The sequence below is a fragment of the Clinocottus analis genome, unplaced genomic scaffold, assembly GCF_023055335.1.
Source record: "Clinocottus analis isolate CAN_PGR_092001 unplaced genomic scaffold, fCliAna1.0.p SCAF_20, whole genome shotgun sequence".
Lineage (NCBI taxonomy): Eukaryota > Metazoa > Chordata > Actinopteri > Perciformes > Cottidae > Clinocottus > Clinocottus analis.
The window spans coordinates 9307700-9379788 of record NW_027175932.1 but is presented as its reverse complement, the minus strand read 5'-3'; the positions used below and the strand labels follow the sequence as shown (position 1 = coordinate 9379788).

General features: G+C 42.7%; 1 protein-coding gene across 1 annotated transcript; it reads left to right on the top strand.

The window, feature by feature from the left end:
• Nucleotides 1–35209: 35209 nt before the first annotated feature.
• On the top strand, nucleotides 35210–53722 carry LOC137791718 (leucine-rich repeat neuronal protein 3). The gene is made up of 2 exons (XM_068586852.1): nucleotides 35210–35566; nucleotides 47834–53722. Exon 2 carries the CDS (start codon nucleotides 48277–48279, stop codon nucleotides 50404–50406), a length of 2130 nt encoding a protein of 709 aa, XP_068442953.1. The 5' UTR covers nucleotides 35210–35566; nucleotides 47834–48276; the 3' UTR covers nucleotides 50407–53722.
• Nucleotides 53723–72089: the final 18367 nt, after the last annotated feature.

Genomic DNA, 72089 nt, shown 5'->3' with positions numbered 1-72089 from the left:
CGGAGCTGTGTTGCCACCAGACGATCAGTCATGTCCAGTCCTACTCATGGAGGTATACAGCGCTGCCTTGACGACCGGACACCTCTGACTATGCACGCAGTCGCGTGACGTCACGCTGTAACCATTTGGTGTCCCCGATGTAATGTTCATGAAAGGAAATTAGGGCGGCTATAAAGGGATATTTCCTCGATGCACAGTAGGTGTCGGACTGAAAAGAACATGTGGACCTTAAATAGATATTCTTTTCTTTTTTACAGGAGTTAAACCAAAAAAGTAATATCAGTCCTGAAGTTATACTATTTAACGTGTATTCCTATTATGCAAAAAGTGCAGCACACTAGTCCTGCCTTTCTCTCCACTAGAGAGGTAGGATTGAGCCTTCTATGAGCCGTCTATCTTGAAAATGAATTACCTCTGAAATGGGACCATCATTTACGAATACAAATCATGCTGTTTTGAAGATGACTTGCAATTAGCGATTGAGCACAAAATCTGATGCAATAAATCAACTGAGTCATCGGGTCATTTCCTCATAGACTTATAACAATAAGCCTCGGCCTGCAAGTTTAAGTCATTTAATTTTTCAGAACCGGAGGTTCAGAACTTTATAAAATACCTTACAAATACAAGCATTAAAAAATAAAAAAAAAACATCCGGCGGGCTGCGGGGCTTGCAATACACTGGTAGAAACCCTGTCTTGCGTAGCCAATGTTAGCTACATCACTTGCGGTAGCCGTAGCACAGGTTGAGCAGATTAAAGGGACAGCTAACTGACCCAGAGTGGCGGGTGGTCTCCACAATTTACTCGCCAAAGACTAAATTTACTTGCATTTGATGACTGGCGAGTGTTAATTTTGGACCCTGTTGAGACAGAACCTAGCCTGAGGCTTAATAAACTGGCAATAACACGGCTCCTACAGGCATCAAAGAAGCAGATGGCAAGAACAGGCAATCTGCCATAAAAAAAAGCAGTACTGATGCTCACCCATATTTTTGAGCTTGTCTTGTTCGTACGTTTGTCTGCTCATTTATCCCTTACTGGAAATGGCTATGTTATTCCTGTCGCTACGTCTACTTCCTATGCTATTCAGTTACTATTTCATAAGCCAGAGAATATGCATAACCACACTTACACTTAAGAGACTGTTGAACCCAGAAAGACAAGAATGAGCTAAAAAAAAAAAAAAAAAAAGGTTTAGCCGAGTACAAGGACATATTTGAAAAGACACAGACGTTTCAGCGATTGAACTCGTGACCTGCTAGATGTAGGATGGACTCCCTAACTAGATGGCAAGCATGACACTCTGCTCTAACTTTAGTAGGGTATTTAAGGTTAATGATATTAGATATCTCAACTGTTGCCATTCATTGTTTGATCAAATAAGTTTCTACCCATACCAACGAAGGTCTGTTGTCGGCACATCACTTTGCACCGGACTGAATCTCAAGGTTCAAGGGTTTTATTCATTGTCCTTTCACTGCAGGGTTGTGCAAAGAAGTTTGTATCCCATTTTGCGACAGACAAAAACAAAAACACACATTATTATTATTACAGACACCTTTTTCTGCAGCACCACCAGCATGGACCTTGAGGTTAACAGTTGTGGTTTTGAGTAAAATGTCTCCACAACTTTTGGATGGATTGCCAAGAAATTTTGGACAGGAATGAATGCCCCCCTCGGGATACACTGTAATTACTTTGTTGACCCCTTTACACATCCATTCAAACTTTCTCTTGGTCTAATACTTATACTAAATTGAGGACATTCTCATCAGCCCCGAGTAAATTATTGCTTTTCTGAATTTCTTTAGCATGTTCAGACACTAAGCTAAGCAGGTATGGAATAAAAACAGTATGCCTGCTAAATGTCAGCATGTTATTGTCATTATGAGCATGATAGCCTATAGCTCAAAGCGCCTGTATGGCTATATCCCACCTACGCAGAGCCTTTAGCTTGGCTGTTGACTCTTATGTTTGTTGCGCTAATGAAGGCACTAAATCAAAGTGGCTTGACGAGAACAAAAGGGAGGTACATCCCCTTCCCACGCGTTCATACACAAACCCCCTGCATGCTGATTGGAACAATGGCACTGGCAATGACATAAAAACATGACACAAATCCGATGGTAAGCCCCCAAAGTTACATCCACACAGGAACACAGAGAAAAACACATGCCTCTTTTGTCTCCTCTGCCAACAGTCTCCTGAGAACCTCCGAGGCCTTTTTCCCGTGACGACAGGATTTGGCATCCAGCGCCGGTGTCACGCCTGCGATACAACACCGGTGGTCGTTTGCCAGCCAATCATAGCTGGGTTCCACATTGTTCTGTACTTTGTGATGTCGCGCTTCACAGCTCAGAGTGAGGATGAAGGTCTCCCTGGCAACTGGACCGATACTGTGCAGGACACATTACTGTTCTGGTCCTCTGACCCACCACAGCACACACACACATACTCTATCCGAGTATTTGCACTGTTAACCATTCACTTTAGCCCTGGGGAAGACCAGCGGACCAAGGAGGCTTCTGTGTTTCATGCACTGTTAGGTTGGCTGGAGGCTCTTTATAGCTGATTCCTGACAGTCCTGCCCAGAGTCCATGGGCCGATAACCCCACTGGAGCATGGAGATCCCATAGCGTCCCATGGGAATTGATGCACTACTTGATGCTTACTGATGCGCTATTAAAAAGGAGAGCTGGCTTATCATTCTCAATACAGATGTAATGTGATTGCATTTCAGCAAGGTTTGGTAAAAAAACAAACCCCGATGCGGTCTTGTTCATTCTTTGTGTTTTACATACTTCTGTGGCAACATAGTTGATGAAGCAGAAAACAAACAAGCAGTGAAATGTTTTGCCTCCAGAAACACTTGTGTGTCACCACACTGACAGCTTGGCTTCTGGGGCCGGGGACCAGAAAAAGGGTTTGGGAAAATGTACAGGTCCAGATTGAGATTTCCATTATCTCATGCTTGATCACCACTCAAATTGCAATATTTCGCGAAGACAAATCGGTTCCTTCATGCTTTGCGAGTTTTAGGTTGGATTGTTTCATTCTGTGCCTAACCAAAAAAGCCATTTTATGGGTTGTTTTAGCAAATCGTGTTATTCAGAAATGAACCATTACTTACACTAATGTGACACAAAGCTCGTTCTGACCAAAGGCCCGATATTTTCCGTCCTCACTGAAGCAGGCCATATTTACATGATAAAGACTTCTCCATCTTGCAGATCTACTTATATCTACAGTCCCCTTCAAGCCTTTCATCATCGAGTATAAAAGATTGTCCCGCTGTTCCCCCCTCCTCAATGGAATGCTCCTCAGATCCAAGACACTACTGGCAGGGCACGATCATCTCATTACGCCAAATACTGAATTTTTAATGGGTCATTACAGTCGGACATTTTCCGGCAGCGGTTCTATCAGTGCAAACAGGTGGAATCGGGTTCTGTCAGGTCACCGTCTGCACGGGAAAAATATCTCCACTGATCCCCATCTATATCCTGTCTGCCAAATGAAAAAAAAAAAAACCCGACAGGAGATAAAAGCTCGCTGCTGCCATATCGGAGCTGAGATCTTGACCCCTAATGTCCTTGTGGAGTGGCTGTGAGAAGGACGGTGCCTTTCAAAAGACATCAATTTATTTCAGGCTGAGGCTAAAGCTAATTTCAACAGCCCTCAAAGGATTTGCTGATATAATAGATTACGTGGAACAGCATTATAAACCCACCGTGCTCCTGTATGCCATTAGACTTGTTTGTAATGCATTACTGATTCAATCTTATTTAAATGTACTCTGGTAATTAGGCCCTACAGTAATTATAGGGAATGATTGCATTAATGCAAACTTGAATATTGAGAATTGACAAATGCTGGCTTATTAACTGACTTTCAAATTCACCTCATATTTATTCATGATTTTTCATGGTGGTTCGCTGTACATCAGAGCACCAGCGTTCCAGAGCCAGTGCCAAGAACAAGATACCATTAAGTCTTAAGAGACTTGCAGTAGACGTAGGTAAAGAAGAAGAGAGGGAGAGAGAGAGCGAGAGCGAGGGTGGGCTATTCAGAGAGAGGAAGAGGGTAAGAGAGAGAGAGTGCAGAGTCCGATCAATATTCAAACTGCAAAATGAATTTGACTGGAGCGAGAACTTCTCATCAAATGAGAAAAGAAATTGGATATGAAAGATGACCTGCCATAAAATCCGATATCCCACAATGCCATCTGTCAGACAGCGGCTGGGGAATAATGACAACGGCTAATGAAAGTTGAGCCCTGGTACGGCGGTGGTTTAAATCAGCTCCTCGCTGCGGCCGCCTCGCTGTGCTGACTCAGTGCGCTGTCTTCTATCCAGCCCAGCTGGATGAACAAAAGAGCGGGAAACCTTCATCATAATCCCAAACGGTTTCAATCCCAACAGAAAGGGGATCGGGTAGCGGGTGATATGACTCCGGTTCTGGAGTAAGTCCGTTTCCGTGGAAGACTTAACGGGGAGGTCAGGATCAGTTACAGGACAGCACTGGAGCAGGAGGAAATGAGGGATTCAGCAGGGCGGAGTCTCTCTGTCAAAGATGCTTCAATGTAGGCCTTCCAGTTGATGGACTGTCTCTCTACAACCCTGCGGCCTTAAAAGGGAAATATGGTATGTGCTTTATGTTTTGCCTTTTCTTTTGGACTCTGAAACACTCTCATTTGTTTTGTACAACATGAAATATAGATAAGCCATTCAAATCCTTGACAAGAGTAAAAATGCATAAAAGTAATAAAAGTTGAGCTGTAATGAAAAGAGAAAATATTTACAGCTTTTTATATGTATTTTTCTAAAATATGACCTGGCATTGCACAATGTAAAAATGAAAAGAAGCGTAGAAGCTTGCCAGTCCCTGCAAATGTTTTGTTTGTATGGTAATTGCACGGCTGCATCAAGGTAAATAGCTTCTTTAAATGCTGGATGTTGGATGGACAATTTTAAAGTTAAAACCCCAAGAGAGAAATACATTACAATTATCTCAGTCATGTATTTTCCTTTCTTCCTTTTAAACAGGATAATTTCTTCCCTTCCCTCCAAAATGATTTATCTTAACACACTAAGTATGGAAGAAAAACATTGAGGCAAACCAGGGTAAATTATGAAGACATTGGACTGACTTTTCTGTTGGCTTGGTCCTCTACTCTATCTTCATCATTTGTTTCAGCCTTCATGTACATTTCTTGCTGATTTACGGTAAGAAGGGCCTCCATCGGACCAACATGAAATCTAAAAGGTCAAGCTGTCAGCTGCTCCGTATTTCTCTCGGTTCTATTAACAAAACAACATAAGATATACGTAAGAAGCACCACCTCGCTCATACTCTTGAAATGTGTTTATGTCAATCTGGTTTGTTTCTCGGCATCGAGGCTGCTGGGAAACTCAGAGCCTCGGGGGCCTTAAGCTGGAACGCAAGTGTCTTTTGAAAGCAACGTATGTAATGTTAATGGCTTCTTAAATAAACTGTCAATCGGGCCTCCGCTTGGCTTGTTTCTTTACCCACTCGAGTGCACTCTTCAATTTTTTTCAGGCCACAAAATATATTACTCCACGCAGGGAAAGATCCTCTCGCTTCCCCTCTCCTCCTTCGCCCACCAACCTTTACTCTTTCTGCCAGACAGCGGATTTAATAATTGATCCCATTTGATCCTGTCGATTTCCATTGGAATCTACACCTATAGCCCACGGACGGGGGAAGGGAGGGACAGTTGTTGCCGGGAAATCACAGAAAGCAATGACACTGTGTTTACGATAGATTGCGGGGCTGCAAGGTGAGTAATGTCAGGAGAAGGGGCTCTTATATCTTACTGTCATTCAAATATACACTCTGCTGTTAGGCTGTCAGCCTAAATCATGGCACACTGGTTTCTCTGGGCCAGAAGGGGAATTAGCAATATTGAATCCCAAGGCGAATATAGCACACAGCTCATGGAGTTTGGCAACTTTGGAACGGCAATTAAAGCCTGCACAAAAAAATATGAAAAAGGGAAAAGCGGGAGGGAGAAGCTTTCAGCATCTCCATTAGGAGTATGAGGAGTGTATAGAAGATTTATTGCCTGAAAGTGTATGAAGTTCTCGAACATCAGATAAACCTTGGTGATGTAACACTGTTATGTGGGCTTCCCTGAACTTCAATGAGAAGAACAGACCTCCAGCACTACGCTCAGTGCTGTGACATACTGTTTATCCCGTCAGGGCCAATGAACATCCTGAACACAGCTTTGAGGTGACTGGAGGGCAGTTGGATGCGTTTTCTTCGTCTCAGTCTCATCAGTTAACAACATCGAGACCAGCCATGCCCTCTTTTCTTTTTGGCCTGCGAGTATCTAAAAGCCGTTTCCTTGTTAAATATTCATGCTGCCCTTCTCTTTCAGGGAGGCTAAGATTTTTTGTGAAGTGCATAAGTGCTGTATTGGTGTTTCGATGGCAGGGTGTAAATGGAGCGTGAGGACTTTGGCAGATGTGCAACCCGGGATTCAGCTGTTAACAGCCGTGTCCGTTACATGGAGGAAGAGCACAGGGGCGAGCATCCGACGACAGCAATGAGACCTCTTCTTTTTGTTGGTGACCTGGGAGAGGTAGGCGGAGAGGGATAGGTAGAGGGAAAACGAGGAGGTGTGAGATACTCTTGAGGGACCAGTCCTCGATAGAAGAGCTATATTACACAGAAGTATGAAATCTTACTCATTTTGTGAGTTCCCTTCTTGTGTCCTCGCACTAACCCACCCAGGAGCTCCTTGCTTAAAAGCCAAAACTTGCATGTCCTTGAGAATAACCTGCTTGTAATGAGCGCCGCGTAATCTTGCGTAGGAATTACTTTTAATTGACAAAAGAACCATCAAAGGCAACTTCATAGCTGGGACTAAGCGTAAATCATGTTTTAATTAAGGAGGATATAAGGATTCCTTTCTTCCCTCAGCGAGAAAGACTTTCCCGACGGACTGCCTTCAAATTCGACAGTAACGTTACTCCAAGTAGCTTAACGAGATGCTAATTGGAGGCTGTGCTAGCCCGGGCCAGGATACATTCTTTTTTAATCAATCTTTTAGGCAAAAGGGCCGCGGTGGTGCTTTTATTTTAAAGGAGCCAAGTCGCCCGCCCCAAAAAACAACACTTCTTTTAAGGCGAGGGAATTTGCAAACATGACGGAACAAGAAAGGTAAAGACGATGGTGTCAGCAAATTGTTTGTGACTTTGCCCTTTGATTCTTCTCAGAACTTTCATTTGAATAACAACGATGAAAATTAATTCAATTTGCTGTGCACTGGGAAGGAAATGTAAAGAAGGCATGAAACTGCCTGACCATGAAAAATAGTTAACACTGCAGCTTTTTGCCGCTACACGTTTCTCGGAAGAAAGAGAGCTCCTGAAAGCAAATTAGACATCTTGTTGACATCGTGAACATTGATTAAGAACCTTACACAAGTCTCACAATTACAAAAATCCTGTTATTTTGCCTGACAGAAGGAGAGACTAAAACAACTTAAAAGTACTTATTAAATTTTGTTGAGCAATTAGAGCTCTCATACAGAAATATGATTCACAGATAACCTTGAGGTATGAATGGAGCGAACACCCAATGCCCAAAGAAGCCATCGTGAGCGTACGAGTCATTAACGTGTCATTTATGTATAAAGGGGCGTGGAGGGGAGGTGGTGGGGGGGACAATAGGCCATCCGAGGGCCAGGTGGAGTAATTAAAGTCGCAAATCATTTAGGATCTGCCATTTCTACTGGCAACACGTTAGCAATAAACACAAACTCATTATTGCGGTGCACTCCTTGGCCTATAAACGTCTCCAAAGCTGAGACAGGTAATAGTGATGAGTAAAGCCTTACATCACTGTTTGGACTGATGGGCCAGAAGGGAAGCCACCCGGCATCTGTGTGTATTCCACCCAAATGGCTGAAATGGCAGCTGCAATGGCCTGCGAGTTATTTGATTAGTGCTCCCTGTGGACCAATCATGCTGCGACAGAGGAAGAAGAGAGAGAGACGGAGAGATAGACAGAGAGAGACAGAGAGAGAGAAAGCAAGACAGGACTGAGATGTTGTTGTATAACAAATCCTATTTGTAAAAAGATTTTTAAATACACTTTTACACTTCCTGCTCCGAGCTACATGAGCAGATTGACACCACTTTCATTCTGTGTATTCAATACCAAGCTGGAGAACGGGGACGATTAGCTTAGCTTAGCATAAAGACTGTAAACAAGTAGAAACAGCTAGCCCGACTGTCTGCAGTTGACCAAATTGCAGACACTACAAGCACACCTAAGGCTCACTAATTAACACATTATATTTCACGACCAAAGTGCAAACAACCATTTTTCAGGGTGCTGTGTGCTGATATATTTGCTGATATATTTCTTAACCAGAAGCAGTGATATCCTCGAGCCTATTTGTCATCATAAGGTTACTCGGCCAAGAAATAGTCCAAGACATAATAAGTAAAACCATAAATTGTCACCTTTTATTGTTGTTTTTTTCACACGTTTAACTTCAGAGATGCTGAGGGCCGAGCAAGTTCGCTTTTTCCCAGTCTTTATGTTAAGCTAAGCTATCAGCCACTGGCTCTAGCTTTATATTGAATGCAGACATAAGAGTGGTATTGATCTTCTCATCTAAATCTGGGCAAGAAAGCATGAAAGTATATTACCCAAAACGTTTCCTCTAATTTATGAAAGTGGCAATTTTTGTACGGTTCTTAATATAAAATGTACACATTCATCTGACAGTGGCAACTTCGCCCATTTTTTACGCAGTTATACTATAAGCGAAATAAGGTTGATCTCGTTTCCCCTATGTAGCGGTAAATGCAAAGTGTCCCTTCGATTGGCAAACCATCTCATCTCGCCGGGCCTTTAACCTTGAAAGCTGGCATCAGATGCAAAGGCAAGTTTTATGATTCAATGCTGGACAATGGAAGAAAACAGTGAGTCACTGTTCTTTTACATCAGCATGACCTCTGGTGATACCTCAGCAAATCAATGTCCCTAATTCTTCATTCTTTTTTTTCTTTCTTAATGACTGTACTTGAGCTCACCATACAAGACTTACAGTAGCTCGCGTTGACTCAACGCACACACCCTCGCCACATCAAAGCAACACTCACGATTCGCCAGCCCACCCAAGTACACATCACACGAAGTGGCTAATGAATGGCACCGCTAATTAGCCTCCTTCCTTTCTTCTGCCTCCAATTCCCTTAACACGGGATCACAGAGTGTGGGTCGGTCCTTCTCAGTGTGGAGGGCAGACTATTCACTAGAGAGCCCTTTACTGCCGAAATCACCAAGATGCCGGTGAGCAGCTTGTCTGATTAGCACTGATTACTCTCTAATTGGAGTTCTCCAAAACACGATGACCTCTGCTTTGTTTACTGATGGGATTAATCACAGTCTGGCAGAATTAGAAATCCCAACTGAATTCATTCCTCCCTCATTATTTGAAGGCTGCATGGATCAGCCCCCTGCCCCTCACCACCCGCCTCCTTCTTGTTGGATGCTGAGTGGCGGGCAAACTATTTCAAATGCTGTGCATTTTCTGCAGGAGATGTGTGTGAAGATCGGGCAGAACCTCGGCCCGGCCACTGTTGATTTTCAGGTTTGACTCCACTGTGGGTCTGCCTCTGGTCAAAGAGGACTGATTTGGTTTTGCATTTGTGCTCCTGTGAAGGTGAAGGTCATAATAAGACAATCAGGGGTGACCAGTTTATGCTGTGATTTGTATGCATTTTGTGTTAAATATGGCATTTTATGCTCTATAGTATAGTTGTATCATTTGTGAGAGATATGACATTTGATTTCATCGCACAAACCTGACTTTCCATTGATGCCTCTGTCCTTTAGGGCCAGCCAAACTGTAATTGTAATTAGCCAAAATTGGTTACAATTACAATGTCATTCAACATTTTTCGTGAAATAATTAAAATGTTAGTTAGTCGCCCATATTATAAGCAGGGAATTGAACAAGAGGCCAGTAATTACAGCAGAATTGTGCCTTTTTGATGTGATTAAAACCATCTTCACATCAGGAACTGCTTATGCTTGTTTTGGCAATAATGACAGCGCTGTTTACAAAACCAGTGATTTATTATTCACAGTAAAACTCTCAATTTAGGAGATTTGGGCTGTTTTCTCAAATGAGTACTTCACTGATTTTTCAATTTGATCTTAATGTTCTTGTTTATATACACCATTACCCGTATCAATACTCCTTGTATAGCATAGACAGGCTCTGTTCACCATATCTAAACTTGCCACAGTCACAGGCTGAGCAAGAAAAACCGCCGTGCTTAGTTGTTTTTTTTGCAGTCTTTCTGTTGTATCTCAAATAATGAGTGATCTTTGTGATGAAACTAAGTCGTTCTTGCTTCTACTCATCCCATGCTCGCATCATCAGGCGAAGGATTTTGGCATGAGCTTGAACATTCACTTCATGTTTAACAGAAACCGATTATGAAAGGCATGTAAGGCTGTAACATGGGGAAGTGTGAAACTGAACAAATTAAGTGTTGGACTTTGACGTGGCATTAAAGCTGATGACAACGAGCAGCACTGGAAGTAATGACAACACGTTGAAACCAACAACCTTTGAGTGTGAGTGACGACTCCAGATGAGGAAGGTAACTGATGGCATAAGCCCAAGAGACAGGAGAAGTTATGATGTAGACACGTACAAAGACACAGATGCATGTGGATGGATCCGGTGTCACAAGCAAGAGAGCCAGCCAGCAAGTGAGAGGAAAGAACAGATGCTCGGGGACGGGCCTGAGCTCGCAGCCGTCACAACCACAGAGTGTGTTGTCAGTGCGGAGAGGTTGATGGCAACATCACAGATCCCACTTTAGAGCCTGCTCGGGAGCGTCGGACCATCCGTAGGGGCCGAGTCAGGCAGGCGGCGTTGCTGTGTGGCTGGCACTGGCAGGAAATGACCAGGTTGTCAATGATCTCACTGACATCTGTCACCCCCTGAACACTCTCGGCCATGCCACTCAGTCGACATTCTAGAAAATGTCTATCCTTTAGCATTCTTAAAGTCGCACATTACTGAAGTGTTTCATTTTTCTTCTGAGGAAAAATTACAGGAATAGTTTGACAGTATGCGTGATCTCTATGTTACTGAGAGTTAGATGAAAAGCTTGATGTCACTCTCATTTCTGGAGGCGACTAGCTTAGCTGAGCATAAAGACTGAAAGCAGAAAGCAGTGGGAAGCAGCTCGTCTAACTATATTTCAAAGTAAAAAAAAAGAAGCCTAATCGCACCTTTTAAAGCACAAAAAACTTTGTGAGTTGCGCGGCCAGATGCCGTGACTGCGCTTTGTCATGAAATATCTTCATGTAAAATCGCAACATGTTATTTTTTACATTTCTGTCTGTGAATGGATAAATTAGTGAGCAGAGTGGTGTAAGTGCAGTGTAGGTGTACTTTTGAACTTGAAACATAGCCAAGCCAGCTGTTTCTTTTGCTTCCAGTCTTTTTGCTAAGCTACCCTAATTGTCTCTTGGCACCATCTCAATTTTTCACATGCAGACACAAGAGTGGTATTGATCCTCTTATCCAACTCTCTGCAAGAAAACCAGTAAGTGCATTTCCTGAATCTACACATTTACCTCAAATGCTATACTTTAAATGACATCACTGTCAAAGTGTTCTGTATTTTGAGAATGAGTCACAATAAAGCATTTCATTTCTTTTGTTTAATTTTTTTTGTAGAATTATAAGCCAAACTACTATGGTACACATATTGTTTTTGTAGTTTTCAGTATAGCATCCAGTACTCCATTAGCATCATTTTGTTGGACAGCCTGCATGCGACAAACAACAGACAGAAATACATCATGGAGAGCTTTATAAGACGTGTTTTTCCTGCTTCTTAAATCTGAAACATTTTCCATTAGGCTCACAGCAAAATAGCAAATTTCAAAAGGCCACAGAATAGTTAATGGTTATGGATCTTTGCCATAAACCATTAAAATTCCCCCCATCCAAAAAGTGTCTCTTGACACTCCTCTCTTGACACTGCAATACGAAAGCTTGTGAGCCCCGACTATGCCACCGTGGACAATGATGCCCAACATTTACTTATCCATCAACTTGAACAAAAAACTTTAACATGCAAGAATGAGGAGCGGCGCTGAGTGAAACATGCAGTTCAAAGGGTTTTCACATGAATTGATGTGCAAATCATTCTTTATCTCTCTCCATGCTGTCTGAGATCCTGGAGTTGAAAAGATTTCCCATCAATGATGAGCGAACAGTGCGCTGTCATTTGAACATCATCAAAGATGCATCCGCTCTGAATGGTTAGCGCGAGCACGGCTCCCTCACATCACACAAGGCCCTGCTGAGCACGTTTTTTTTTTTAGCCTCACGCAACCTGAACCAAATTGCCTCGTCTTGTGGAGAAAACGACAGAGCAGCTATTACCAACAAGGATACTAAAACATTTACCTGACAGCTTCCAATTACACATCTATTGATTACAGTAGATTTCTCTATCATCCTTTAGCCTCTGCTATACCATCGTCTGTATCTTTGCTCTTCTCCAGATGACAAGATAGATCGGCTGAACTGCTCCTCATGTCAAAAGTTAGAGTCCTGTTTTCGGAGAGCGAAGAAAAAGAAAAATTACACAGAAAAGCAGAGTCGAGTACCGAAAAAGAGTCTGGTTAAAAATAATTGCAGCAAAGGGTCGTAATGGCTCATAATTCCACTTGTGTGCTTTACACCCTGTGATCAAAAAGACTGTGAGGGCTGTGGACGTTTTTTTAACAATGATGTTTAACTGCAGAAAGGTCTTTTTGTAGCTTGACGGTTGCAGAAATGCACAAGATTGCATATCAAAGTATTTTTGTCTATTTTTTTTCTCTTACAAGCTGGCTTTTCCAATCCTACTTTTAATGAAATAGCGTAATTCTCTCATACTTCCTTCTTCATTAAAACTAGAAATTAAATTAAAACAAGAATAAATGTATTCACTCTGGCCCTCTCGCTTTTGAATGACCCCGATATTTTACTACCACAAATACACCACAGCCGTGTCTGCTGAGCGAGTACCCTGACAGAACTGTGCTTACAAGCGGAATGCAAACGACATAATTGGCTATGTAAAACTTTTGCTCTATTAGACGAGGGGAGCGTGGTGCCTGATAGCCTTCATCACCACTAAAGCTCTTCATTAATCTCCATCCACAAGGTCAAGGAGTTGCCCCGTACAAGACAAATGAATTAAAGCGCCGTCATCAAGAAATGAACCTTGTGTGACCGGAAGACGGGACTAGTACGCAGATTTTATACGTTATTATCACAGCAAGCTGCAAAGTCATTTATTTCTAGTCACAAAAGACAATTTGTTGGAAAGATGGTTATCAAGAAATCGGTAAATGTCTCTAATGTCCTCATGTTTTGCGTGTGTTTTTTGCTTTGATAACCATTAAAGCTTCAAACCCACAAAAAAACTCTTCTTCCCAACTCAGTAAACAACAACTCTGGGCATTACCAGAGCTTTTATGTGCACAGCGTGTCATCTGACCCTGAAATAAGTTCCCCTTCCACCAAACCAGGACTCCACTCAGCGGTAAAGGTTAGCCTCCAAGCAAGCATTTAATGCAGAGGGAAAATATTGTGCGCCTACACAAATAAATCAAAATGCATTTAGGACAGATCTGCACTGATTTATAACCCCCCAGGAGCAAATTGCATGCACACACACACACACACACACCCCCACACACACACACACACACACACACACACACACACCATCTCCCTCCTATGAGTATTTTTAGCAGCAAACAAAAAAGCTGCATTGATCATACCAGAAATTTGTGCTTTCATTACCTCTCATTGTCGAAGGTCCCCTTCATTCCCTGAGTGTGCATGTGGGCGTGGATGTGCAGGTGTGTGCGCTTTTTCTTTCCGTTTTTTAATCAAAGTTTGCTAATGGCAGATGAAATGAACACATTCCAACGGCCACCTCTTCTGGTTTATAATAGGCCCGGGTCAGCAGCAGGGCACTCACCCTCCTGAAAGACACTCACTTACGAAAGCCTGTAATCAAAAGTGCTTTGGCTGATGATAAGATGGGGTTATATTCATGAAATACGCCTCTCTAATAAATCCTCTCCCATCTGCCTAAATAGATGTTTTTGAGCTATTACATCTTGTCGTCAGGGGACAAGGGGAATCGAAATCTTAATGGGGCTGGATTACAGCCGTCGTTGTCGGGGGGTTTTTTAATGACGGACATTTTGCCGGAGAAACGACCAGAGAAAAATTGGTAAGACTTGACTGGAGAACAAGGCTGAGAGGCAACAGGCCTGACCTCAATTACTCGTGTGCCCCTCAAGCAGCCGCTTTGCTGGAGATTGTTCCGCACCTGCAGATATACATTTGCATAGGTCCTCCCTCTATGCATATACATGCTTGGGCACATGCACTTGTCAGACACTTGCAAAATGAATTGTATAACATTGGAGCCTTTGAGAGAGCAGAGTTTGAAAGAGGAGACAAAGCCTTTGTTTGTAATTCTTATGAAGTTGCTCAGAGGGGCATGAACTAAAAAAACATTTGACTTTCGAGTATAAAATTCAGATGAAATCTTCCTCATCCATGGGCCTTCAGACCTCGTTTCATTCGTTATCCAGCTGTCACATGAACCGAGGAAGGCAAATAACTGTGGATTTCCTGATCTAATTATCGAAATAAGGGCTATTCAAGTGTTTAAACTAGTATGTATGGAAAATAGTCTTTTTGGACAACATGGCATGATTGTAATTCCACGGTTAGACCACTTTGTAAAATTTGGTTAAAATACCAGCGCTCTTCCTTGGAATGTAATTCCCTCAATGTTTTTTTAAATTGCACAAATCAGTCTAGAAGGATCTAGCAACAAATTGAACAAGTTGCATAATTTAGGAACCGGCTTATTTTGGCCAAGGTTCAAAATAAGCCAGATCTTACACTCTGAATTGTGGGTTTATGAACAAAATAAATCCCATCTTACTTACCCAGCTTGTCCACTTTTCGACTACACTGGCAGCCATTCCCTCTTCCAAGCATTGTAGGCACATACATACTGCAGTGAGCTCACATATATAAAAAGCAGGAGCAATAATGGAGGGGAAAAACTGGTCAAGGTCACCTCGGCAACTTCTCTCCTGAACACACGGGAATAGAGCCACGCTGTTCTGTTCACACTCGTCAATCTCAGCAAGATCACATCATATGCTTCCATAAATATTCACGAGCGCACACATGAGCAGCCTCGAAGCACAGTCTGTTATAATATTTCAAGCTCTGTGCAGCACACGCTGTTTAAATGTGATGCCTCTCATGCTCACTAAATGAGCAACATCATTTATTCTGGTGAGACTGCTTGTGGTGCATGTGAAACTCGGCTCCCCCGTAGCTGAAAATCATTACAAATCTATATGTGTGTGTTTTCCCAGTGGGTGGGGGGTGGAGGGGGACATAGCTGCATGTTTGCCCCAAGCACTTATAAGACAAGAAGCTGTTGAGTTCAATGCACATGTCAAAAAGGGAAATCACCATGTGTTGCAGCGTGGTACTGTGTACAAAGCAAGTGACAGAAGGGTTCATTTTAGTTTTTTTGTTTATGTGAACGAGACATTCACACAGGGAAATATGTTGTATTACAATACATCTTAGGAACACTGTATACACACGAGTGTTCATTTGTTTCTTCAAATTACCTAGTGCTGTACACAATACTGCTTTTTAAACACATAACTTAATTGTGCGACAGAACAATAACTCACCTGCAAATCATTGGATTGAATACGTTTCACAGCAAACAAAAAGAGCATTCTGAAAATTCATCATTTTGATTAAAATGTCTGCAAAGTCGCATAATATTGACTTTCAACCCAAACGAAATAATTCTCAGCCCCTCTTTTTTTTTTATTACCTTTTTTCAAAGTTACAGCTCTGCCTCTTGGCTGCCGCTACACGAGAAGCTCGGCTCGGCTGCACCATTTAACAGCTGCAGCCCAGAAAAGACATTTCAGATAAGTTGAGCTCAGTGGGTGAAAGCTCCCGTTGAGCACCCGGCAACCCTGGCTTATTGTCCCTACGACCAGCGGTGATGTCACACCTCAATGTGCAACTTAGCCTTGACACCTCACACACTGGCTTGATGCCCTGCGGTGGTTTCAGAACACCACTGGGCCAAGTTACCGTGTCCCGGAGAATGACATTCACTAGCAAGGTGACTCAGTGCTTGCCCTGCTGTAAATGGCACCACTTCACATCAGATTGATGGCGGCGGTGAGTGTGTTTCTGTGTGTGTGTCCTTACCTGTAGCAGTCTCTCTCTCTCTCTCGCTCTGGTTAATTGTTTAATGAGATGTACGACACCCGCCTGAGGACGAGAGCAGTGAAATACATAAGATGGCAGCGCTGTTTACTCGGCTCGTCACAACAATGAGAGCTTTGGTGAAGTCGATCGCATGAAAAAATACACCGAACATTGCGTTCTCGAGTTAGTGTAATTTTACAGAAGTTAATTGAATTAGCATGTTCAGTTTGCATGTAATTAATAAAAAGCACATGAGTGAATTTAATAATACAAGTACGAGGTTGAAATGTGTCTTTTCTGAAGTCTGCCGGTTGCTTTGGGCAGACGCTTCCATTCTGCTCCTCTGATAGCGCTCTGCTTTCATGTCTGCTGCAGCACCGGTCTGCTGGAAGCTACTATATGCTGTTCCTTGATGCTATAGCTCCCAAAGCCCCATCTCCACCCCTGCATCCACCCGTAGGTGTCCGAAACCAAACTAGCTCATGTGCTTATGGATACTATTCTCCCACAACGCAATGCACGGCTTCTAAAAAATAAAAAATAAACACTATCATCCAGGAAATACATCTTTGTGAAGATATTTGTCAAAGTCACACTATAATAGATGTCATTCTTACTGAATCACTTCCTCTTAGTACAAAGCGGCTCATTGTGTTGATTATTTTTTGCGTCGTCTGCTTTGACAATTAGTATATAGTATGGATCTGGGAAGAATATATTGTAGTAATATGTGGCACAGTAGTAGATATCCACTGACAAAGCCCCATATATAGAACTGTGGACCCAATTAGCAGTCCTCTTATGAATAGATGCACGCCACAAACAGTTCACATGTAGCCGATAGGCGGTGACAGCAGGTAGTTTAACTATTTACATGGTGAACGACTCAACCAGCCTCTCAGTGGATTTCATCACGATACTCATCAGAGCCTTTTCCGTCCACGCGCGTTAAAAGCTACTTGCCATAATAGGCGATATCAGTAGAAGTGTCTTTCAAATGCCATAACATGATGCTATCAGTCAAATTCATCAAATTGATCTTTAACATCGTCGTATGTGTAATAACAACATTAAATCTGGTCATTGTCAATACCGGTATATAAGCATAGCCAATGACAAAGTTTCTCTTCTGGTATTCCCCAGTCAATCATTTTTCAACCAAACAAAATAACCAAAATATTTCTTTTGCAGTAGACGGAAATTATCTTGATGAATAACTTTGAGAAAGTCTACTTCACTAATTTTCAGACATTTTCTTGTTGTTTTGATGAAGACACATTTGTGTCCTAATTATTCATAATTATCATCAGGCTTCCACAACTTCTTAGACATCAAATTCAAGGACCTTTCCAGGCGACATTCCCTCAAATTCAAGGGGACTCACCACGTCATTGCCTGAGGAACGGATCATAGTGCATTAACGTCACAATACTGATAATGTTTATAATGAGAACTAGCAGGCTGTACAGAAGCTCACATACAACTAATTCAACGAGAGAGAGGCTTAAAGACATGAACACCCCTTCAGATGTGGTCTCTTACCTTCTTGAACGCAGCACAGAAACGTTTTAAAAATATACATATATATCAAAAGAACTGCTATAATTGCTATTCCGGAGAAAAAGGGATGTCCTGCAAAACATACTGCGGCTCAAAAGTTTGGAGTCTCCCGCTATATTGATGTTTTTCTCCTTTCTTTCAGTCGTGACAATTCAAACAGCCGCCCACTGTTCTTAAAAATGCTTATGTATGCAGAGTCAGAATTTCCTGTGTGTACCTGTTTGTATATGACAATTGTAATAATGTTTTTTCTGCTTTTCGTTTCAATAACTGTGGACTTTGCAATAATGCCTTGCAGATCATCACACACAGCCAAATACACATCCACTCAAGTACACATGCGCTTGCAGTGGAACACAGTCTCTATCTTTAGATAGATACTGTCTTTTTGGCTCCGAGCACTCGAAGATAAGACTGGAAATTAGAGTGTATAAAAGCTTCCCCACTGGGAGCGCCATCAATGGGTTTACTGGCACATTTGCCACAGTTTCTGTACAGTATTCAAGTGTCTGAATGTGAGGTTATACCGTATGCATGGGCTTCAGGTGCAACATGCACTTGTGGGCGGTTGAGCCGCTTCTCACGTGATGATGAGTGTGTGTGTGTGTGGCGCGTGCGGGAGAGTAGAAGCATCAAGAGATTTTATCCCCGAACTTCCCCCGCCGCCGCCTCTCCACATCCCCCGCTTTCTTCTCACTCATGTTTGCTCTCTGTCGCTCTTTCTCATGGTTTGATTTGAGGCAGAACTCAATTCCTCAATTCCACACCCTGAGTGCTGTTGATAAGGGCCCGCTTGCTGCAGTCGGGCCCCAGAGAGAGACACAGCGTGCACTCAGAATGGCAGAAAATCGAATTCCTCAAGACAATGAGGTCCATTTGTAGAGTTAAGCCGGATGAAAGGCCCATATTTAGCCAGCCAGTGTTTCAGCCACCATCTCCCTGTTTCCCATTGTCGGCTAGAGAAAAATAAAAGCTTATTTAAGAGAAAGAAGAGTTGTGAAAAAGTGTTTTGGCTCTAATAATTAGCAGAGAAGCCAGCTGGACCGCTGATGTTTTATTCTTCATGCTTTCTCTTCACATTTTCACATATTTATGCATTTATTTATTCTATGAATGATTGACAGATACTTTTTACTGCCTTTTCTCGATAACATACTAGCAGACAAATAACATACTAATTATCATAGAGTGGATTACTTTTACTATGAGAGCCCAATGATTGAATGCAGCATAAATCATAAATCATTGAAAGACAATGAGGAATGTATTATCCTTTTTAATGCGTCATCATCAATGTATTTTAAAACTCATCAATCATGGAAGTTTAACTCTTTTTTTTCTTCTTTTTTTTTTTACATTTAACAGCAACAATTCAGCTAAAAATCTAAGAAAATATAATATTATACAACATTTCAAAATGTATTACAGTTATCATATCTCAAAAACACAATGCTATGAAATTCTAATAAATATACTGTATAAATATACTGTAAATATATCAAATGCACAAAGTTGCTAATTGATAACATGATCGGCTTAATGCAAGATAATAAGCGTAAATGGGATTTTACACTCCGCCCCATGAGTGTTCACTGGAGCAGACAACCATTTGTTCCAGTTATTCCTCATTAACTACACGTCCCATTGATTCCTCCAATGGTGCGGTAAATGGAACAGACCTCAGTCAATGATCTGTCTGCAAACAATCTCTATGAATGAGAAGTGACATCATCCACAACTCACACAGTGCCAGCTCTTAAATTCAATTCTGTTTCAAACAGGCTTCCCCTTCTGGAGCGACATAGGCCTTTTGTGTACAATTAGAGTGGCGTGGTCATCATTTTGGTCGACTTGAAAGTTAAATTTGACAATATTTTGCGGTTGAAGAGGTAGAAGTCATTTCAAAAAGCTGCTGGTTTTGTAAGAGTGTTCCACTATTCTGTATTTTCATTATATTTGCCTTTCTTTCAACGATCTCTTCAATATTGTTTAACATAGAAAGATATGCTGTGCAGGATGAAGCAGGGTTGGCTGCTGTTGCTATGGAGAAGAATTGTGAACAGATATTAACAAGACCGGGTCCTGTGGAAGCTAAATTCACCAAAGAAATACAATAAATAAAACATAATTTATTTTAAACTGCAGATTGTAAAAACAGAGCAATCTCCGAATGACGCTGGATGGATGTTTAGAGTAAAATGCACTTTAGGAGTCATCTAAAAAATACTCAACCTTTTATCCAAAGAACCACATGTTTCTAATGCACTTGTTAATCTTTTAAATTAATTTAAAGCGTTTTTGCTAACCCATGGCATTGCTTCTTCTGCCAGTCACTGAATATATTCTAGAAGTTATATTCTATATGTATAGGCTGTTTCCTCCAGCACCAGTGGCTGTTGAAATAGCTATCTCATATAGAATAAAGCTGCAGATCTGATTGTTATCATAATATCTTCACTCTCACTTCCATATCTAGCTTCTAATCTCAGAATTATTATTTAAACTCGGCGACGTTTACAGCAACCCAGAAGAACATATCAGAGAAGGCAAAACCTGTTTGAGTGAAGGTGCTGACAATATTTTGAGTACTAAACTCAAAAATAAACTCAAACCGAGAAATAAATCCCCCTGAACAGAATGCAGGTCTGACTCTTCACCTATTTCCCATTGTCTCCTCCTCTTCCTCCTCCTCCTCCTCCTCCTCCTCCTCCTCTTCCAAAAGAACTGCAGTGGAGAGACTCCTATTAGTGGTGACTTTTAATGGCCCTCAGACCTGCTGCGATCCACTCGGGCTTCTACTGTACATGCACCGCTGCAGGTTCCCTCTGATGCATGCTCTCTGACAGACTCCCACAGAGCGATGGGAGGAGAGGAAGAAGAGACAGACAGAAGAAGAGGAGACAGACAGAGGAGACAGTGCCTGCCGAGACATGAAAGCAGAGACGAAAGAGAAACGCTCCTTTTAATGCGTGAATCCTGGTGTCACTTTCTCTCTTTCTTCCTTCCCGTGTCTTTGTTGTTTATGTGTTGCAGCCGAATGCTTGGAGATGAAATGGAGGGAGGAGAGGAGGATTTGATGACTTGTGTGTTTTTGGCTTGGCCAATAGGAGAAAGGGGTGCAGTTTTTATTGGCATTGATTAGAGCATTATACTCAGCATTGTTGCAAGATTATTGCATTAACGGGCCCGCCTTAATCACATTAGGAATGCGAGAGAGGAGAATGGAGTATGTCATACCCTTGCAGATACACACATCATAGCCTCGGCCTTTCCGCTTGGTCGGTTTACTTGGCGGCGTGCCAGGCAGCTAGAAGAACTGTGGGAAGTTTGCTGACTTCACTGACAAATGGACTTCTATTCTTTGAAAAGGGGCACGCAACGTTTTAGGGTGATGATTTATGTTGCGCTTCTGTCCTCGATGACTGCGGCGATCTACCCTCCCGTCATCTCTTGGATTTAAGATCAGACCTATTGTTTCGCAGCGCCTGGAGATGACGTGCCTTTGTTCTCTAAAACAATGAAAATACATCAATTGGAAATATAACTTCCGTGGTAAATGAACTTTTTGGCTGCTGGCGAAGTTCCTTCAAAAGTTCTCGCAGGGTCTGACCCCGCTGAAGGAAGTCTTCCTGAGAGGCAGTGACATGGCAGGCCGAAGTGAGGATCGTTTTGAGTTGCCTTCTACGCCTCATTGCCCCCATGACCTGCTTTATGCAAGCGCCCTCGCAGTCCGAGCAGACAAATTGTGCCTCGTCGGTAACTATAAAAACCAGTGTTCCACAGAGCCCGGCTCGGGTTGCTCTGGAGGTTAATTGACCCCAGGCAGTCCACCTCTCTCCAACCCAGTCAGGGGGCCACGCTAAACCTCTCAAAGTTGGACTTTCATGTGGGAGTCCGCGTCCTTCCGCTTTCCCTCCTGAACCACGAAGGCTTTTTAAGTGTGTTGTCTCTCTCTCTCCCCTCTCACTCCATTTGTCTCTCTCCGCCTCCCCTCACTTTATCTGTGAATACTTCCGCGCATAATGATACATTTGACTCCCGGGACCAGAGACGTGCTGAGGTCTGGGGCCAGGACCCCACTGTTCACCACGGGGCCCCCGCACCTCCCGGCTGTCCTCATTAGTGCCCGGGTGAATGCTGATGCTCCGTCTGTCTGCGCGTTGATCGCGACACAAGTACATCAGTCGTCAATTCATTGTTTTGTTGCCGCTGTGTGCACGTTCCCGCTCATGCAAATTCATTTAGTTTCAATTGTTTTTTCTTGTGTAGCAGAAATGGACGGCGCGACAACGGCATTGTGTTGCGCAACCCAGTGTCGCAGAATGACATTAGACGATCCTGGAAGCTTGGATGTCGATAAGCGATGATGGGCTCCTGCTCCAGGCTGTACGGGATCAACTGGATGAAACAGCGGGAAAAAACTACTTAGCGACACAATTGTAAAAGCTTTGAAATGAGCCAAATTTTACAATTCAACTTCCTGTGCAGATGGAGTAAAATCTGTGGGGGATAAAACCACTCTCAACAGGTTTAGTAAGCATCACCACGGCCACAATGTCACAGTTCGCAGCTTGCACAGACCGATAAACACAGACTCTCGCGCACATGCTGAAGACCCCTGGTTGTCTCTTCAGCAGTCAGAGAATTTCAAAAAGCCTCATCCTCTCCTGTGATAATCACCCATGCTGCGCTCTGATGGGACATTTGCATATTCATCATCAGCCATTCACAGAGGACACACAAAGGATTATAATGAGGCAACAGAGAAACAAGAAGCATTTCAGGGCGCCGTATGCGAGTCACACTGAGAGGGCAGTCATTGTCAACCGATATTGTTGGTGGAAACCAAACAGGAAGAGAGACGTAACGCTCTTCTGTTCAGGGGGAAAGAAATCCTGATGGTCAACGTGTCCCCGAGTGATCGTGTTGCGGAGCCTTCTTGGGCTGAGATGTTGTATTTGAGGAGAGTTGGTTGAGAGGTGAGCCGGAGAGTTGGAAGTGAAGTGAAAAAAAGCAGTATCCACTTAAACTTGCTGTTGCAACAACCACAGTCGGTGGAAGCAGCAGGAGCTGAGAGATACACCTGCCTTTGAATTCACAGTTATTCCTCCAAACTTCATGTAAACTTTATTACCCTGCACAATGTAACCTTGCAGAAGATGATGTTCACTGTTAACTTGACTCAGCCTTTTAATAACTGACATTAATACTGTCCAGTTCTAGCCTCCCTAAAACTAAAATGACTGATTTTATGCTATGGAAGACGACAAGCGTGTATGTTCAATTACGTCAGCTTCAAAAGATTTTGAAAACCTTTTTGTAATGCCAACAATGCTTTTTTTTTTTTTACCCGCAACAGTTTGTATTAATTACAAGCGACATGTCGGTATATTGCTCACATTGTGCAAACATTTTATATAATAGGTCTATACTACTGTATCTATCATGTTCATTTAATGCTGTGGATGGAGGAAAACAACAAGTGGTGTATTGGATGTTTGGATGATCAAGCTGGATTATTGAAAATTGTTTTAAATTGATCGCAGGGAGACAAGTAGATCGACTGCTGGCTGAGCTCAAAAGGAAAATTCGACACACAATTTGCAGCTGGACACTGTCGTGCTGCTCTATCGCCAACGCAGAGAACCAATCATGTCGACAGCTGGTTGTGATGGTAATGTGACAAATGTTGTCTCATACTTGTTTGGATCGTGAAACATTCAATTTGTTGTCTTTGTTGTGTATGTAAATGTAAATTCTAAAAATGAAGGTTATTCAATATATGTTCTACTGGCTGTTTACGAGGGGCATGTGTGTGTACAAGAGGGTGCACTGAGGCTCCTTATGCGGTTGTCACAAATATTACCACAAACATACTCTTATTTTTTTAATACACTGACCTAAATGCCATGTTATAGCAGATTTAAAGGCAATTTTCTCATGAATTAGCTTTCCTTATGCTTGGGCAGTAAAACTAAAGAAATAAAACACTTTTATAACAAATACACCAAACGAGCCAATTTCAGCTTTTGAGAGGTGCGATTTATTTTTATTTTCTTAAAGATGATTTTTTCCCCCCCCCACCTTCAACAGCTGTGTGCTGGGGCCCAGGTGTGTTTGGATGTCTCTGGAGGCTACTGGATCTTATACAGCCCTTTTGTGAAAGGTTCGACACTGCACTTTATAGTCCTGTCAATTTTATGATGAAGAGCTGGATGGTACTGCTTGTGCAAGAACATTAACAATACTACAAATTCAGTTTCTGTCCACGGCATTATTTTCCGGTCAGACTTTCTGTATGCTTTGGGAACATTGTAGGACAACAGGCAGCAATCCTTTAAATTGCTGGGATCACGATGATAGACGGGGGGAGGTTAGGGAGCGGGGGAGTTGTTGGTGGCGGGGGGGGGGGGGGTAAGGCAGATAAGGCAATCATAAAGCCATAAATTCTTGCTGAGACTTGGCCGTAATAACATAGAGGACTACACGTTGAACTCAAACCAATCATAGCTCGCTGTGTTTCACGGCCTGCGGGATGTACAAAGGTAAGCGGTGTCTTTGGTCACCTGGCGGCACAAACACCTTTTATTTTTGTCGTGTTTACTGGAATGCGTCACTGGAGTTGTACAGACAACATCAAGCGCATTGATTTCATTGCACTGCATGGTATAAACCTGGTGATTGTTACGCCAAACACACTTTTTTGTTGCCCTCACCCCATGTCCGTCGGGTCAGGCCATTATTGAGCCTGATACTTTCTCGACTCCTTTACCGACCCCGTTTTTTCCCCACTGGGTCCTGGTGGCGTCACTCAGGTACAAGTACCGCTCAATTTTACCTGGAGATTTGGGCATTTCCAACGAATGCCCAAAGTAAAATTGAGCGGTACAGATAAAGTTTCGACAGTAGAGAAAGTAATTCATCTTTTTGCGCAGTGTCTGAGGGACAAACAGAAGTATCTCTAAAAAGCAATTTTTTCACAGTCTGGGATTTCTTAACTCGAAAACGCATGTGCGCACATCAAAGAGAATGGCATGGGCAGTGATCAACAGGCCCTGCAACCTCCCATGTGGAATTGTTGAAAATAAATGCCTCGGCACTTTGAAGTGAAGGGGCTTGATTTATTGGATGCTGGGAAAGGGAACTGAAAAGTGGGCAGAAACATATGACAGATCAACGGGAGAGGGGAGGTTGGGGGGGGGGGGGTGCTCTGTCATTCAATCCAATGATGGACTTATTACGGCTCCATACCGCTCTGGCTTCAACATTAATGCTCAACGCACAGCAGAGCACTGTTAATCAATAATTCAGGTTAAGAGGATTGTGTATGCTTGCTGCAGTTGACGTATCAACACATTCGCCCTACATGGCTACACCACACATGAACAAAGTAGGTTGAACCACAACATATGAGGCAAAAATATATGTTGCATGACACTACATGCCCTTCAAACGATCGGTAAGATACGGTTTGCATCAACAACAAGCAAAGTATGCATTCAGCCAACGAGGCTGATGTGAGCAACATCTGCCCGCTGCACTGTGCAGGCTATTCGCAGTGTGCTTGAAGAACGGCCAGCCTGTGGAAGAAGTGCAGTGGTATCCCTGAGCTGTTTCTCTTAAAAAAAAAAAAAACATCCTGCTTGCCTGTTGGTGTCCCCCTTCCTTCCTTTCCGTCTCTCTTTCTCTCTTTCTGCAGCTCTCTCAATTCACAAAACTCTCCAATGAAGGAACTCGTCATCTGAACACCTCCTCTATGTCATGTTTTTCCTTTCCTTCCTCTTCTCCCTCCCTCCTTCCCTCCCTCCCTCCGTAACTTTCACTTGCTCTGCCTCGTCTTTCTCGGAGTCATTTCGTGGTGACAGCGAGGCCTCTTCCTCTGGATGTGACTGGGTTGACAGGAAGGAGGGGGGGGGGTCTACAAAACACTGAAAGACAAGATAGGCATGGATGGGGGGGGAGGGAGAGAAGAAAAGGCATGCAGGCAGACGGAACGGAAGTTAAAAGAATTTGTTGGAGAAAAGAAGCAGGTTAGTCTTAGGAATATAAAGCACAGGGAAAAAGGGAGCGCTATGGTAAGATAGGGTGAAACGACGAGTGATTAAGAAAAAGAGATGAAGCAGGGAGCAGAGAGCAGAGAGTGTGCAGTCGGGGCTGTGGGGATAAGAAACATCCTCAGGCAATATTCCTCAGCCTCAGCGCTCTCACGGTGAAAAGACAAAAAACTTGGCTTTCATGGCGTAAACTTTGCTGCATTGTAGACGGGGCTTAGGAGTAAGAGCAGCACGGCGCGGGCTGCGGAATACAAATATTAACTCTCCTTTGACTGCATGGGATGGGGACTATGGTAGGGCATCAAGTTGTTACTTGTGAGGTGTGATCTTTTTTGACAAGGGCACCGGAGCAGCCACCGCGGGCCGCAGACAGGTTGAGCAGAATGAACTCGAGGCCGAGCTGACCCGCTCACACAGACTTCCTCCTCCATTACAGTGGAGCCGGTCTCAACAATTCATTTTCCCGTTTTAGTGTTTTGCTTCTCAATATTTAAAGGAGGTGTATTTAACATTCCTCGCATTAACGCAACAGCAAATGTTGCTCTGTGAAGATCAGAGCGTGGAATAATGTCTGCCCGAGGAGAGAGCGAAGTCCCTCTCCATCGGTCCCCCACTACCGCTCTGCACTGCTCTCACACGGCAGTCACAGACGATAACGCCGTCACGGCCAACGGCTTAGCACCCACCGCCCTGCTCCGCGGCAGGTAAACATCGTTAGCTATGAGCTGCTCGACATGTTGAGAGCCACTGAGAGGCGATCTAAATGCTCCCAATCCCTCAGATCTTGCAACTTTAACACATGCTACTTTTTTGTGGGCAAAATAAATGACTACAACGTTTGGAAAACCTTCTCTGAACAGCAATTGGCCAGCTTAACTGTATCTAGCTATAGCATCACACATCACCACACAGTGTGGACTCTGGTCCTGGATGCTATCAGATTTGAGCTCACACTGGAGCTCTGTTGTGCACGTTTTGAGAAATGAGGACGTTCACAGTCAGCTCAGCAGATATAAGGTTAGCATTACATTTACGAAACATGTAACACATCTGATAGCCCTCATCCCAAAAGCCCTTTTCTCTTCTAGCATTAACAAGGAAAAAACATACAGTCTGAGTATTACGTAAGCGAAGCCTTCAGACTATGTTAAGGGCGGCCATGGCTGCAGGGATCAAGGCTTTTGCCAAAGCGAGCCCTTCTGCACCTCGGCGCTCTGTACCTGCACCCGGAGGGCAGCAGGGCGGGTGATTGAGAGGGTGTTTGATGTCCAGCTCGGTTGAGGTTGCCAATGCTTGCAGTGGTCTTATTGTTTGGCTCTGCAGCACGCCGGGTGTGGGGAGACCAATTATCCTGGCAGGGAGACAGTGGTAGGTGAGATGATAATAATAGGGATCTTAAATTCATATATTTCTCATCATCCTTTAAATATGAGGACGCACTGGTTCTCCACTGCAATGTTAAAACAATGCAGGTTCTCTATCTCCAAGCCTTCTATGTTGTGTATCAAGACATGCAGCTTTAGCCTCGGTCTTTTAGCATGATGTCATGCATGTATCACTGTTACACTCTCTTTGCCTATTAATATACACTTGCCACTTTGATAATACACACACTGCTCTTTGTTTGTTTACCATATTTGTATTGTACATGTTAATATGTACATGTTTTTGCCGCTTTAAGTATGTGTAACGTACTTGCCGATAAACAGCTCTGATACTGATGGAGCCATTCATCTAAACTTTCTGCTTTTGAAACCAGTCGACAGGAAACATGTAAAAGTCAGTCAGAGGGTGTTCTCAGCCGACTGATGGAGCTTAATTAGCTACTAGCTCCAGCAGATAACATCTGCCGGTGACAGTTGTTAGTTTAGAAAAAGGGAAACCTGCTTTTGTCTACCTGCCAGAAATCAAGGGCCCATTGTTACAAAACACAAAGAATGTTGAGTGTTGAATCCTCCACCGTTATCACCGTAAACTGCATGTGTCGTGCCAGAACAAAAGCCATAGCAACGGTAAGGGATGGGGGCGGGGCTCAGCGAATGGCCAATTAGTGGCGAAATTGGCCACATAAGTGCGCTTTCTGAAGAAGATTCACTTTTATGATCTCCCGCATATTGATTAGCACTTGACGTACACTCGGGGCTCCTTTTTTTTTTTTCCTTTCTGACCACACTTGGAGATTGTGCCTCAGGCTGTAAAGTAGGTGTGCATGTGTGTGTGTACGTGTGTGCGTGTGTGTGTGTGTGTGGGAGGTTCAGAGAGGTGTGTGGGCACAACTGAAGCACTTTGACTGCTTTAGAAGAACAAGGTCTGTCGAGCTAACGTGACAAGTCTCTCACTCTGTTCCTCTTTCTTTAGCTCCCTGTCACTCTCTCTTCCTCTGTCATCATTATGAAGTAAATGGCCCTGCCGCACACAACCAGATAGTCTCTTAATGTGAAGTAGGTCAACGCACACTGTGGCATAATCCCTCACTCAGGATCCAGCACGCGGACTCTAAGCATTTGTCCATTTTTTCATTAAAGATGTCTACTTGCAAGTACTGTGATCCTGATGCAAATTGGTGAAGTGTAACAGATGAGTTCCTGTTTCATCGCTACAGGAGGTGAAGCAAATAGCCCTATTTTCTATCCTCTACATCTCATTATGTAACGTATTTATTTACATTAAAGAAGATATTTTTATAATTCCAAAACATGAAACAGACATAACATCACAGATAGCCTGCTGTGTTTGAACCCGTGCAGGGTCATTACAGAAGTAGATTATAAGGGAGGAAATAGAATTTCCCTCAGTTGTTTATAAAACACACTTGGTTTAATTAAATCAGACACAGCATGATACAGAAACAAGAAAGCAGGCCCGAGACGTGTCTATCAATTCTTCCTCTTTTTTTTCATGACACTTGTGAAGCAACTATCAAGAGAATAAAGAGCATAATTGGAACTTGAGTTGGAGTATGACGATGTCCAGGTTCGTAATTTCTTCGGGGCTTTCACCAGAACACAAGCCGCCTGTTCTGTCTTAGACAGATATGCGCTGTGAGCCCGAACTGTGAAACTTAACTATTATTTAAAGAAGCACTCATGAGGGCTATAGGTTGACGTCACTGCTATTGTGGCGGGTGTGATTAGCTGGAAGTATTTTTAGAAAATCAGAGCTAAGATTGACATCTCTAAGGGAACGGGATTGATGTGATCTTGAAAAAGCCTCCAGCACTGGAGAATATCGAAAAATTACAACTTAGCAGAGCAATATTTTAATTTCCTCAACTGATTGAAATTACTCACAAGAGATAAGCGACTAAATGTATATCAGGCTTCTACATTTGCTCTTCTAAACAACCACTGTTCAGCAGGTTATTCTCTCTGGTGGGCAGGAAATTACAACTATTCGAATAATTAAAATAAATAAGGCAGAGAGCGTAGGCAGCAATAGCCACAATGGTGAAGCAGACAGATAGTGCCACTGACTGAAACCTCAGTAACACAAAATACAAGCCGGCGCAGTGCTGCCCACACAGGGGACCTCTGTCAGGTTCAGTGCGAATATAACACAACGCCGACCGCTCGTTGCGCTCCAGATGAAGACTCAAGTGATAACGAAAATCTACAAAATTAGGCTTAATGAGCTGAAGTTACGGAGGAAAAATCTTACACCTACGCCGTACCTTTACAAAAAGAAAATTAATTCAGTATTTTCAGCACAAAATCTGCCATTGGGGTGAAACCGCATCTCTAGCTTCTTGCAAAAAAGCAACCTTGCTTCTTTGAATTATCTTCAATGATTTGACTTTACTGTGAAGAATAAATATTCAGAGACGCCGCCTCCTCCCCTATGCATCAGCGAGGTGTTTATTTTATGAAAGAAGTTTCCAAGTTTGCAGAAAACTAACAATTTAGGAGGGGAATTGCTTGATTTCTAAACCGTGCATGTTTGAAGCAGTTCAATTCCAAACAGCAGTATTCTTCAGACCGCAGCAGTTTGAGGAAAGACATTAAAGCCTTGGGGTGGTTTTGAGGGAGGAATATGTATTGTTTGAGTAACACTGACTGTGCAGCGGAGACAGTGGTCTCTTTGTGTACAGCTTTTCTCCAGAGACGATTATTCTACTGGATATCTCTCCCCAAAGACTGTCTTCAGTGCTGAACAGACGTCAGAGGTTTTTATAAAACATATACGGCTATGATAGCGAACATGGCTTAAAGTACACGCTGCAATGCAAACACAGGCTGCTCATACAGTAGCTAAGGAGAGACTCGTCTTAGCATTGAGGTTTTTTGTGTAAAGAAACTATTCAGCTGCTTTAAATGCTTCGCCTCCATCTTTGATTCTAGAAGATTTTTGTTATTAATTTATAGTCTATTGAGCAAAATCTTATTTAATACAAGTGCCGTAACTGTTGGCGGTAGCCGGAACAAGTTTACAGATCTCCGCGGCCTCAACAGAGAGCAGATCATTTTCTTTATGTCACTTGTAAAAGACTCATTTATAACTGTGAAATCCAGTCAATAAATTCTACTGCCCTCTGTGGCCTTTTCTCCCCCTGCGGTACACATCACAAAATGTAACCGTGAAACGCCTTCGGAATATTCCCCAAACGCCGCAATAAACAAGAACGAGCGCGAACATAACTCGCTCTGGAAACGCCTCGCGCCTGTTCACAGGACGCTCCCCGCTCCTCGAAAAATGGTGTTTTATTGCATCAAATGTGATGCCGATTTTTCACGCCGTGGCGATAGCCTGTATTTCTGTCCATGCAGAGTCATGACTCCGCCTTGACGCAGCCCAGCTGTGTTGGAGGGGTTTTATGAGGCACGGAGTGCACCCTCGACCGGCTTCATGAGGTGTGAAGTCACCGCGGTCAACTTCTGCTGTAAAGGTTCGAGACAGAAATGCAGAATCAGCTCTGGGTCTGGTGCCATCACTGCCGTCCTCCTGAACATCTCAGAAAACCTAGGCTGCTTTAAAAGTTGTCGTCTCCGGAGGAATGAAAAAACATATGTTGCTGTATTATAACAAGGCATGTGTCATTACGTAGAGAACATATACTGTCGGGCTAAACTCTGGGTTTCAAGACGAACAAGCAAGACTGAGATGCTTTAAATATTCAGAGCCTGCTTTTCAAGCGCAGCAGAATCTTGTGTAAGACAGGATTCACTGTGCAGAAGGTTAAATACACAAACAGTCCGCGCGCTTGAGTGTTTTTCCATGTCCCTGTCAGAAGCTATATTCTGCAAAATGAAGCAATGTCCAGGTCTGCTATAATCTGAAATACTTTTCCATATGCGCACATTTAACATGTCCAACAAGAAACAATACAAAACGTTGACGCAGTAAAATGCAAACAGGTTTAAGACACAACGAAAGCCAACATGTATTATCCAACTGGAGACTCAAACATTGATTGGTAATATGTGAAGTTAATTTTGTCCCATTCTCCTCATTTGCCGCACACGTACAACAATATGATTTCAGGAACGAGACAGAAGGTTGTTTTCCGATTGGACTTTTTCTGCCGTTAGTCTCACTGCATCCCTCAAATCAGAGTTTCTTTGGCGGCTTCTCTTTCCTCCGTATGTGTCCTCCGCTTCGTCAATAGCAACATGCAGCTCACGTTCAGACTGCCAGAGTTTGAGGAACATTGCATGACAGGGTGCTTTAAAGAAACAATTTGTGTTGAAAGGTATAACTGGACCTCTATTCATTGGAAGGCACAGTGTCAAAATAAGGGGCATGCACTCGTTTCGAAATACGCAGGCATCAAAGAAATATGGTAAGAATTATGCTGAACCTTTTTACAGTTATTAACAAAAGCATCTGGTCATCTGAGGTGATGAAAAGAACAGGTGACTCAGTGTTTAAATGTTTTGAATTTGGATTTATCATTTCGACCCCTATAAAATATCTGTGTGGAGTGTTTAATGTGTTTTTTTTTTATCTGTACATAATTCACATGCTAATGAAAACAATAACTGGGTCATCTTGTTAGACAAGCTGACGGACAGAACAATAAAAAGCTGAAAGAATTTCATTTCAGCGGAAGTTTGCTTAATAATCATGGAGCTAAATGTTGGACTTTGTATTCATTACATTACATGTCAACCAGACGAGGTCTCCTCATTAATTTTGACCACATTAGTGAACATACGAACAAAATATGACGTAAATGAGAACATACAAACAACAGCTACTCTCCAGGATCACTATTGTTATTTTATCTGTACTGAATTTAACAGCTGGCTGGTTTTACTTCTGTAATGAGAAAATAAAGCTGCCGTCTTTGAAAAAGGCATCTGTCCTATTATCAGCTGCAGAGGGTTTGCAAATCTATAAACAACACAATTCTTAAATTCCCTCGTGTGAAATGGAGAAAAGACTAAGGAGAAAGTATGGAAATGTTTTATAAAAATCACATAAATACTTAAGTTTGCATGTGCAGCACCTGGGGCATGAATTACATTAAAGACAACTGTCTAAATAGTCTCATGGCATTATATTTATTCAGAAAGGTCATCCATTTTAAGATACATTATGATTATTCCGTGCAATTTACATTAAAACTTGAATAATTTCTACTGGAGATTCAAACGGTAGCTTATGGGGATATTGACCCAGCACAACACCCAAATCTCCCCGAGGCCTTACCGACATGTGAAAGGCAGCACACAGATTAAAGAACACCATGATGTACGGCGAGCTTGTATATTAAGACCTCGGCCCGGCCGAGCAGCCTCAGGTAGTACAATCTTGGATCAGAACCCCTTTGGGCTGTCAGATGAGGAACATCTCATTCTCTGAAGCAGCGGATAACCCGGCCCGACCTCCGCGGAACATCAGGTTTGTAGAACATTGTGTTAGAAATCCTCCTGGGAACCGAGTCGGGAGCTCTGGAGCTAATAGGTACAGATATCCATTTTCTTTCCTGCATGCGCCCTCTTCCTCATTCCCTCTGCACTGCAAGAAATGTCCATCTCCAATGCACTATAGCACACGGAGAGTGACAGCTGCTGGCTCGGCGGCTACACTTTGTGATGGATTCCTCCGTGCACGTGGGCCAGGACGGTGTGGCAATTCACATAATGATATGCGATCTTGTTGTTTAAAGCTGTCAACTTTGGTCTCCCCCCTCTGGCAGTGAGAGTAACTACACAAACACTGCTTGTGACGTACTGGTGCAGGTGAGCTCAGCGAGTGTTGGTTCCTCTGTGCACCTCGTTTCTTTTTCTTTAATCTGGAACAGCCACACACAAACTTTTCTTGGACACTTCTTAGGATGTTAACCTCCTCCACAGTCTTAAGGGGCGATATACACTCTTGCAACGACAACTGCGGCTGACCACGCAGTTGTATCGACGGACTCGTTTTGGTTTATAGTTCCCGCCTTCTCCATACGCCAGAACAGTCGGCAGCGCAACGACCGTTTAGAGTCGACCTGCACATCGACGTTCCCCGATATCTCCCTCCAAGAATTTATCGCCATCTGCGTGTCCTTACACTCCGTCGGGTTATATAAATGCTCATATTTGCAGGACCTCTTCAGCCAAACGTTCTTCAACGGGATCCATTGTTCGCGTTTCTGCCATGGCTTTTAAAAAATGGCGGTATTATGCTCTGAAACCGGAAATGCGAGACTCAGAAAGGACGTGGTCAGCAGACCAATCACAGTCTGGCGGGCCGCGAACGGCTCGCGTAGCTTTGTCGGATAGTCCGAAATTTTGAGTGACGCACGCAAGAGGGCTGACGGGACGCCTCAAGTGGCCGTTGCGGGTCTTGCGTGCTCGCGTCTCTGCGTAAAACCCGAATATAAAGCAGCCAATTGGTGCTGCTCTGTCCTTTTGGTCTCTCCCCCTGCCCCTCCCACTTTGGTGGCTGGTTGCCGTAGAACGCATCACCCGTGTGTCCCGCCACGGACCCCAACACATACAACGGATGTTCATTCATATGTTAAAGTCCTGCACTCTAGCTTGAAAGGAGACTTGACAGTGCACATTTTCAGGCCTATACTTGCACATGAAATATGCTTGAATACGCAGAAAACACATTATTCGTCTAATTTCTGTCTGAATATATACCTTTATTCACCATTTGTTTCAATGGCATCCAAAAGTAGGAATTAAAAAAAACCAAGTTCAAACATATTTTAACCATGGTGGTCTCTGCGGCTCCCATCATTTTACCGTCATGCACTCACGCTTTTTGGTTTTCCATCTACTGTCTGCTGATTCCATGTGAAAGCAGCATTAGTCCCAGATGGCCTTATCTTGCAATGGTCAATTCTTTCTTTTATTATAATGAGACAATGTGTTGTCGATACACACAACGATATGCACAGCTGTTCGCTACTGTTTTTTAATATACTAGCACCATCACCCATTTTCAAATCACACACATCGGAGCCCCACTAATGTTTTAATCCCTCTCATTATAAACTGCATGAATACATCGGGACATTGTTCTGAACTCTCTGTGTACTAAACAGATTCCTGCCTTCACAGAGGATCTGTGCTTTTAGTTTGGTGAGAATGTAATTTACTCATTACATACACATTTGGGGGACTTTGAGGTACTTCTCTTGGTCATTTCCATCTCATGTCCCTTTGTTGACAGCTGTAAGTGACTTAACAAATAGAGGTTCAAAGAAAGTGCATTAAAATGCATAATCAACACTGTAGAAGATGGTTTGAATTAGCTCCACTGTCACCAACTCCAGGGCAGTCTGGTCCTTATCGAACATGCTGGATATTCCTGCGTAAGGCCAGTATGTGAGCAGTCAAACAGGTCAAACTGTGAGGTCAGACATTATGCCAGATACTGTCACATGGCACATGACCTGTATATCTTTACAGTGCGGATAAACTCAATGCGACTTTTATCTCGGCTTAACGTCCTGTTGATGTTAGTGCAGTGCCTGTGTTTGTTTTTTAGATGCTTCTTATACCATCCATCAAACAGTTCAAAAGCACCTCTCATCCACTTTGACATTTCATTTCGTATTTCAACACTTTCCGCTGCTCAGAACTTGAATCAATGAGTTGTTAATATGGATATTTTTTGCAGCGTGCATCACCTCCACCAGAAGAAGACATGGATGAGAACAGGCTTCTGGGATATGACTGACGGCTCGCCTCAGCCAACCAGAGCAGGGATGCTGCGAGCGACTCGCCCGCTTCTCTGACGCTATTGGCTGTCCTCTGGAGAGTCAGGGTTTGTTCTGATATTAATGACTGCTGAGGAGACGGCGGCGCATCTATGTGGTCCGCCTGACACTTGATCGAGGGGGAGAGATGCGCCCTTAGCAGCCGCCAAGGAAGGGAAGGGAAGGGCACACGGAACACATGAATCTCTCTGCACGCGCTCGAGCCTCGCGCACCTGGACTTCGCCGTCTTTTGTCTGCGCTCGTGCAGAAGCCGCGTGTTTTACCGTGGGAGAAGCCGAGAACTGATTGCTCATCAACTGCGTAACAAATAAGAAGACCACACATTGTTGACTGGCTCTATGTTGCGCGCTGAGGGCTCGCTCGTCACTGGAGCGGCGCACTTGATGGGAATATAGGCACCACGCACTGCTTCTAGCGCGGCTATCATGGTCACATCGGGTAAGTTAACTCTGATTACTAAAACAATGCATTCCTCTCAATGGATCTGTGCCTTTGCGCAACGCGTTTTTCAAGTTAAACGAGAGAAGAAGAAAAAAAACGCCTGGATTCAGTGTCGTTCTAGCGGAGTCTTGTGGCTTAAACAGCGCATTGATCCGCTCCTCAAATACCAATCACATATAAGTTGTTGCGGAAAACAGTGAAAATATTGCAGGATTAATAATGCTGAAGACTGGCCTCGAACCCTTACTTGACGTGGAGACGCGCTTTTTGCGCAACTCTCTGCAGGATGCGCCTTAACCAGACCGGATTTATAAGGGACTCTGTTTAGACTAAATGGACTAATTAATTAAGGGAATTCGAGGCGGACTTGTGTTTGTGTGTGGAGCTACTGTATATGTGTGTGTGTGTGTGTGTGTGTTTGTGCGCGCGCGCGTGTATGTATGTGAGAGTGATGGACTGGCAGTGTCATGTCCCCCGGTCCTGCTTAGTGAGCGCGCACCAGACACGTCTCGAAGAAATCCACAGAATGGTGGCCCCCCCCCCCCCCCCCCCCCCCCCTCTCCTCTCTCCCCTCCTCCTCCTCCTCCTCCTGGTCCTCCTCCTCCCCCTCTCCCTCACTCTCTCCTCCCCTCCCCGTTAAAACCTTCCTGTTGAAGTCGTTACCGACACATGCCACGAAAGTACGTAACACGTACAACCCGGGCTCCCTTTGAACAGGGCTCGTAGCTGAACACCGCCATGTCGCTGCATCCAGGGCTCTTTTCTGTAATTAACACACAGCCACTGAGGCATCGTACCATCACCGCCTCACCTGCTTGTGTGTGCCAGTACACCCACACACCCAAAGACCCCGCTGGAGAGAGAGAGAGAGAGAGAGAGAGAGAGAGAGAGAGAGAGAGAGAGAGAGAGAGAGAGAGAGAGAGAGAGAGAGAGAGAGAGAGAGAGAGAGAGAAAGGGGAAGGTATTCACTAATCCCTTAACTGCATTGAAGCGCCTCTCTCCCTCCTCTCCATCTCTCTTACCCTCCCCTATATGTCCAAAATGTATGTCATCCAGCAGATGCATTACTCATGAATATTTCAAAGGCAGATAAACAGATAATGACAAATGTGATTTTCACGGTGGGGCGGGGAGGAGCACTGAATCTGATTGCTGTAATCTTCTGTGCAGACGCGTCTGCATGCAGGCGTGTGCTTGTTCCCGGTGATGGATGCAATAGATTTTGGCCTCCGCCGCGCGAATGACTCACCCAAAGCAGCTGCTCAATATGAAACCCACAGTCAAATGCCACATGAGGGCCATCATGCCCTCACATCAGACGCCACGCCACGCTGAGAAAACCTCGGCCCACACACTATGTTTTGTTCTCACTTCGAATTATTTGACCACCTGCTGAGCCGAGGCCGCTCGCAGCTTATATTTTAATAATCAGCCTTTCACAAGTGATCCTTGAGCACGAATGTTTATGAGGCTGTTTTCTTCTTTTTCCCGCTGACATCGGACAGCGGCGATTTTATGCCATGCAGAATACAGCTCCAGCTAGTTTGTGAGGTTCAATATTGTGTTGCCACGTTCTTCCCCCGCACGGTGATAAAAACAGTACAGCGAAGCAGTAATGGGTTGCTTTATTAATTTGGGCACATTTGTTCAAAACAAATCAATATTACATGTCCACACTAAGTCATACACTTAAAGTGAGTGGCCTCGCGAATTGCCTATTGATCCGCGTGTGAAACAGTGAGAAGCAGTGTTTGTGTGGGTGTATATGTGTGTATGTGTATATGTATGTGTGTGTGTGCGTGTGTGTGTGTGTGTGAGTGTGAGGTATTGTGCCAGCAGTGGCCTTGTGGAGACTCGGAGACTATGACAGGCAGCACAGTGTGGGTGCTTCATATTCATTTCTCTGGGAGCAGAGGGCAGCAGGTTCCTGCGAGGTGAGAAGATGTAAGGGTGCTAAAAGATACAACCGGTATACGAGCCAGTGTGGAGTTCAGGAAGATTACACTATTGCGCCATCAAAATCAAATTAATCTCCCCATCTTTTTCCATAATGTCGGTAACAAGATGCCTCAGGATCTATCGAGGCTCCTGAGTGAAATGCATGTAAACATATTCACAAGACGGCTGCAGGGGGATCAGCCTGTGCAGCCAAGCATAGGCTCTCTGATAGCATCCTGTTCCCAAACAAACACAGGCATCCATTAAAATGGAATAAGCTCAGACAGAGGGCAAAAGGAACAGGGGGGGAACAGAGTGCTGTGCATGTTTTTTTTTTTATTTTCTAGGATCTGCTGGATGGACTGTAGTGGAGCCAAAGTATATGAAAAGACACAAAGGAAGAGAAACAGCGACAAAAACATGGTTTGATGGCAGCATGCGTGACATTTTGCTGTTCAGTGCATATCAAAGGTCAGAATGGGATGGGACAGCTAATTTGTATCTGATGACATTTGCTTTAACATTAGCATTTAAAGTATTTAGCCAGCTAGCGTTTGTGTGTGTACAATGTTACTGCTTCAACTAAAAGGTGTTCTAAAAAACTAAGGTGTATAACAGAGCAGTGTCAGGTATTTGGGAAACAAGAACGACCACTGATGATGGCGGATAATGAAGGTGCCACTTCTCACAGAAAAAGAAAAAAAAAGTCAACGTTATTAATTACTAATTAGTCTGCTATTCCACAGATTCATATCAGAGTTGGACATGATAGGGAGATATGCCCATTTTACAGTCTCAAACATGGGCAGAGATGAGAGAGGACATCTAAGGACGGCTGCTGTGCCGTCCATCTGTTCTGCATTCCGATTGATACGTGTAGGCCCTCAGTGCACTAATGAAAAGCTTTGTGGAGGCTGTACCAAGAGACCAAACCAAGTGTTCACGCATTGATGAAGCCGCGGCCAGTTATGCAGAGATTTTCCATGCAGGGAAAGACACAAATTGCCGGAAAACATGTATATACTTTTTGTTTTTCTTTATTGTTCTGCACCTTTCACCAAGTCAAATTCCTTGTTTGTGTCACGCACTTGACAATAAACTATTCTGATTCAGATTTTGATATATATATATATATATATATATATATATATATATATATATATATATATATATATATATATATATATATATATATCTGATCAATCTCAAAATTAGCCCAGTCACTGGGCTGCTGAGTCTTTGAATCGGCACAGAGCCACGGTGCCGTTTGAAAGTGCCATATCGTGCATCTGTTTTAGCTGAGGAAGAGTAGCAGAGAATGAGAACAGAAAGAGAAAGCCCATATCAGACCCCATGAAATCATAATAAAGAGGTCCAAGCCAGCGATAAATGCATTTCAGTGGCATATAATGATTGATTTCGTCTGCCGTAGGAACTTATTCCCTCCAGGCTTGTGGCCCCTTGACCAGCCATATATTATTCATATAAATATAGATAGCTGCGCATCTTAGAGGCAGCACACATGCCACATTTGCACCTGCAGATTCAATTTGGCTCTGACTTTGAGGGATATGCCGCTGGCTCCGTTCCCCCAATCCCTCCCCGCCCCCACCACCACCACCACCACCACCATCCCTCATCCCTCCCTCCTCACACCTCCCTCTTTCATTCTGGCTAGCAGCTATACATGGAACATTATGCAGATTTTGGTCAAGAGTGAGTGCGATTATGTTGGGGGGAGAAATGAGTGTTGGAATGTGTTCGCGACGCCTTTGACCTTATCAGCGGCAGCCTTAAGCTGGATACCTTCCCTTAATTTTAATAGATGCAGCACTATGCGAATTACACAAAGGGACCTATCTGTGCTCTTTCGCTGCGTTGTGCATGTGTTATGCATGTGTTATGCATGTGTTATGCATGCATGCATGAGGAGAATATGCATGGGTGTGTTTTATTTTATACGTTCTCCGTGAGGACAAAGTTACGTGTGCTTGCGTCGGCAAATGCATCTTTCTATGCATTTGTACTCGTTCCGGTCTGGTGTGTGTGTGTGTGTGTGTGTGTGTGTGTGCATGAGAGCAGGTGGGTGTGCTACAATGTTCGATAGCGCAGCACGTGTGTTCTCCCTCGTTCAGCCCAAGGGCATGTCTTGCCCAGAAAAGGACTGAAATACCAGAGATCAGGGTCTCGTGGTTAATTTGGAACATTGATTTTACATTAACAGTCGACTTGCCACTGATTCATGGCCATACAAGTGCAGATGTAAGGGAAAAGGTTTCCATCCGCTCCCACGCGCACGCGCACGCAGGACGCCCATACAGGACGCTTTCATTCTGCATACACACTGAATTGAAGGTTCCCTTTAATGGACTCTCCCTTACCTTGGAGAAAGCATAATAGTAAATCAATGAGGTGAAGGGCAGAGGGAGGGACAGTAAAGCCATTCAGAGGCACCCACCCACTAAGGGGCTAACCCAGAATACCTTATCGGAAGTGGCCTGGTTGCGTCATGGCGGCGCTGCATGCCCACTGTGGGTCAGGTGTCCACAGGAAGCGTTAGAGTAGTGCCGTGTTTAAAAGCATCTTCTTTCGCTTATGAAACATACGCTTTTCACATTCTGGGAAACTATTAACCCCCAGAGAGAGAAATAGGAAAAAAAAGCTTAGCGAGAAGGACATTCGCAAAAAAATTGTTTCTCTATCCATGTGTCTCCAAAATGTTAACTTTTTAACGAGCAAAGAAAATCTTTCTGTTTTTAGCCTTGTGAAAGTTTTTTTTTTTTTAATCAAATGAGTTTTAAATGTTTTTTTTCATATTAATAAATTATAATAGACTACTTACCCTTCAGTTCATATGGGAAAATACAATTGGATACACACCCATTTTCTTTGCAACAGTAGGTAAGACACCTTGTGCATTATTGCAAAGGGACTGCCTGCAATGTGAATAAATCAAAATAGAACAAGTCTGTCATGTGCAGTGATAAATGGCATTGCACCTGCTTTCATATTAAATGTATGGAAATATTTAATTTAATGAATGAAAATGGATTTAAAGCGCTTACATAAACAAGTGACCGAGCCTGAGGCGCAAATTGCTCTGGCAGATAAAATCACCAGACACGTAAAGATGGCGAAGAGAAGAACTGCGCCTACGCTGTGAGGATCCCCGCTCATGTGACGCCCCGAGAGGGGGGGGGGGGATGCGATCGGTTCAGGACCAAACCACATCCGCTGGACTTCAGAGGCTACCAAAAAGTCATGACGCACAGGCCAAAATAAAGTCATACTCCGACACGGACATTTGTAATTAGGTTATAGCAGCTACTGAGACAAACAGTCGGACGGGATGCAGATAGACCAGATTTGGCACAGCAGGGCTGACAAGTATTGAAAAGGCAATTAGGCCAACAGTGAAAGAGCAGCGAGACAGCAAGATGCCCAGGAAGAAAGACGGGTAGCTGGATACGCAGGGAAACTAAATTAAATGCCTATTTTCTAAATAGTCTATGGCTTGGGTGGATCATGATGCAAGTGGGGAACATAAGGAGAAATGTTCAGGGTTTGAAGAGCGGAGGAAAATGTGAGAGAGCAGGATAAAAAGGACAAGGTTTAATAAAAGTTGCAATATGAGACAAGGAGATGAAGAAGAAAGAACCTGCGAGGGAGGGGGTGACGAAGAAGAAAGCCGTGCAAGGCTTATTACCCGTGGATCAAAATTCCCAGTGAACCATTTCTATAATACACAAGCTATTCTTCTGAAAGACAAGGCAATTCGGCTGCGCCCTACTTTCCACTTATGTCTGACCTTTATGTCTTCTGCCCAGTTTTACCACAGTGAGTGTAAGGTCTACCTCTCAGCAGATGCAATACTACCTTGTTACAACTTAAACCGTGCAGGGCTCATAATCATCTCCCCGAGGGCTAATATCGAGGCTTGTTCCACAGCTCAGATCTCACAAATGTTCACTTTCATGCATGCCAAAAGCCCCACACAACTTGGGTATTGTATTAGAAACAATTTTTATTTTTTATATTTTTTTTTTCACATCAACTGTAGGTCAACCTGTCGCCACGCCGGGCGTTCATGAGCACCCGACCTGCGACAAAGCAATCATCTTTACTTCCCCGCTCCGACAAACCTCATCTAAGCCCCGTGAAGCGAGGAGGAGGATTTATAACTCATTTCAATAAACAGCATAAAACAAACAGTTCTGCCCGGCTGTTTGGCGGCACGACCGACCTGAGTCAGGCTCGCCTGAATTAGCACCGCAGAGCCACCAGTACCAATGCTTTCTGCCCCTACTGTGCACACTCATTAATTTAAAGTGGTCGTATCTCACTGGTCTCTAATCAAACTGTATTTGTGCCACTGCTGTCCGGAACGGCCACAATGTTAGTATAATGGAGGCGGCCCGGTGGGAAAGTAAGTGTGAAGCGATGCCAAGATCTGAATGGAAAAGCTTTTCACCTTGACAGCAGCTGAACCTCTTAAACGTAGACGCGTCTCAAATCAGGTACATCCTGATTAGTCTGGCGCCATTTCCAGATGAGAGAAAATGGTTTCCAAATAGTACATTTTCGGGCACATAAGTCATAAAATTCCCTCAACACATAAATTACGTGCCTGTGTGTAATTCATATTCCTGAGTTTTTATCTGACAACAACAATAAGCCCAACTAAATGTGCAGCATTTTAATGAGGACGGGTTACAGCTTTTTTAGAAATGTCAAATGCCACGCTAATTAAGAGTGGAATATGTGACTAACGAGGACTAACGACATACCGGTTTATAATGGTGATGCAATGACAGACATTTCTTAACAGCTTCTCACAGCTGCTTAGTGGGAATATGTCAATAACTTTACAGATAAAGTACCTCCCATATCTTAATAGTGATGCAACATTTCCAAAAGTGATTTAAAAAAATGCCAGATTGAATTACAATCCCGCTGTAAATTATATATATATATATATATATATATATATATATATATATATATATATATATATATATATATATATATTCCCCCTTATTTTTCTCTTTAGGAATCTATAATGCATCATGTTTAATTATAGCAAGGATCAAATTAAAGTGTCTCTCATAGTGACTAGTGAACCAGTTTATTTTTTCCCCCTGTTTTTTATCCTTATCGTCTTAAAACATTCAAGTATTAGTTGGGCTTTAATAATGTTCATTGCTCTCCTTAGCTCTTTGAGGGCTTTATAGTGTTTTTCATCTCAGAGCGTCTCTGTTAGCTCTTGCAGAAAGCCGCTCGAGATACCCACAGCATGCCACCCGCCCAGCAACAAGCAGCAGATAGACTAGGTTAGAAACTATCTGGTGAAACACTTGGCAGCACGACGTCACATAAACAGTAATATTTCTCCATATCTCCTGGATCTGTAACAAGGCAACTGCGTGCTAAAAAGGTAACCAATTTTTAAAAAAAAGGCGACATGTTGATGTTGTCTTCACAGTTTGTCACCAAAACATCCGTCACCGCAGGGTTAACTTTATTGTTCCGTGTAACAAACCTAGCTGTATTTCTCACAGTTAAGGCAGTCCTGAAACAAGCCAGATACCAGCAGCTTGTTTGCTGTAATGTTCACAGTCAGGATTAACACTGGTGAAAGTGAAAAGCCCATGGGCTAGACTGTCAGCCTGCTACAGTAATGGAGGTGCTTTGGAGACCATGGCTTGAATGATTGCCCCCCTCTTTCCTCCGACACCTGGGAACTCGTGTTAACTCCATGAGTGAACACCTTAGCCTGACCTATAAACGGCTTCTATTGGCTGCCCGAACAAATGTCAATGCTTAGGTTTAATGTGTAAGTGCAGTTGCACATTAAGTTACAGGAGATCCCATTTTAAGATCTCGAGCTTACATTACCAGCTGTTGATTATGCATCTGTCTCCATCAGGTTTGCAAAGGATTTTTCAGGCACACATCAACTCATTTAATTCTATTTGCCCCAACCATATTAACCCCATTACTTTTGTGGAGCCAAATGCAAGTTATTGCCAATAAAATACACCAGGACATGATTGTTTAGTTCTTTTGCCTGGCAGTCTTTGACTGGCTAATACTTTGGTCTTGCAAAGGTTAATATTTTCTGCAATGACAGTGTCCTCAGGGTCACCAGAGGTTAATACACCACAACTGATACGATGACAAGTTCCTCCTCTAGCAACTAATTCTGTCCTCCAGATCTCTTCTCTCCCTTCTGCCTCCCCTCTCCAGCGCAATTACCGGCAACTGAGTAGAGGATTGGTGGAAATTAGCTCGACATTGTAGCAGTGGATGTGTGTGTGTGTGTGTGTATGTGTCTGTGTGTAGCACTGCGGCTGGGTAGCTTGACCGGCCCCGTTACTAATAGGTTAGTACAAGTGTGTGGACTCCATAGCCACAGCAGTCACAGTGCATAGCCTCAAGAATAGAGACTGCCTCTTCACTGGGCTCCACATAATGCGGTCGTACGATACCAATTTACCTGTTCAACTGCCTGTGCATGATTTGGATAGTTCACTTAAGATGATGCAGTTTGGTACCAGACTTCATAACAAAGTATAATGAAATGCAGTTTCTCTACCGTTAACAAGCCATATTTTTCCAGCCGGACGGGCACCCTTAATGGACGCTCTGTTGTTGAAAGCTTTTCAATTTTGCTGACGTGTTACGACACCTCTTGATTAACTACACGGAGCTGCGAGGATGTTCCACTTGTCATTGACATTCAGCTAATCTGAAAGCAAGCGTTGTATAAACATTTTCTTAGCTGTATTACATAGCTGTCTTGCCTCGATTGTCTTTATTCCAAACTGTTTTATTACATAAGCAAGTCATTGGCTCAGGCAGCCAGCAGGCCTGAAGACTCGGTGAATTTGCGACATCAGACACGTTGCCGCACAAGATGTCACCTCTGATTCAGTCAGCTGCTTCTTACAAATGACTGCTACTGTTTTCCTTCAGCAGCCCTTCACCGGGACCTCAGCTGACACCCAGGAGACTGTGAATGAAACCTCATTTCAATACAATTGTCAATAACATTTTATATTGTTTTTGAGACAACGATATACACAATGATATTAAAGTAAAGCAGGATTAATAATAATGGTAATTTGAGGGTGAATCTATATTTCAGATGGATCGGCTGAGTTTACTTAACTCATTGTTAAGACTAGAGCCTAAAGTAATCTGCCCGGATACTAGGTCCATTAAATAGCCACATTATTAAAAAAAAACGCTACTTTTTATTACTTATTTAGTTCATTAATCTAAACACGTTATCCTATTTAATGACTCCAGTGACATCAAATGAGGCAATTTATTCCATTTTGCACAGCCCCCATCTGGGAACCTTTTACACACGCAATAGTAGAGACAAGTAAAGACAATTTACCTCAAAATGGTTAGGATAACAATTTAAAAAGACCTGAAGCTATTAGTTGATTTGATTAGTCGATCATTTGAAAATGAATCTGCTATAATTTTGCTTAAATGTTCATGTAATTCCTTTCGAATGGAAACTCATCAGGACAATTTTCCCAAATGTTTATTTTCTAATCCTTCAATGACTGTTGCTCGTACAAAACAAAGAATATAAATATGTCAAGACATTTTATAGAACAAAACTATTAATCAATTATCGACAAAATAATCGGCCTAAATGCTAACATTGCAAACTTTGCAGTCAAAATGCAGTGGTGGCCAAAGCAAAGCCAAACATCTCTACTTGAATGAACAAAGTGATCATTAACAGAATTGTATCCTCATTAATTGGCAGGACAGGTTGTGTTTTCTGGCCACACCATCTTGCAAATTGTCCGGTAAAGCCTTCCTAATCCCATCCTTGATATTCGCCAGACAACAGACATTCACGTAACACTAAAAACAATAACTAATTGTCTTTTGTCAATCTGTCTCTTTCTGCCTCTAAATACCACGATGTCCTCCTCACATCTATCTCCAAGCTAACGGAAATTGGATAAACTAACACCTTATTTATTTATAAATTGTGAAAATAGTGCAGCACTATTTATTATCCACCCCAACACTTCGGAGCGCTGCAAAGCCTATAACAGAACATACCGATCATCAAACACAAACCATTGCTTGAAAACATCCCAAAAGACACAATTAACATCATTGGTAAAACAGTAAGCGCACACCCACGCCACCTGCAGCGCTTGCACAATAATGCTCCCCACAATAATAGTTACCCAGCCCACATTGCGCTGCTGTTAATTGTGATCGCTAAAGAGAGAAACCAGAGCGAGCAGAGGTGAGACCCGAACGCTGTCGGCTGAATTACAGATTATGGCCTTTTGTTTCCAGGGCATGGATCAACGGCAAAGCCCACAATGAAGGGCCAGTGCTGAGGGAGTGAAGCTAAACCCTGTTTATCAGAACGCTCTGGGTGTTGTAGCTTATTAAAGTGCCAGGTGCTTTTGAAAAATAATCCCGCCCCCTCCCTCTCTCTCTCAGTCCAAAAGTAGACTCCAGCCGATGTAAAGGTTGCAGAATGAGACCCTGGCTCGGCTTCGCCAGTGGGGCAAACTGCAGCGTTTCTGCCGCCTGCTGAAGATTTTATTTATTTATATATATAGTATACCCCCCCCACCCTTTTCCACACCCCACCCCCACCCCCACACCCGTGGCCATTGAGGGGGAGACGGTAAGGGTGATGAAATGAAACCGTCTCTCTTTTCTTGTCCCCACTTTCCGGCCGCCGTCACACTTCTTCTTTGGATTCTTTCCATTTTATCCCGTCTCTCTTGAATTTTTCCATGAAGTGCTGCACGCTCTTATTGGCCTGAAATATCCCAAGCACCATCAAACCTATCTGTTCTGTAAGAGGCAGTTACATACAACAAATTACATGGTGCACTTCAACTGTGGACTTTTTGTACCGTAACAAAAGAGGCTGGAACATGGAGAGAGTGATGGCTAAAGAGGCACTGCATAAAGAAGAGGTGTCTGACTCATGCAGCGAGGATGCATCATAGTCCTATTTGTTATCTACAGTACAGCATGGGATCATTTTCTCAAATAATTCAGTGCAATTACATCATTAATGGCAAATAATCAAAGATTCAAATCTGTTCACTTTGTTGATTTGTTTGTCTTGTGATGTTTGTTCAGGCTTTTACTGTTCTAGACGCCACATGTCACAGCATGGATGAAGTATAACGTGGGCCGAAAATTCTAAACTGTTTCTGAAATGTGTCACTGAAACCTGCATCTCTAATATAAAGTTGTGTTCCGCATGTACCTGTATGTCACCTACAAATCAATTGGAATATATATATATATATATATATATATATATATATATATATATATATATGTATATATATATATATATATATATACATATATATATATATATATATATATATATATATATATATATATATATATATATATATATATATATATATATATATATATAGCCTTCAGCTCTCACTCAATTTAGACAAGTCTCCTTTCACAATGGACATTTTACTAGAGTATCCACATTCTGAGGGAAAATGTATGCATTAATATCGTGCTCTCAACTACTCCGACAGTATAATGAAATAAATCGATTGAGACATCTCAGGTGCCACTTTTATGTTGAAGAATTCTGTAAAAATGTCATTACAGATACAACTTGCAGCAATCTCTTCTTGATCTTCGATTATTGTTATGTGTCAACCTTCCTTTAGGCCTCTTTAAAGCCAAACATTGCTTTATACAATGCATGGCCACTGACGAGTAGCGTGACCTGCATTTTACAAAGACATTGAATCTGATTAGTGGGAAGATTTGTTAATTTCACCAATAAATTACGACAACGCGTTCATATTTGTTGCTGCATCTTCTCACAAACAGGTGCGGGCTGCATCTGTGACATGTTCAGCAAACTGTCTCACTGTGGCGTGCGTCATTGGCTGCCCGTTTACTTGTTGCCATAGTAACTGACATATTCCAGTGTCTTTAAGCCGCTTGCCCCGAAGGCTAATGCTTAAACCCTAGGATGTCTGCTATTTAAGAATCCTAATAAAGCCCTTTATTTAACCAATAATAGGCATACACTGCTAACAGCAGAGTTGGATGACATATGGAGGAGGACAAGGGGGGGGGAGGGTCTAGAAGGTCAACTAGATATAAATCCACGCTTCTATATCTTGAAGGGACCGTGCACAAATGTCAACATGCATCAGCGTGCCTATGACAAATGTCAATATGCCCAAATCCCTCTCTTATGAAATTCCCTGACCAAGTCCAGTATCATGTAATTCTCACACCACTTCTCTCCGTCTTGTTTGTCTTGCACAGGTAGGAATGGACTGGGCTGTGGACTCTGGAAGCAAGTGACGACAATCAATGAGGACATCCATCTCTAAAGAGATTTTTCGTGGATACCTATGAATGTGCTTAACATAAATCCTTTGAAAAATAATATCAGTCCATCCTTTTTTTTTTTCTTCTTCTTCTCCTTATTTTTCCCCCACCTTTTCGGGTCTGCCTGACTGCAGCCTTGGCCCCCGAACCCTGATACCTGCAGGGAACAGTGAGTGATTGGTCATTATATCCAAGGGCGTCGACACAGCAAGACAAAACACCCCAGGGAGCCCTGCTGCAGTTGGTGGTGGCAGTGGCAGGGGTGGTGAGTCAATCGCCTCAGCAGCTGCAGCCAATGATTCATTATTTGTGAAGTTAACAGCTTAGACCACTTAATCTACAAGGACCAATTTCTTACTGGAGGGAAACGGTCCAATATGAAGGACGTGTCATTCGTGGATCGCCTCTTTGTCGGCTTGGCCATGGCCTCTTTTGTTGTGGCCACAGAGGAGAGGCCTGATTGCCCGAAGCTCTGTGTATGTGAGATTAGACCCTGGTTTTCTCCGAGTTCGGTGTACATGGAGGCTCTGACAGTTGACTGTAATGACTTGGGACTCTTTAGCCTGCCGGAACAATTACCAGTGGGCACACAAGTACTATTACTGCAAACAAACAACGTTGCCAAGATTGACAAACCCTTGGATTACCTGGCCAACATCACAGAGATTGATTTATCGCAAAACAATTTATCCTCTATCAGCGATGTCCACCTGGGGAATCTTCCTCACCTGCTGTCCCTTCACCTGGAGGAAAATTGGATACGAGAGTTGCCTGAGCGAAGTCTTGCTGAGGTGGCGAACCTCCAGGAGCTCTACATGAATCACAACCTCATCTCCTCCATTTCCCCGATGGCTTTTCAGGGTCTCGGCAACCTTGTGCGACTCCACCTCAATTCTAACAAGCTGACGGCCATTAAAAGAGAGTGGTTCGAGCCCATGCTAAATCTAGAGATCCTGATGATCGGTGAGAATCCTATTCTTTCCATCGATGATATGAACTTCCAACCTCTCACTAACCTACGCAGTCTGGTTCTCACCAGAATGAACCTGTCTCAGCTTCCTGACGATGCACTGGCTGGCCTTGATAACTTAGAGAGCATCTCCTTCTATGATAATATATTTGCGGAGGTGCCTCATTCTGCCCTAAAAAATGCTAAAAATCTTAAGTTTTTGGATCTAAATAAAAACCCAATTTCAAGGATACAGAGAGGAGACTTTGTGGATATGTTCCATCTGAAAGAACTAGGGATTAATAGCATGCCAGAGCTCGTTTCCATTGATAGCTTTGCCCTGAATAACCTCCCCGAGCTGACCAAAATAGAAGCCACCAACAATCCTAAACTCTCCTATATCCATCCTAATGCTTTCTACAAACTACCGCGGCTGGAAACCCTAATGTTAAATGGCAATGCGCTCAGTGCCCTTCACAGGATTACTGTCGAGTCCCTCCCAAATCTCAGAGAGGTCAGCATGCACAGCAACCCCATCCGCTGTGACTGCGTAGTCCGCTGGATGAACATGAACAAGACCAACCTTCGCTTCATGGAGCCGGATTCACTTTACTGTGTGGAGCCGCCAGAGTACGAGGGTCAGCATGTCCGACAGGTGCACTTCAGGGAGATGATGGAGATTTGTCTGCCACTCATATCTCCCGAAAGCATGCCCGGGCACATTAAAGCACCAAATGGGAGCTCTGTGTCCCTCCATTGTCGGGCCTTCGCTGAACCAGAGCCGGACATCTACTGGATCACTCCGTCCGGTACCAGGGTTCTGCCTAACACGGTGTCTGACAAGTACTACATGCACCCGGAGGGAACTTTTGACATTTACGATATAACAGAAAATGAAGCTGGTCTTTACACTTGCGTGGCCCATAATCTGGTCGGAGCTGATCTGAAATCTGTTTCAGTAGCGGTGAATGGATATTTTCCCCAACCTGCAAATGGCTCCCTGAATGTCATAATAAAATCGGTGGAGACAAATTCCATCCTGGTTTCGTGGAAGGCCGGCCATGGCACCTTGGCGCCAAACATTAAATGGTACACAGGATCAGATGCCACCCACCCCACCACAGCGTTTACCACCAGGGTTCCCTCTGATGTCCAGGTCTACAACCTCACCCATCTCAGCCCCGCCACTCTGTACAAAGTCTGTGTGGATGTCGGCAGCATCCACTACAACCATGACACCAAATGTGTCAATGTCACCACTAAAGGATTAGAGCTGGCAGCCAAGGACACAGAAAAATGGGACGCAGCAGTAATCACCGTCTTTGGTGTGCTCTTGGCTGTGATTTCAGTGGCATGCCTGCTTGTTTATGTGTCTCTGAGGAACCATCACCTTTATGGGGATATAAGGAAATGCGACTCCAAAGCTTCGCTGACACCAGTGGATGCAACCGGTATGCACTCTCCTTTCTTTACAAAGCTGTGGGTTTCGGGTAAGGGACTGCCAAGTGGAGTCAAAGTGAAAGCCACAGTCATAAATGTATCTGACAATGCCTTTTAAGAAGCGCAGCTTTGTAGAGCACCACACACCAACTACACTGAATGGACAAGGCCATGGGCAGGGGTGGAGAGATCTGTAGTACTGTTTCAAAGGCATACCCATTGCTGGTCCCCGGCTCAGATACACTGGCAAATCTACAATTGGACTGGGATGGAACAGTTTAAAGTAGACTACATGCTCTCCCAGTTTCAACCCCAGCTGAAGTGGTGGCTTTGTAACCGTGACACCAAACCAAGCTAAAATCAACAGAAATGGGCATTTATTGCAAAACAATATATTTCAATACCATTCATACAGAAATGCAGGCAGTGAAAAGAAAGTGAAGATGATGATGGTCAACTCTCTTGTAATTGACTGTTAAATGTGTTCAGAGTTGTGGAACTGTCTGTGTGGTCCCAAGCAATACCGTCTGTGCTTTGTCAAACATCCATAGACGAGTTAGCGATACAGTAATAACACATGTCTATTATGGGGAGAGAGATTTAGTAGAGTAGACAAATTACAGTGACTATGGTGTAAGCCTTTTGATGAAATATAAACCCCCTTTTTCTATTTAAAATGGATTCTTGATTTTTCATGGAAATATTGTTATATATTCTATTATGTTGATGTAATGACAAATCATCTGTATCCAAACAGTTTAAGTGGGTTTTAAATCAAGGCAAGGGGCAGACTACTTTTGATTACGTCGTCACATTAAGCTTAATGAAATTCAGCTACAAAATGAGTATCTAGAGAGGACATTTGCCAAATGGCTGTTTATGCTGTGTAGTTCTCATTGCAACGGTGACTAGGAAAAACAAACATGTTGGACTAAAACAAATAACAGGTTGATTCAAACTGAGGTGATTGATGTGTTATCTCCTCACAAAGCGGTCTGTTATGCCCTGGTAAGTGCCTACAACAAGAACTACATGAGGTAAACAGAGAAGAAACAGAAGAAACAGCAAACCATGCCCATGTCTTCATTGCAGAATCATAAGCTATTTCCGGTACTTTTAGTGGAAATACTTTCTCAGTATTTTTAGCATACATATTTTAAGAAAACATTTCATTGTTGCTTTGGGTGTAAAGTTAAAAAGCCATTTTTATATTAACTGTATTATATGTGATCAATGGGCACAACAGACTAATTAAGTAAAGTGCTAAGAAAAATAAATAAATGTCATTGTTTCTTTTACAAACAATTGCCTAGTTTTTGCCTTTTCTTTATTCTCATCTTTGTCACAATGCACTAGATTTGTTTCAAAGCAAAAATTCACGGTATATAATATAATTACACTAGTATTATTTTCGCCGTCATCCAACATGGGGTAATGTATACTGTTTCATGACTTTTTATATGTGACATTTCACTGCAAGCATGTAAAACACAGTGTGGATAATGACCAAGTAGTACAGAGGGAGTCTTTTGATGCAGGCCACGGAGGAAAAGTCAGGAGACTTCAGCTGAATGGTTGTATGGTCGTCCTCACCCTCAGAAAAAAGCGGAAAAAAAGCAGCAACAAAAGAACAGAACTCATTAGCCGCCTCATTAAGAACATGTTCGTCCTTCAGCTGGTCTGAATATAGTCACTGTGCTACGGCTACAGCTGCTGCTGCCTGTGCTTAGGCAGGGACACAGCGTCCCTATGACAGGGAGATAAAGTACAGTACTGAAAAGTCAACGCATGGTGGGACCGAGCCAAGTCGAAGCTTTAGGACTCCCATTTTATTTGTCTTACTGAATTATCCAGCACACAGAACATTTCACATGGGAACGCCAAGCATGATGAATGGCTGTCAGAGGCAGAGTGACATGGCGGATTTATCAAACAGGCCCTGACGCTCATACATCAGGCCAGCTTTCAGCACCATGGACAGAGGCTTTTAGAGCCGAGCCATCTGTCAAAGACAAAGGGAGTTAAAATATGACGCAGTGTGCTCTTCAGGTACCGCTCAGGTCAGACCGAGTCTGTCGCTTTGCAAATACAGGCACAAATACGGCTGCAGAAGGCAGCCTGGCTCATCTGAAGACTGTACCCACGTATATATATTTATAAAAAAAAACATGCAACTCGAAATTCAAGGTTACTCAGAGGTGCAACTGAATTTAGTCTCTTTCAGTCGGCGTGTTCAGAGAAACAACATCACAGCAGAGGAGGAAGCCAGTCAATGAGTTCGCCAAAGCTTGCCATATTTGTCTTTCCTTTTTTTCTTGTAACTTTTGATTTAATGACATACTTGAGTGAATAAGCTGAAAGATTGGAGTAACTCATCTCTCATGCCGTCTGTCCCAATCTCATGCATTTCCTCCATCTTGTTCTTTTCTCTCTCTCTCTGTCTCTCTCTCCTCACCGAAGACGCTCTCCATCCACAGGCACACATTTTGAGTTTGGGTGATAGCTTTTTTTTTATTTGTACATTCAGAGTAACCTATATCAGAGGGGGAAAAACAGTGGATTTAACTTAAATCTCACATGAAAAGAACCAGTGAGCTGCCACCCTTTAATCCGCAGTGAGGAATGAAAAATTATGTTTCTTGCTGAATCTTCAAATATTTAAAGCACCTTGTTCTATTCAGAAAAGCCATCTGCTCTGAGGCAGATATAAAAGCATGCTCTGTGAAGGCTTTTAGATAGGTGTTCCTGCTGGTTACATATTCATTTTAATTTTGCGAGGATCATTGTCAAGGGGCCTGAGATTCTGTGGTGCAATCCAACAGTGGGAGGTGCAAGTTCAACAGTGCATTTATTTATTTCATTTCCAACAAAAGGCAGCCATTAAGTCAGTGACTAGCAGGCAATTTTCCTTTAGGATTATTATATGAAAAAAAAGTATTACAGGAAATGTACATTTGTGACCCATCTCCCATTTTATAGTATTACTCAGATGATTTAGTTTAATGCTCTTCTACTCCTTTCCTAGTTATTACTCCTTTCCTAGTTATTTACACACTTTGCATTAGATGGTTCTCCGTCTACCTCATATTAATAATAGTCTTATTCTTACAGCCTGATTGAATACTCAATGTTGTGCTCTTTTTCTACTGCATTTGAATAATTAATTTCCCCTCTCGCTGATATACGATTTAAAAAAAATCCTATAGTACTGCTGTTAGACCTGCAGAGAGCTAACAATGCTCACGCTGCTACAGGCACTTTTATATGTTTGAATTATCAGCTTATTAAAGTTACAAACCTCCACGTACAGCAGGTCAGCCAGTGTAGCTACAGGCTCCTACATTCAAATGAAAAGTGAAATGTCAACAATCCTGCTGCCAGCACTATGTTTAATGCTTTTAAGAGGCGTTTATAGCCCGCTATTGGAAGAACAAATGAATGACCTATTGATTGCAATAACAAAGCAGGGATTGCTTTCATGAGAAATGGTTTGCCTCTTGGAGTCGTGACAGAAAAGAATGGTTTGTGAACCTTCATAAATAAAACGATTCTGATGCAGCATTGCGGGTTGTTTCGTGTCTTATCACCCTTTGATGTGTTTACACCGAAGCTGAAGTTACTTTCGATGACAGGTGAATTTTTCATACGCATCACGTATCATCAGCGAGCCAGAACTTGCCCAGCGCATCGCCATTCTGAACATGCATTGCTGTGTATTTCCTGAAAAGTAGAGACAGAGTGTCACACTGCATTTGGTACGGCTCGTCAGAGAGCAACCAGTCAAAAGACATTTGTGTATGGGCCTTTCTGATCCGTCTGGCTTCTTCTTGTCTTCATTTCCATAGCCATCACTCCCAAGGCGACTCCAACGTGCAGCTAAAAAGAAAAAAAAAGGTTTTCTCCTGAAGCCTCTGCAGTGCATAGACAGAGCCACATGAGTATGCACACACATCCACGTGTCTGCATTTCTATTACCATACAGGGAAAGTGTCTCACCAAAACACAGCTTTTAGTCCCTCACATTTCCATTTCCTGCACCGGCAGTGTTGCTTTCGCATTTACATATTTATTATGATTCCCCACTTGCATGACATCACTGAAATTCCACATATAAAAGAGGAAGTCGACCCAACGTACTGATAAATACGGGTCAATAAGTCTTGAACCACAGTCAAATATGAACCTGGATTGGATGTGTATCAAGATTACAACACAGAGGGCTTTCCTGCTCACTGAAAGACTCATTCACAAATTGATGATTGGTTTCCTGAGCCAATGATTGATTGCTGCCTGACTTTGTCCGTTTCCTCTATGAAGTGGGCTTGCAGCCGATCGATGCAGGAACTAATGAGTTATACACATGCATGTGCTCACATTGGTGATGGATTAGGATGGGAAGGGGGAGCATGTGACTAACAAGCAAGGACATGGAGGAACACCCTTTTCTTGGTAGGTTTTATAAAGCATCATCAACCTCATGACACAGATGCACCAGCGCTCCTATCAGAGTCATTAGCACTACAGAGGCCATCGATATTCATGGCAGCCCACATTAATCATCACTGAACGTTAATGTCTTGTTGGGAAATGGTGGAAGAGCCACCTACAGTTATGGTCTCTGTGTAAGTACCGACTTTTTTACTGCAGGCTAATGCTTCACTGGGAACCATCTGTAAAACGACCTGCTGCAGGCAGATGCAGGGCTTGAAGAAGAGTTGTTCATGCGGGTTTCAACTTTGAAGTCAGTCTCCAGGGCTTTGTGAAATGATGAATGTCCATATAACTAATATTTGTGAAAGCGTGAATGAATGTCAATTTACTCATTGGTACTTATGTACTTTTCATGTAACCAGGGGAGAGTTGAAATGGACTTTAACGTCTGTGAGTTTAAGTTGTGTGTTTAGTAAAAAAAAAACACAGAAACATACAATAGAAATTAGGGAACATGACAATAAATCCATGTGTCGGTGTCTCATTAATGCCACTTCAGTACCATAGTTTTTGAGTCTTTGCAGCAATTATGACATTTCAGCCTTTTAGAGATAACAAAATTAAGCAATTTGGTCACAATAAGGAACAAAATATTGGAGAGATAGCAGATAAGAGCATGATAGGAAAAAACAACAAACACAAAAGGCTCAAAAACGTAGAAATAATGTTTTGTTTTTGCTAGGACATTTAAAATAATAAGTGTTTCTGTTGACCAGTAAACACAGACCGGCCACAATAAGTCCAAACAAAGAGAGAGAAATAACAGATAAACTGAAATATATTAATATATTTTTATATTGACCAGAGTAAAACCGTGATCAGCACTCAAACAGCACATTTCCATGGCAGCTGTACTGAGAATCCACCTTAAAGTAGCAGCATTTGACTTTCTAAACTTTAAGGCAGCAGCAAAAAACTTTTTGCGGTGTAAAGATATAATGTAATGTGCACCCGAGCACAGCATTAAGCCACCCTCCCTGTTTGTGTGTGGTTATCCCAGCTTTTCCGTGCTTGGGTGACATAGCCGGGCCGGCTGCGCATGCTTTTAGTGCGTGTTAGTTCATGTTCGAGTGCGGCCCGGCGGGTAGCTCATGACCGCTGCTCTGCTCTGCAACGCTCTCATACGTTTGTGACAGTTAATAACGCCGCCACGACAGATAGTGTCGTCGTGGAAGAGGGAGCGCAGCACCCATCCTCCGGTTCCCCGTCAGGTATTCGTCAGCTCTGTCAACCCTTTCGCCGCAGTTTACACCTTTAGCGCTGAAGTCTGTGAGCAGCTGGCTCACCGATTGACATGTTGAGAAGAAATTAAAATGCTCCAATTTTGCCCCTTTAAAAAAGGGACAGTGCGTGTGTGTGTGTGTGTGTGTGTGTGTGTGTGTGTGTGTGTGTGTGTGTGTGTGTGATAGGATGTCTAGCAGTGATTGCAACCAGCTGTGTGCCAAGCGTGGCGGAGAACTACAGTGGTGGCATAAAAACACGACTGTCCCTGTGGAGAGACAGCGTTCGGTTTGTGAGGTATTGACAACACAACAATTCTTATTTTTAGGTGATTATACAATAAAAAAAATATATATTCATGAATATTGAACTCCATTTCTGCCAATAGAGCCACCTCAATGCTTTTCACTGGACCGTTGAGCATATTGTAACTATGAAATGAAACCCTCATAAATCAGATTGAAGCCACTCTAAAATTAAATTGATATATTTAATTGTATGACCAGTTTCCACCAGTGAGTTCTGAATCTAATTTAAATATTTTGCCTATATCTCTAAATTAATCTCAATGACTGACTAAAAGTGTTTCAGTATCGTATACCATTTGTAATTTTAATGCAAGTACATTTAATACAGTTTAGTGTTGAATAATAAATATTAATTTCCCATGATCAGGTGATTAAATGAAATGTCAGAAATGTTTGGTTGAACTGATCTTTTTAGCTTTGCATAGTGTATTCCAAAATACATTTGGATTTGTTTGTCTTTTATTTTGCTGTTTTTTGTCTGGCCAGAGATGACAAAAAAACAACAATCTGGCAATACATCTAACAAGAACAAGAACAATCACAAGATTTTCAGCTTCAAGTGGAAAACCTTTTGGTGGAAAACTTTTTACTCCTTCTCCCTCCTCCTCCTCAATGTACAACTATTCCTTGGCTATACTTTATCACTTCATAATCTAAGAAAATGCAAAACGTTGTCCGTTATCTGAGCTACATTTCAGCATCGCAGTCCTTCGCTCCGCTCCAGAGAGTTTTGTGTACGACAGCAATGCTGCAGCAAAAGGGGTCAATGGCCTAAATAAAATAGCTGCGTGTGTCCCTCTCATCATACTGAGAGGCTTTATTCTTTGATGTAATGACATTGGGTGGACAGAGGGATGGATTTTATTAGACAGGGCCCGAGGCTCACGAGGGCCATTCAACGGAGAAACACAGATTACCGCCGCACCTCTCTCACTCATGTTTAAAATTACTGTTCATACCTGATATCACAGACACAATACTAATCAGTTTTTGTCCCTCGCTCAGCTCATCAAGCTTAAGGAAAACGATGTCTTTGTCTGCGTCTCCCCGCCTCCTGTCACAGCTATCTGCACCGGAATTTTTAACTTGCTCCCGAAATGAACACACAAATAGCCGTGGTGCACCATCAATCATCCTCCCAACCCCCTGGTACGTGTGGATGGCGGCTCTGCGTGGTTCCACACACTGTGGAGCAGCATGCGGCTCGCAGTAAGGTTACACAAAACAACCATATTGCTTCAGTTCATTACACGCTTCCCTGGAAACTAGAATAACAATAACCAAAGGCCCGTGTTTGATCTTCATTATCTTTTTGATAGATTCCCTTTCCTCGTTCTGTCCTTCTCTCTGTTGCTATTTGTGCTTCTGTTTCCTCTCATCTTCAGACAAGACAAATCCATCAGTTTAGCTTAGATAACGGTGAAAGTAAATGGCCGTTTCATATTGATGATAATTGTGTTTTACATAAATTATCTATCCAGATTATTTGCAATTGAAATGAAGGGAATGGGGTCGTTAACAGTCTGGCAATCTGCTCTCCTTCATAATGTACGCATCCAAAATGGTGTTTCTACTGACTGAAAGCTGTTCATCTATGAAATAAAAGAAACTGACTGACCTATTAAATTGTATTATGGTAATGGTGGAATTAGCAGCAGGCTGTGGGATCCCATCACGTTTACTGTTGTCCCAATAACAAATTATTCGCTCTTCAGGCCATGTTAAAACGTGTTTCTCTCTCTGGGGCATGAAACGCTAACCCCCTTACGGGGGTTTGTGAGCGCCTTCTGCTGAATACGTTGAGAAAAATGTCTAAAAATAAATGAATATGTAATCTCTGCAAGACTATGCTGCGCTATGGAGATCTGTACCATTTGTAAGCCCTGTCTCTTCTGTCAAAAGAGACATCTTCCCTCAGCCCTCTGAAGCGTGTCCAAAAGAACATGGCCGATAACGAGGGCCCGGCTCCTCGCTGTTAGTCCTGCAGGCCGTTTGTGCAAGTCTCTCTCTCTCTCCGCATCTCGATTTGAAGAAATTACTATTTCTGTCTCGATGGGCTTTTCGCTTTTAGGAGCCGGGAGACGCTCGCTGCCCGGTCCGCCCCGCGGGCTTCAAAGGGAGGTTGTGAAGGTTGAGCGAGCACCAGTCACCGTTCGGCGGATTATCAAGGTGGGGGGAAGAAAAGAAATGGGAGCGGTGCTGTTGAGCCTGATCGAAATCAAGAGGGAACAGAGGTAATGAGGGGGGGATTCAATCAAAGGTGTGGCACCGCTCGTAGAACAAAGAGGTCTTAAGCCCACAGCAGCCAGGAGACAGATAGAGGTACTTTGGTACAACTCAACCGAAGCCACATCAGTGTGCGATTCAGGTGGGCAGCCAAAGGAGTGGATACCTTTATTCTGAAGGTAAGATACTACAACACACTATTTCTAGTCATGGACGTTTTTTTTTTTCTCCCCAGCATTAAACCTTCATGTTGTTTTCCCCAACGCAGATTTTTTTCACCCCAAACAGCAAACCAGTAGCAGTACTCATCGCTCATACAGCTGGATGATTTCTCGTCATTTCCCTCCCTCGCTGGCGTAGTGTATTTTCATAGTTCAATAGTCCAAATTGGATATTGTTTATGATGCATGATATTGAAAGCAGACAGACTCCTGAGGGACCGGTGACAGTCTCGTTGACTGACTGAACAAGGCAACAATCAGATCCAAGTGATTTTTCTTGATGCTTGGAGGCATGTCGCTCCCCGAGCACAACAATGGGACATTCATTCTATATTTATGCCGCCACTGAAGTGTCAGAAATATTGATGACCCTCGGTAAAAATTAGCCTGCTTGTCAAAATAGAATAGTGCGAATGCGGGGTTGTTTTTTTTCTTCTTCTCCTTCCCATCCCGCGCGACGCTTGCAGTCTTTGCGGCGCTCATCAAGCAAACCAGAAATTGTGAGCGAACAAGCACAAAGTCCCGACGCGCGGCTAGATCATTGTCAGTCTAAATTTAAACGAAACACATCTGTCATTTTGTGTCACTGATGCACAAGAACGCTCCAAGGTTATGAAAGTCGCTCGCTTAATTGAAGCAAGACAACTTTTTTTTTTTTTGTTGCTGCCAATAGGGAATTTCAGAATCAGCGTGTATCTGCCACTAAATAGAAATGTTGAAATAAAAGAGCCCAGATTGACATTTTTTAACTGTGATCTGGGCAGAAGCAAATCGTTCAGGGGCTGGCGCACTCTCTTTTGTTTGTTTTCTTTGCCGAGTTAGGAAACTCTAATCCCAAATCACTTTTCACAGGCCCAGACTTGTAAGTAACAGATGAAAGCATTGATTCCCGTCTTGGATCGATTCCTTTATTTCCTTGACTCAAAGTTTGCCATCAAACTCTCAACCACGAACAGCCAGGCCGGGGCAGAGAAAACCATCAAAAACATAACAACGAAAAACATCGGCGCCCACAGAAGACAATGGCAATTGATCAGGCATTCGGCGAGAGAGGTGGCATCTCTCCCATCAGATTCATTAGTTTTCCGGCCGCTCTGACATTTCCATTTGCACACTCCAATTGACAAAATAAAATACCCGTTCGGCTCTCATCCCTCAGCTCCACGCTGGGTAATCACTCCTCCACTGCACCATAGTCTCTCCCCCCCCTCCCTCTCTGTCCCTCCATCCCTTAGAGTGCAGCCTCATCACCACGGAATATGAAACATAAACAGAACGCACGCCTTTTTGCAGAAGAGTACGCATGCCACTGAGCATTCCTTCAATCTAGGGTCACTTGGACAAATCACCTCAGGGAAGGGCACACTTCAACTTCTCATTTTCCTCCCATCACCACCTCTTGTCTCTCTCTCTCTCTCTCTCTCTCTCTCTCTCTCTCTCTCTCTCTCTCTCTCTCTCTCTCTCTCTCTCCGTGGGCCTCTCTTGCGCATCCTGCATACCTAAACAACTCCTCCGAAGAGCTGCCATCTACTAGAATCACCGTCAGCATCTCCCTGCCAGGCTATTGACTGGCCGCACACTCGCAGGAAGTCTCTCAGCTATCCATTTCATTTAGACACAACTTTTTGACTCCTCCACATTAGGGGTCAAACGGGTTCCTTTCAAAAGAGACTCGAAATGGAGGTAAATTATACAAAGTGAGTGGCAGGAAGGAAGCGAGTGAGGCTGAGGCTCGGCGGCTCCGTGAACCAAGACGACCTCGGCTTTTCTTAATGATGTCTTTGCCAAGCCAGATGGAGACACATTGGATGATTATGCTGCAGATCGGGCAGAAATCTCTCGGTCTTGCTTTTTCTTTCCGTGCCCAACCACCGCCGCCACATCCTCCCGGACATCCATCACGACGCCGCTTCCACCTCTCCCCTCCATTCTCCTCAGTCTCCTCCTTTCTATCTTTGCTCATTCCACTATACATTCATACTCCTCCTCCTCTTCCTCCTCTCCTTCTCTGTACATTTATCTTCCCACTCCCAGACTCTCGCACGACTCCACCCATTTGGAGCTGTGGCAACACGCTGAGAGACTTTGGTCAAATCTGATGAGGCTCCTTTCCAACCGTGGCACTTAATCAATTGAAATCTTATTTTGGGGGATGAGCAGAGAGGAAGTTGTTTTTTTCATGAGCTGCTCTGTAATAGAATAATACAGCCTGAAGGCCAGGTCCCTCATCACTGGGGACTCCATAGATTGAGGTGATCGAGTTGTTTGAAGATGAATTTTGAATACTGCCTACGCCGGCTCGCAGGCTGTTCTCAACTCTAGCTCACTTGGAATTTTGTAATAACATATACAAATGTCAATTAAAAATGGAAATTAGAATGAAAAAAAAAGCGAATATGGCTTTGAAGCGCGTCTGATTTGCATAAAACATGTTTAGGGAAATTCAAAGGTTTGTCTTTTTTCATGTGGGTAACAGTAAACAGTGAAATACTGTTTCCTCACCTTTCTAGGCATATTTTAGTTTTAAAGCAAGATCTCTTTCTTTCAGACTCAGGCACGCAAGTCCACTAAATTAATCATTATATTTAATAGGTTAAAGTCCCAATATGATTGATATCTATTTTTTAAGAGACCTGGTCAAGAGCAGCATCCAAATATAAACGTCACAAACAGACCAAGACACCGGTCACCCATTCTAAAAGAGTATCCAGTTATTAGAGTACTGACAATTTCTCAAGTCAGATGCAACAGTAAAGTAGTTTTAAGTAATTTCCATCCAGAACAACATACTGGAGGTGTCTCTGCCATTGAATGGCATCCTTTATTAGTGTTTCTCACCATCTTTGCGCAGATAAAACGATCTTCCTCTCTGACAACTGTGTGGTTAAGGTTTGTCAGGTTTAAGCACAACAACTTGGTCAACATCAGGGTTTAGTTAAAAATGTATAGGATACTTGTAAAATTGAAGAAATAAGCACCTGGTTAACTGAAGAGAACAATTGTGCATGGTGACTGTCAAAATAATCCCACGTTGACTGTCAGTGGGAAACAGTCTCCCATGTCATAATCTGACATTTTGTTTAGACATCCATCAACATTGTGGCTCCACAGTGTCATGCTAGTTCCTTATTTTCTCACAGCAGACAAGAGTCATAAATCTACAGGCCATCAGAGGGTTTTCTTGCCAGAATGTATATTTTTGGCTATTTTCTGAAAACAAATGGTAAACTGTCATTTTTCTTGGGAGAATTGACTCAATTAAAAAAGAAAAAGATTTCAAATTGAGCGTCTGCAACTTCATGCCTGTGACATTTTCATATAAATACAGATTGTTGCGCTAATTGTCATTGACATAACATAATATGGATTCAACCTACACATTGTTCATCTGAGCTTGACATTTTGCCGTCTTAAATATGCAGAGCTGATTTGGTTTGAGATGAATAAAATATGAATATAAAACAGTTTTAGTATACACATTGAACTTAAAGGAATATAGGTCAAGTTATTTCAAACAGAAAGGTATTCATAAAGCAGACATTTCAGAACATTGATTTAAAACAGTGAAGAAAAAACGTGTCGCTGACTCAAGAGTTAAGAACAAGCCTTTTGCTGCAAGACCGCAGGACACGAGCTCTGCATCAGATCCACCATCTGACAGAAGACGCAGTCTGTTAGTTCCTCCACAGCAGATGGACCGATGAACTGTGGTCAGGTGTCATGCACACACACAAACACATGCCATCAACACTCCTTCACATGTAAAATGAGATACACACACATTATGTTAGTATTTCCACAATATCAGTGCTGTAAGAAGTACTTAGTTTGTTTAACTCAAAGCTACTCTCTATAGTCCATCGTCACAGGGACTGCACAAGGACTGCATTCAACATTTCACTTAAATATTAGTAAAAAAGTAATAACAGCAACAAAAGGACTCATAATGTAGGAAATAACGCTTGTGTTTTAAATCATTTTACAGTATATTATAATACTAGATCATTTGCACTAATGCAATACGAGTACGTATAAACAACATGTTAATGTTCTTGTGGTGGAGATTATTGTTTTTAAATATGAAACTAATTTGTATTTTTAATACACTCTTATTTAGTTTTTGTGTTAAAAATATCATTCTTTAAAAAGTAATTTGTTACGATAGCTGTAAAAGTGGAAAGTACAATACGTATCTCTCTGAACAAGAATTTAAATCGTTCAAAATTGTAGTATTTGATCAAATGTACTTACATCTATTCCAACAGTGCTGTACAGTACATATATGCATATATATATATATATATATATATATATATATATATATATATATATATATATATATATATATATATATATATATATATATATATATAGACACACACACACACACACACACATATATATATATATGTCAACTTGATGTACATAATGATACAGTAGTCCTGTCTGTTGAAAAATATGCTCATATAAAATCAATATACATTTGCACATAACTTTTAGGGAAACCTACCTGGATGCTGATGGGCACAAGAATATGCACGTATCGAAAGCTTCTGGAAAGGCAAAATATCCAAAAACTTTATCTTTCAATGTCAAAATGTGTTTCTCGAAAAATGCATCTCAAAGCACTTTGAACAAGGTTAGGGTAAAAATAATGGTTCGTTGAATATTGAGCCATTGATTAAAAATAACATTCTTTCCCTCACCTTCACCAAGTGTTTTAGTAGCCAAACCTGAACCACATGGGCCACAGCACAAAACACACAAACATGCGTCCCAGCATGTTGGGTTTAAGGTAATGCTTCCACTGGCCTCGACCAATGCCCTGGCCTCACGAAAGGGCAGCACCTCAGGCTCAGCCACTGCTTTGAAACAGCGGCTAAATAGAGGACAGATTCCCTCATGGGGATTAATAAAAACAATATGACTTCCACAAAAGACATAAGGGTGCAATCATGCACGTAAACCACGCACAGAAAGCTATGCACAACTGCCAGGCACACACACACACACACACACACACACACACACACACACACACACACACACACACACACACACGCACGCACACACAGGCTGATGTGGCTTTGACTGATGATGATGATGATGACATGGCATTTGGCAGGTCATGCACACAGATGGTGGACACCTATTGATTTCACTGGCTTGCTGCTGGCGTGTTAAATTTGGAGCCGAAGTCTGACATTCGTGCTGCGTCCTCAGGAATCACAAGTTCAGCAGGATGGGGGGTGGGAGGTGTGTGTGTGTGTGTGTGTGTGTAGGGGAGGGGGGGGGGGGCTGGCCTCACAGATTAACAGAGCAGATGTTCTCACCTCCTCCATCACTGACAGACAACCACAGGATGACCAGAAAGGACTGCAGAGAAAAGTTGGTTCAAGTTTGGACTCGACTGACAGCCCGACAATGACTAATCTATAACTGTGGGAATCAGCCGACGCCTTTATCGAGATAGAGCTCCTTTGAATTCTGAGTCTCAATCCAGCAGCACTCACTCAAAGCAGCGATCTTTCACGCTGCCAGACACCCACCTAATAAACACCGCGCCATTATATTGTTCTCACCCTGTCATTTAATGCATCATAATAAGGTAAAATAATATGTGCATGACATTAACCCCAAAAGAAGTGTGCCTTTGTTTTATTGACATAATGCCACAGAGTGTTTAGAGTGCCTGCATTTTCTCAAGACTGCATTCAGTAAACAGAGAATAGACCTGGCTATGATTGGAATAGCAATGACCTTTGTCGTATTGATTTTGGCAGGGCTGGCTATAGGACGGGCTAAGGCACAGGCTTGTATGCGTCTCTTCATGTGGCGCAGAAATGTGTGGCTTGGCCTTTCCTTGAAAGACAAACATTCCTTCTACAGGAATAGCCATAATACCCCAATTAGGGCGTACACTAACAGACAACAGGAAGCTTTCCTCCCAGCTCCGGCCAACTATACACAGTGGCAGAGGGAGACACAGTGCAATTACAGTACATGCTGAGCAATACTTCTCACGGCCGATATCAACACCCGTTTCTAAATTTGTTTAATGGTTTGCTAAGAGATCACATCCATTTGCAAAGCACATGCTCTATAGATCTATCTATCTTTTCATCTTGCCCGCCAAAGACAAGCCGATAAGGACATCAACAAGCCATGATGACATCTTCAGGAAACTGAAAGAAACCCACGAGGCAACCACAAAACATTTCAGTGTATATCAAGTCCTTTCCATACTTTGTGATTATGTCGTTAGTTTTCACGGTCAGCGTTGGTGCTAAAGAAGCATTAAAGGCTGAGACATATTGTACTGTAATTCAATGACCCAAATGGAGGCTCTGTAAAACAGGGAGGCCAAACACAAGTCTAAATGTGTTTACGATTTGAGTACAACATGTTCAAAAAATTGGTGTCTTCTGAAATAAATTGACTGTGTGAGCCAGAAAGCAAGAGAGTGTAGGAGAGGAGGTGCAGGAGCCGGCCTGTAACGGGCTTCTCAGATGACTAACTAAAGGTCCCAGGCGCTCCGCTGCTAATTAGTTTGATTCACCCGCCATGCTTAAAGCCATGCGGTTTGTTGTTTTGCTATTATTATTTCCTATCTTGTGTTGGCGTCCACTCTTTGAGGCTCCGGTTAATGTGCTATCTGAGGCCCTATGGAGAGGAAAATCAGAGTCAAAAGAAGACATTGTTGTTCTCTTTCCTCCATGGAGGAAAAAGATTTCAAGAACCAGAGTAGCTTGCAATGAACTTTACTGTAAGACAGAAGACAAAGTTAACTGAGATAAAGAGAGTAAACACAATACAGGAATTGCCACCAGAGATTTTCAGAGAAGCCGCATGTTGCACTTCAATCTCCTCATGAAGGACACTTTGGAAGCCGAGTCACAGTCACATTGTCCCCAAGGCTTGGCATGATGGCAGCGGTCAAATTATCAAAAGAAGAAAGGGACAGAGAGGTGGAAATGGAGAGGGGAGTAGAGAGAAAAGCAAAAGGCTAAAACTATCATTTAACTTAAAAGCTGGAAACCTTGAAGTTGTAAATTAATTCCAAAGCATGTATCATCTCCATCTCTAAACAGACTGGAGAACTGTATTGAGTTTGGGCTTCAGGAGACTGGCAGTAGTTAAATGCTCTAATAAATAATGTAACAACCTTCACCGGGTATGCAACCCCTAATACTCCTGAAGCCCTACCTTTACATTAGTTTTAAATGCAAAATTGTGGCTTTTGGAAGTTAAAAACAATACAATACTGCAATTACCATAATTGCTTTTAAATATGACATGTTTTTAAAAATTCTTTGACAGGTTAAAAGACGTTTTAATTATGGTAAGATAGACGCCGTTTCCTGAATTATTGTACACACTATACAATGTAACTTCTCATTAAAACTGATGAAGAAAAAGTAGTAGATACTAATATATATATATATATATATATATATATATATATATATATATATATATATATATATATATATATATATACAATGTGTACCTTGATTGCTGACTTGAAGAGTGAGTGTACGAAAGTTAAACTTGTCAAATAATGTCTTTCCCGATCAAAATGGACCTGAGTTTTGAAGTGTGCCGGGTGTTAAAGCACAGTCAACACACCATTTTCTAAACATTTGTTATTTTTCTGCTGACTATGAAATTGAACTTCCATTAGCACCTTCACTTGAAAATAAAAATGCTCCGTTAGCTTCCCAGCACAACGACAACACCCTAACTGACGTGTTAGCCCCGGAGCCCATCTTCACCAACCGGGAAAATATTAGAAAAGGGGGATTTCTGATGATTTGACAATCAGATAAAGAAAATGCTGCGCACGTCTCCAGCAATAACGAGTGCCTGCAAAATAAGTGCTGTATAGAGCCTCGCAGGTGATGTACTGACTGCTGTGGTGCATTTAGCAACACATTCATGAAGTAGCTGCTGCCGCTGCATATGTTTTCAGTATTCTGAAGGCGTGGAGTCGGGTTGAAAACAGATGTGCCACCTGTCTGTGAAAAGGAAGTTGCAGTCAAGTTGTGAGAGAGAGGACGTGTGTGTCCTGTGTGCACAATTGTTTCACTGAGCAGTGAACTCCAAGAGTCTGGAAGAAGAAAGCAGGATAAGAGTTTTGGCACAGTCACTGTAAAACAGCTTGTATAGATTAATTAAATGCAAAGCCGTAAATAAAAGATCGCTGCCTTTTCTTCCTTCATCAGCCGTGTCGGTAAAGACCCAGACTCTTGATACCTGACGAAGAGAAACATGAAGTGATGAGAACACAACTACAGAGTGAGGGATGTTTGTATTCCTTTGCATTATTACTTGCTTAAGACACAAAAGCAACGCAATGAAACGTGCAGCCCACGCATGGCAGATGGTTGCACGGATCAGCAGGTGATGGCGCCTGTGGAAACGCAATTTGAATGATTGCAACTGCTTCAGAGTTCGGAGTGGAGTGACTGTAATTAGTATCGCAAATATTTTCACAAGTTCTAATGTGTTGCATTGGAGCTAGTTAGTGAAACAAGCTCCTTTTTCTTCTTCTGTGAAGTCTCCCGGCTCGCCGGCCGTTCCTGGCAGCCATTAATGAATGATATTTCACCACTGCCTCCTTTTTTTCTGGCTCCCCCCTTTTACCCTCTCCCCTTCTCAGGACCCTCGCTCATCAGTCGGCTGTCTTTTGCTTATCTTCCCTAACCACTGTGCAGTCATATCAGCTTGACCTGACCATCCATCTTCCGCCATCTTCCTCCATCACCGTGCCCGCCTGTGTGCTTGTTTTTGTGTGTGTGTGTCTGTGTGTGTGTGTGTGTGTGTGTGTGTGTTGGACCCAGAGCTGTCTGTCGACGCTGTATTCTCCAGCCCGAAACCGTCATGTTTACCCTCCAACAGGCCCTGAAAACTCTCCTGCTCGCTGTCTGCGGTGGCTGAGATCTCTTGCTTGTTTGTTTGGTCCGTTGTAATAGAGAAACAGAGCGGGTCAGGGCATCAAGAGGTCTGCCTCGCTTTTAGCTCACAGTTTATTGCAGTTGATGTATCTGAAGACAACCGCTGACAGCTCGCTGCAACCCTTTGAACCCCACATCAAAGGATGACAAAATGGTGGACGCTGTGTGGCAATTTGATCATTTGAAATGAGCAGCCGCCATTAGACGTGGACAATCATGGCTCACGCATCTGAAATTCAAAAAAGTTTATGGAAAGCCTATTTGCCCATTGACATTGTAGTCTAACACCTTTTCTCTGCACTTCCATTCGAGCAGTTACCCACACACAACTCTATAGTGACTGTGTCGCCCCACGGCCACTTCAAGTAGGGAGTTCCACAAAATAACCTCATAAAAGTTAACACCAACAATACAACAGTGCAACTAAATAGGAGAATTGAATGTGGACTCAGATCCACTGAGGTGAAAGATTTAATATCAGACAATCATATTGATTTATTTTGTTTTACTGAAACATGGCTGAGTCATAATGAATATGTTTGCCTAAATGAATCAACTCCTCCAAGTCATATTAAACTTTATAAGCTCTGATATCAAACAGCTTTTGCGACTCCAGACCATTTTTATTTGGTGGAAAATAGGGCAAAAAGGTTATTTGGATAGTTAAACCAAGCACATTTTGTGATATTCTTCAGTACAAGCAGCTGATTACCTGCTGAACGTCTTTAACATTAAAACACTCAGCTCTCCAACAGCTTAAATCCAACAGTCTTATGTTCACAATGTTAGTTCTGCTAACGTTAGCTACCGTACTATGAGAAGTATTCAAATTTGAACTAATATTTGAACAGTATTATGAATATATGAATATTATTACAATTATGACTTTTACACTTTTACTAATATTTGAATGTGACTAAAAAAACATAATATTACTCACATATTTACCTCATTCACATTATTTCAAAAAAGGAAAAGCAGCAAACCAAAGCTGGAACGATATGCTTTAACAAAATAATAAAAGAATGTTTATCAAAAATAGTTTTAGTCGATTAATCTTTTTTTTTGGAGAAATATCTTGTTTGAAGTAGCTAATGATGTCATATGACTATAGTACTGTAAAAGTATAACATATGTTACAACACATGTTTACACACATACGAGTACAGTTTCATTGGCCTCTATATTTCAAAATCAACTATTCTGTGACTCAGCACTAAAAAAATTGAATATTCCCATCCATCCACCCATATGGACGATGACCTGTGACCTGATTTTAAGTAGACATTTTTCAAACTGGCCCACTCTCTACACCACATTTGCATGATGCAAAGCTGCCCCACTTATCAGCTGCTGCAACAAACCTCCTAACTGTAATGGTTTATAAAACCTAACTCACACACACACACACACACACACGATAAAAATTTTTTGGATCCCGCTGTGAAATTGTATGCTTAAATACTGCGGGGTAAATAAACAAGTGCCAGAAGATATGTCTTTCTGGCATTTGTCAGTAGCACAGCAATCTATTTCAAACATTTACAGAGCATGGCAGAGGTGCTCTCAAGCTGCGGCGAAGCAATCATTTGCTTCAACACACTCAGAAGGAAAAGAATTAAGATGAAATCAAGATAGAAAAATGTTGTATCTTGCAGCATGTAGTCACTCTAAACAAATCAAGTCAATAGCTAATTTTGTACATAGATTGCAATCTGCAAATGCAATTTTATAGGATAGTAGTGCTGAAGGAGTTAGTTAGTCAACACAATTTGAACTTCAATCAATTAAGATTGATTAATCATATTAAGTCTGCAACAATTTAAGAAGCAGAAATTATCAACAATCCCTGTTTTAAGCATCTCCACTTTCTCAGTTTTGAACTATTGTGAAATTAGCATCTTTTAGGGTTTTTGCTTGGACAGAACAAGCTAATTTTAATTTGTCACCTGGTCATCTTTCACATGTATTTAGATTTGTTTGTAATGTATATGATATAGAAAGTTGATGCTCAAGTGTGATTATGGATACGATTTTGAAGGAGGTATATTTCTTGTCTGAAGATTACCTCCTGACCAAGCTAACAAAGCTACACTGTTTTAGTATTTGCTCATAACTGAATTTGAAAAAATGGAGTAATATCTTTGGGCCAGTACCGTATATGTAACATCCTGCATTGCCTGTATTTCTGTGTGCCACATCGCAATATTACACATGTACTGATCCTTAAAGATCCTGCCAAAGTCAGCATGGAGCCTCTCTGTATCCAGAAACCTATTGTATATGTCAAACCCTCCACGTCATCACTTTAACAGACCACTTGTGTTTCTTTATATGTCTGTAAAATACATCTCATGAATTGCATCCACCACTGTGAAGACAGTCTAGCAAGCGGTTTGAGATCAAATTAATGCAAATTGAGAATAGCAAACTTCTGCCCCACGCAGCGTCTGCGGCGCATGCTAGCACACTTAAACACCAGCATGCTGGATCATCTATTATATCTGAGGATGGATTTGAGATACGCATACCAACCAGTCACACAAGTGATAGAGCCTGCAGTGGGATGAGCGCAAGCTATATCATTTTGTGTTTTCCTACAGTTCCAAGGATGCAGCTGAAGAGAAGGTAATTAAGAGGATGCACTGCCTGCATGTACATAGACTCCTCTCTTTGTTATTTTGTTTGTGTTGTGTATGTGTGAGTGCGTCACTCCCAGGAGATATGAGCTGTCTCTTTCTTGTGGGTAATTATGGGTAATGTAGGATGATAAAGGAGCAGTCACACAAACAGCAAAGGGACGACTACACACACTAAAGGCACCCTAATTAATACTGAAATATCTTGTGGTACACATACTCCCACGCATACACCCACACACTGTGCAAATACAGAGACAGACACACACATGGGCGTCAACACTCAGCAGGTAATGGAGGTGTGCGTTACAGCAGCTCATTGCGGCCCTTCGGTATACACACATGCCGCTGGTCGAGCATGTTCTATTGCATAACATCTCATCAGCTGTGATCACAGTGAGACCATTAGATTGTGTTAGTCAGACGGGAAGTGGAATCAGATACCGCACAGCATGTATGTTTGCCCCTGTATGTATGTGTGCACATTCTGTATGTACATTTGCATGTGTGTGTGTGTGTTGCCTCTCTGCATGGGGTACCAGAGCAATCTCAGTGTGACCATGTGTTGGTATTTCTATCCAGCTAGGCGAGGCAATTTAGCCGGCCTGACGCATGGTGATTATGCGCGGGCAAATATCCACGAGAAAACCACTATGGAACAAAAGTGGATGTCTTTTTTACTTTGCTTATCGTCAGGGCTGCTTTTCATTCCAACAGGGTAAACCGACCTCTATCCATCCACGTCAGGAGATACTACAACAACTACAAAAATATGTATTCACCCTAATACACAATGATGAATGGGTTTGTGCTGTGGTGCAACGTACCGTGCAACTTTGTCTTCCTTGGTTTAAATCTGTCCATTAAATATAAAGCATCAGCCAGCAGCCAGTTGAAAACAATACCAGCGTCAATGTTTTTCACCTACGCACAGAGACTATCATTTTAGTTTTGTATGAAGCCAGGGATAATTAGTTTGGAGTGGCATCGGATCTCTGTGAAGTTGCTGCATTTTGTGAGTAGGCCGTCAGTAACATTGCCCACCAGTTTAAACATTTTTGGCAGCCAAAATAACCATTTCAAGGCATTTATAAATCCAAAACATACCTTTGATCGTTCTGCTGCATGAACAAATCCATTAATTAGTTTGGTATTATCTAATTTAGCCTGAATGTTATCCACAATAATCGCTTTATTCTCTTGAATGAGCAGATTTTTCAACAGGGGGTTAAGGCATAAATGCCCGCTAGAAAGAATACCGTTTGCCGTGACAGTTAAGCACTATACTAAAGACTTTCACACAGGTGACCCTTTACAACCATCTGAAGGCAGCGGGTACTTGTTCCATGCGGTGTCGAAATGGAGCGATTTTGTGGCTCCTCGAGCCAGAACTATACCAAAAACAGTTCACACAGTTCCACGGGAAATTGAAAGGTCTCGCTCCGTGTCCCCGCAGGACGGACTGTTCTTTCTGATCCCGCCCTGCGCCCAAATGCACCGCAGGTGCGGCCGGCCAGCCCGGCCACGAAACTACGAAGCAGGTTTGGCATGCTCACGACACAGTTGGCAGGGCGCATCTGTCTGCGCCGCTGGGTCCGTGAAAATAGAGCCCGCAGTATGCTCTCGTGCGCAGAGCAGCAACTAGCCATCGACTTATGGAGGTAAAGAGATTAAAAAAAAAAAACTGTGCTGAGAGTACAGACAGCTGATGATTCAGAGGATAGACTGGATGGACATC

What these genes read in the sequence shown, in the direction of transcription:
- LOC137791718 (XM_068586852.1), top strand. Translation starts at nt 48,277, where the DNA reads ATGAAGGACGTGTCATTCGTGGATCGCCTCTTTGTCGGCTTGGCCATG.